The sequence below is a fragment of the Rhipicephalus sanguineus genome, chromosome 7 (assembly GCF_013339695.2).
Source record: "Rhipicephalus sanguineus isolate Rsan-2018 chromosome 7, BIME_Rsan_1.4, whole genome shotgun sequence".
Lineage (NCBI taxonomy): Eukaryota > Metazoa > Arthropoda > Arachnida > Ixodida > Ixodidae > Rhipicephalus > Rhipicephalus sanguineus.
Genome location: NC_051182.1, coordinates 70871037 through 70943125, shown reverse-complemented (window position 1 = coordinate 70943125; position 72089 = coordinate 70871037).

Below are 72089 nucleotides of genomic sequence, written 5' to 3'. Positions count from 1 at the left end.
CTAGCCGCTACGCCGCGTTCGTTTCTCCATTTGGAACGTATCGTCCCCTTATGCTGAGTTTTGGACTGAAAAATGCGCCTTATTGCTTTTCGGGTCTAATGGACCGCGTTCTTAATGGCCTGTCCGAGTTCGCACTGCCGTATCTCGACGATGTCGCCATCTTCTCGAACACCTGGGAAGAACACGTCGAACATTTACGAGTCGTGCTGAACAAGTTGAAAGAAGCGGGTCTTACAGCGAAACCTGCTAAATGTCACCTAGGATGCGGCGAGGTGTCTTACCTGGGACACGTTGTGGGGCGTGGCCGGCGTCGACCTTCAGAGATCAAGGTAGCCGCCGTCGTGAACTATCCACGACCAACCACCAAGTCTGAGATAAGGGCTTTCTTAGGACTAGCGGGATACTATCAGCATTATGTGCAAAACTACTCTACCATTGCCAGCCCTCTAACTGACGCACTTCGAAAGTCGGAGCCAGTTAAAGTGACATGGGACCCGGAGAAAGAGAATGCGTTTTGCAAGCTTAAACAAGCCTTAAGCGAAAAACCCGTTCTCATGGCGCCTGACTTTTCCAAGGGCTTTATCATTCAGTGCGACGCGAGTGATCGCGGAATGGGAGCTATATTGTGCCAGGAAGATGACACTGGTCACGAAAGACCAGTTTTGTATTTAAGCCGAAAACTGAGCTGCAGGGAAGAGGCATATAGTACCTCTGAAAAGGAATGTGCCTGCCTCGTGTGGGCCGTTCAAAAGCTGGCCTGTTACGTCTCCGGTTCCAAGTTTGTGGTCGAAACGGACCACTGTCCTCTAACCTGGTTGAATAACATGTCGTCCAAAAGCGGCCGGTTATTAAGGTGGAGCATGATACTCCAACAGCACAACTTGAACGTTCGTTACAAGAAAGGAAAGCTAAACGCGAACGCAGACGCACTGAGTCGCGCGTTCTAATCAGTGCCGTCTTCGGCTATCCTTTCGGTTTTCGCTGGCAAATTGGGGCAAAATTCTGTCCTCATTGCGGCCTCAGCTGAGCGCTTCCGTCCTGAGTGATCTCAAGGGGCCAAGATTATTTTGAATTCTGTTTCATTGCGTTTGTTACACGTGTAATATTTTGAGTTCTGTTTTTAAGAGTTTTGGTGTCTCACATGTGCCTCTTGATATAGAGGGAACAAAATTTCGACATAAAGGTAGCTAGGAATATATTATTCTATTTAGGTCTGGTGTTCTGTGGGGTGACCGAGGGCACTTGCTTGTGTCGTGTGTTGTCTGTTGTCGGACCGTTCTTGACAAGTTGCAGAACGATCAACAAGTGCTGATACGAAAGATCGTCAGAAGAGACGAGCAAAGCAAGTCGACACATCTTGGCGACAAGCCACTGGAGCCGGGATCCGGCCTGGCGACTGGGATCTGTTCACGGAACGAAGCGTGGAGCCAAATGTCCCCATGGCCCTGGAGGTGAACCTGGATGGACCTGGCGAACGAGCGCGCCCGGCATCCGAGCCACGTGGAAGCAGCTCGTCTTTCCGGCGCATTGTCTGGCGGCGGGGGTGCTGTTATGCCAGGGCTCCCAACCCAAACTTCCTTGCTTCGACAAGGAATTCAAGCTGGTAAAACGTCTGACGCAACCAGCGTCGACACCCGCTGATGCAACGAAGCGGGAGTCTTACGCAATCCCCGGCAACTCCGGCGATGAGGCTGACTCAACCAGCGTCAACACCAGCTGATGCAACGAGGCGGGAGCCTTACGCAATCCCCGGCAACTCCGGCGCTGCGCCTGACGCAACCGACGGAAATATCTCCCGCAACGTGCGGCAAGCCCTCCTCCCCGCGGATCCGGTTCGAGCCAGCGACCAACGGCGGTTCCTGATTGGAGGCTTCGCACTACTGGCTGATGCAAGCGATCGCCCAGGGCTATAAAATAACCAAGCTGCGCGGAGACAGCGAGACAGCGAACGAAGAAGTCCCGGGTCGTCGTCGCACCGCTGTGCGAGCCCATTAAGCTGTCGGCCCCAGCGCCGAATATGTAAAGCCTCTGTATATATGTATATAAATTTGCCTTAACTCACCGTCGCCTTGATCGCTCCGTCTATCAGCTCTGCGCAGAAGCAGTCGCAAACTGAGACACCCGTTTCCCAACAATATAGAAGCTGCAGATTTCGTCAGAGCATGCACAGTGGCTCTTCACGTTAGCATACAGGAGTCGAACACTCATCAAGTGCCTCCATTGGCAGTGGGCTTCGTCAAGTGTGTCCGTCGCAGGGACGCCGTGCAGCTCTCCCAAATTTGTGCCGTAATTGTACCCATTTTGTCCTGAACAAACATATTAGAGAAGCCAACGTGAGGCTATATATCTTTCGTGAACACTTTGACATTCCATGTTAATAGAGAACCGGTTGCAGCTCACCCATAGCACATGCATGTACTATACTCTAAATCGTTTCTCTAAACGCACTTTATACATTACCGTGCCTTCTTGAACGTAGGAACTGCTTACTTTTATCTCATAGAACACGCAGCGTCCTAGATGTAAGCTTTTATCCATGCAAGCAGTTTAATGTACGTTGACTAACTGATGGTTCGCTGTAATGCACTGTGATTTGCTATTGATTGATTTAGTGTGCGTCCATTCTCACCACTTTCTGGCGGCCTCAATGTAATGTTCACAGGCCTGCGCACAGGGTTGGTGGGGTTCCCCACCTAAGTAGGTGCCCCCACCTAACAGGGATGCCTGCTCACGCCTATGGTAATGTTAAATGCGTTCCGTCGGTGCCCTGCCTTGTGTAGTTCCGCTAGGCATACATTCTGATGTGACTACGGCGCAGCGTCAAGATTTTTGCGCGCTAGCATTCGAACTTCCAGTACGTTGTGTGTCTGTCCGTGTGCGGAGCGAGCATGCAGAGCCAACAGCAGTGAAATTCCGCGCACGTTTTTCCTGGTTTCACTGATGGTTCAACAGCGCGACTGAGAAGTAAATTTGTAAATTTAAAAAAAAAGGTTAATTTTGCAAAGGCTACAAGATAACTTCCATTTCAAAGGTACACAAATTTGTGAAAATGTGCACCTTCTGTAAACGTTACCGCGCTTAGAGTGTATGAACACATGTGTGAACGCAGATGGCAACGTCGGTCGCGTAGAGTCGCCTTTTGTTCGCCAGTCGGAAATGGTCACGCAACCGGTGTTAGTCGCGGATGTGACTCAGCCTTAACTCCGACGAAACGAGCAACAACGCGAATACAAATGCGAATACAGCTGCGCTTGTAATGCGTCCCCACTTGTATGCCATATGAAAGTAGCGGTTTCATCGCCTACTATTTTTTGAATGTGTAAGCATTCTAGGGTTACATTCTCTCTCTCAAAGCAACTAGGTGTAGTCCGTAGGTCACCAAGTCGGGCTAGTTGGTTTAGATTCATAATGAAGACTAAGACTGCGCGAGTCCTGTTTTCCTCGTCTTTGTCTTTGGCTTTTAGCGCAGTTTTAGTCTTCATTAGGAGTAGTCCGTAGGGACGCACCGGGTTACGTTGAGTATTATTTGGTACAATACCGTATTTAGAGGAAAAAATCGGGGTGTACAATTGCCGTTACTGGTAGCCTTCTATACAAGCTCTAGTGTACCATAAATGACGGCTATTGCCGGCTGCTGTTTGCTAAATGAGGACTATTATTCGCTTGTTTCAGCTAAATGGCGGAAACTTCCGCCAGTGTTGGATAATTTAGGCGACACTGTGGCCTTGGGCACTCTTTACCAACTGTGCTACACTGGCGGCGCATACCGTACACCTGCGGCATCTGAACCATACCGCGACGCAGATTACTGTAGGCTTGAGTGGTCTGCCTGTGTCAGTTGGGCGCACGTAACATACATACTCTTCGGCCATTGCACATGCTTACACTGAAACTGTTTCGCATTCAGTCATTCGTTCATAGCCACGGCCACTCAGTGAGCGGCAGTGTTGTTTCGAGTCAGTGCCACGGCCCCTCGATAAAATCAAGAAAGCGTGCGGCCTGTGGCGTGCCGCGAGAGTGGCGGGAGCCGCCTAGTTGAGTTTTTTGCTGCTATGGCGCCACTTCACGGGTCGCACCAAGTTTGTTTAAAGAAAACACGAGTGCCATTGTGTTGCGGGTTCGCTTGAGGAGCCTCGTACTGTTCGAAAATATTATTGGTGACCAGGAGATCAGTACGACCCTGCAAGCAATATTAAGGCGAAAGCCTTAAATGCCTCATCGACCGCGGAAATTAACCGTCGGTGTCTCGCGGCGTCGGGGCCAAGTGATGAAAAAGTCCTCACGTGATGATGTTACCATATGACGTCATTATAACGTCACAGATAAAAAAAACGTGACTTCATTAGTACGTCGCGTGATGTGACGTCACATGATGGCGTCATCACATGACATCGTAGCTTGGTCAACTCTGGGCCGGTCACAGAAGCAGTGCGGTGAAAAAGCCCGTTCGGTGCAGAAAGCTTTCGGAGGGTGGCAGGGTAGGATCAATACGTCGACTGAGAAGAAAAAAAAAAGATCGGTCGCGCCTTCCAGTCGTCTTAGGTGATTGCATAAGAGGCCCTGTGAGTTTTTTTCTTGGAAAACGAATATCTCTTAGTTCATAATTTGCACCTTTAATACTATTCCGTGCCATACACGATTTCGTCGTAACCGACGTTCACATCCTTTCTTTTCGGTAAAGGATACCAGGAAACGCAGCGGCTCTTCAACATGCTCATATTGTCAAGACGTTTATTAGCGGGCACTCGGCGACGGCGACAGTCAAAAGCGGGGCCGACACTCTGCACGAGGAGCGTGCTCTCGGAGAAGAGGCGATCCACTAGAAGGCGCTCGAGAGGACGACCCATTACCGACTACGAACGCTTCGCTACAATTACCCCGGGTACGAAAAGGGAGCCGCCTGGCGACCTAGCAGCTTGTCACTATGAGCGGGTCATGGTAGGGCTTCAGGCGCTCCACGTCGACAATGTCGCGCCCTCGACGGCGCATGTCCGAAGATGGTTCGATGGGTTCGATCAGGTAGTTGACCGGGGATGTGCGTTCCACGACACGGTAAGGGCCTTCGTATTTGGGCAGTAGTTTGGAAGAGAGGCAAGTTGCAGTGGTCGGGACCGAGAGCCACACGAGTGCTCCAGGGAGGAACGTGGACTCAGAAGTGGTGGTGTCACCGCGAATGCTCTTCTGCCGCTCTTGCTCGTGCGTTGTAAAGGTCTTCGCAAGCTCGCGACATTCTTCAGCAAGCCTGGCTGTGTCCGAAATAGGCGCACATTCAGATTGATCTGGCTTGTAGGGAAGGATGGTGTCGATTGTGTGCGACGGGTGCGACGGGTGCCTGCCGTACAATAAGAAAAATGGCGAGAAACCAGTAGTGCTCTGAGAGGCGGTATTGTAGGCGTACGTGACGAAGGGCAGAATGGCATCCCAATTTGTGTGGTCGGCGGCGACGTACATCGAGAGCATGTCGCCGAGCGTGTGGTTAAAGCGTTCGGTGAGGCTATTCGTCTGCGGGTGGTAGGCAGTAGTTTTGCGGTGAACAACGTTGCACTCTTTGAGAATGGCTTCCACGACTTCCGACAAGAAGACACGGCCTCGATCACTGAGCAGCTCCTGGGGCGGACCGTGACGCAGCATGAATCGGTGAAGCAGGAAGGAGTCCACATCGCGCGCTGTAGCCGCAGGGAGGGCGGCAGTTTCAGCGTATCGCGTGAGGTGGTCTACAGCGACGATGACCCAGCGGTTACCAGCGGATGTCAGAGGAAGTGGCCCATACAGATCGATGCCAACGCGCCCAAACGGTCGGTCAGGGCAAGGTAGAGGGTGCAGACCTGCCGGCGACAGGTGCGTTGAAGTTTTGCGGCGCTGACAGTCGATGCAGGAGCGAACGAACTTCTGCACGTAGCGGTACATCCCTCGCCAAAAGTACCGTTGGCGAATGCGGTGGTAGGTTTTCGATACGCCAGAGTGTGCACACTGCGGATCAGAGTGAAACGACTCGCATATGTCAGAACGCAGACTGCGGGGTATTACTAGTAGCCACCGGCGGCCGTCGCCGTTATAATTGCGTCGATGAAGCAGGTCGTCGCGAACGGCGAAATGGTGGGCTTGACGACGCAACGCGCGAGTAGATGGTGTGGCCGACGGATCAGTCAGTAAGTCTATCAGTGAGGCAATCCATTGGTCCTTGCGCTGTTCGGTAGCAATGGTGTGAATATCGATGGAAGAAACGGCAAAGTGAGACGCTGAGCTGTGGGCATTTTCGTCAGGCAAGGGAGAGCGCGACAGGGCGTCGGCGTCAGCATGCTGGCGTCCGTTGCGGTACAGCACGCGGATGTCGTAGTCTTGCAGGCGAAGTGCCCAACGGGCGAGACGGCCTGAGGGATCCTTCAACGACGACAACCAGCACAGGGCATGATGGTCGGTGACAACATCAAATGGGCGACCATACAAATAAGGCCGAAACTTCGCAAGGGCCCAGATGATTGCCAGGCATTCTTTCTCCGTGACGGTGTAGTTGGTCTCGGCTTTAGTAAGCGTACGGCTTGCATATGCCACGACATATTCTGGGAACCCAGGTTTGCGCTGCGCAAGGACAGCGCCGAGGCGAACACCGCTGGCGTCCGTGTGTACCTCTGTAGGGGCCGTTTGGTCGTAGTGGCGTAGTATGGGAGGAGACGTCAACAAACGACGGAGCTTTGCGAAAGCGTCGTCGCACTGCGACGACCACGAATTGAGGGGCCCGTTGCTGCCAAGGAGCGTCGTCAGCGGCGATATGATAGTCGCGAAGTTTCGGATAAAGCGCCAAAAGTAGGAGCATAAGCCTACGAAACTGCGCAGTTCCTTGACGGACGTAGGCTTGGGGAACTCTGTCACGGCCCGAAGCTTGGCTGGATCAGGGAGAATTCCGTCCTTGGACACGACGTATCCTAGTATCGTCAGCTGCCGTGCTGCAAATCGGCACTTCTTTAGATTCAGTTGTAGCCCGGCCTCGCTCAAACGCGTCAAAACATGCCGCAGGCGTTGAAGATGCGTGGCGAAGTCCGGGGCGAAAACGACGACGTCGTCGAGGTAGCACAGGCACGTGTGCCATTTCAAGTTGCGCAGAATGGTATCCATCATGCGCTCAAAGGTCGCGGGCGCATTGCACAGCCCAAACGGCATGACGTTAAACTCGTACAAGCCGTCGGGTGTAACAAACGCTGTCTTCGGTCGAGCGTCATCAGCCATGGGGACTTGCCAGTACCCTGAGCGCAAATGGAGCAATGAAAAAAATTCTGCTCCTTGCAGGCTGTCAATGGCGTCGTCTATTCGAGGTAGGGGATAAACGTCCTTACGGGTAATCTTATTGAGTCGTCGGTAGTCTACACAGAACCGCACAGAGCCGTCCTTCTTCGCAACGAGAACGACAGGAGAAGCCCACGGGCTGTTGGAGGGTCGAATAACATCGCGGCGAAGCATGTCTTCGACTTGCTCGTTAATTACACGACGCTCTGCTGGCGATACGCGATATGGACGTTGTCGCAGTGGTGGTTGGGCGCCAGTGTCGATGTGATGCGTGACAGCAGACGTGCGGCCGAGAGAAGTTTGCGCCACATCGAACGAAGAACGAAATTCTTCCAAGAAGCATAGAAGCTGGGAACGCTCGACCGATGTAAGGTTGTCAGCAATCGAGGAACCAAATACATCAGCGGGTGACGAATCAGATGTGGAAACAGCACTGAGCGAACGGGAGCTGGCGCAGTGCGTGTCACCCGGTGCGTCCATAACTTGTGCGTCTTCGAGGGCTTCCGCTCTGCCGAGACATTCCCCTCGCACCAATGTAACAATGTACGGGGATGGGTTCGTAACAAAAATATCGGTGTCGCCCTGAGTGACTTGCACGGTCGCAAATGGCACCAGCAAGCCTTTCCTGTTGAAAACGCGGTCAGATGGAGAAATGAGTGCAAAGGTGTCAGCGAGACCGGTACAATAGGCTGACACAGCCGTTGACGAGTTTGCAGGAAGTGTGGTGTCGTCTTTGACGAGTACCTTGGTCGCAGCCGGTAGACTGTCCGCCGGCGTCGAATCTGGGAATGGTGAGAGCTCTATTTCGGCTGGTGCGCACCGAATTACGGCGTCGTGATGTGCGAGAAAATCCCATCCCAGGATGACGTCGTGGGAGCATGAACAAATTACGATGAATTCGACGGCGTACAGAGCGTCCTGAATTATGACACGGGCGGTGCAGACAGCTGTCGGGTGAATACTTTGGGCGCTGGCTGTACGGAGGGAGAGCCCGGAAAGTGGCGTCGTCACTTTTCGTAGTAGTCGGCTAAATTTAGCGTCCATAACGGATACAGCAGCTCCAGTGTCTACAAGGGCCGATGTGCGCACACCATCTACGAACACGTCTACTACGTTTGATGGGCTTTGCTGAGGGCTTTGGCAGTTCAATAGCGTCGCAGCCCTTGCCTCTTGGACTGCGACGACTAGTTTTCCTGTTCTCGTGCGACCGGAGGAGGCCGCATCGGCGACAGTGATCGGCGTCGTGGGGACGGTGAACGGCGGGTAGATGAAGCTGGGTGTGACGTCGGCGACATAGGCGGCGGCGGGTCGTAATACGGGCGGCTGGACTGGTTGGTGACGGTTGATCCGACTCGAGGCGACTGCACGCGGTTGCAATAGCGGGCGACGTGACCGGCCCAACCGCACGCAAAGCAGATGGGGCGGTTGTCGGCAGTGCGCCATCGGCTTGCCGGGCTAGGTCCCATCCATGTCGCAGGACGCGAGGGACGGGGCGGCGGCTGATATGACTGCATGGTGGTCTGCAGTCGAGGCGTATGAATGACGTCGGCGTACGCAGCCGGCACACTCGCTTCGAAGGCCTGAGGCCTGGCGACGGCTCCGGCGTAAGTTAGCGGGGGCGCGACAGGGAGCGCTTGGGGCGGCCTGGCGACAACTTGCGCGTAACTGAGAGGCGCAGGCCCTGGAGGGGGCTGGTGGTATTCCGGCATGACCTCCGCGATTTCCTGCTCGATTGCCCGGCGTAGGGGAGGTAGCAGTGTGGTCGACGGCTGCTCAACATGCTGCGGGTGAGCGAAGGCCAGTAGAGAAAACCGGCGGGCAATTTCCTCGCGCACGAAGGACTTGATCTCGGCGAGTAAGACGGAGTGGTCCGACGTGGCCGACAAGCCAGCGAGATCGGCGTCGCGTGATGGAGGTCGACGCGTCATCAGCCGCTGCCGGCGCAGCTCCTTGGCAGCAACGGGCCCCCTCAATTCGGCGGTCTTGAAAGCCGACCACGTAGCGAAATCGGATGCGTGGTTGTTGTACCATAGGCCGGCCACACCAGCGAGGTAGAAAAGAGGTTGCTCAGTTTGCCTGCCTCGTCTCATTTATTGGGGACGCTCACACGCTCGTAGATCGCGAGCCAGTCCTCGACGTCGGTGCCATCCGCGCCGGTGAAGACAGGAGGGTCGCGGATGCGGGGGACACTTGGACATGGCGTCGGTGCAAGAGGAGGCGTTTGCTGGGCGGCGTCTTGAGTCATGGTAGCAGGCACGGTACGGGATCGAAGCTGCAAGGGCATCGAATGCGGACCGTAGTTGTTGAAAGGGTACAGCACTCTCCACCAAATTGTCAAGACGTTTATTAGCGGGCACTCGGCGACGGCGACAGTCAAAAGCGGGGCCGACTCTCTGCACGAGGAGCGTGCTCTCCGAGAAGAGGCGACCCACTAGAAGGCGCTCGAGAAGACGACCCATTACCGACTACGAACGCTTCGCTACAATATATTGAATTAAATTGTGTTTATTCACAACAAGGTTGCGAGGATCACCAGGCAAAAAAGCTGTATTGAGCAGCTTTAGGGGAACCTGGCCACCTCATACACTGGGTAGCTTCACAGCGGTCAAATACACGGTATACATAAGGAATGGACTAACTAAAACAGAAAAAGAGTAAAAATCCACGGTCGGAATAAACAAACAAGGTCATTGTGAAAACATATCAAAACAAGGGGAAGAAATTAGGCGAAGTGCTAAAGCCATAGAGAAAGACAAACAAACGAACCCATGGCAGCACAAGCAATCACATAAATAGGTCGCGTAGCCTTTTTAACGACAGACTTGATACACTTAGGCCATTTTCTTTGTATAATTGATTTAGAACAGTAGGTAAACAAAACTGCAGCATTTGGTGGGATTCAGCGTATCGCGCACGCCTCAATCCTCGCTTTGTGTCTCTTTTTCGTTCTATGAGCACGTGGCTGTACGTTTACTAGCGCCCGAGCGGACGAAAGTCTCAACGCAGCGTTCCCACTTGTACCAATGTGTTTCAGCGCGACGCAAGAGACCGCATCATTTTTGATCGAGCGGACCTCTCAGTGCTTCTTTTAGTTGAGCCTGGCCCTTGCTCGGAATTCTTAGCAAACATTTCAGCGCCGCCATTCTAAGTATCCTCTTCACCTTGCAGTCGTTTGGTTAAATGATAAAATTGGACCTTAATATATTTTTGTTGTACTTTTTATTGTTTAGGTATGAGTAAAACGTTTTGAATAGGCAGCTGATTTCCACCTATGCAATCAGATCGACCACGATGGCTTTTCGCGTTGACAAGCTATGTGTACCTTTGTATATTGGCTCCATAGACAACTCTCCCCTAGCCTTATCCTGCCCGTCTACAGGGGCGGTATACTGCTCTCCTACAGTAGAGTACATATGGTAATCCATATTGTTCACGTTTTTTTCCAAAGACGTAGTGGACGATCTTCGTTTAATGTTTCTTACCGCATACATTTAAGACCATGTGAAGCGCTCTTAATAGTACCCACTAAAATTTCCTGCATTCGTACAAGAGCACGAAGTGCTCTGAAATCGTCTGCACCTTTTTACAGCACAGCTTCATAGCCGAGCTGCGCCCATCCACAGCATCGTTCGTCGCGTAGTCAAGAATCCATTCTCTGCAACGCCCCTCTAGCGGTATTCCCATACTGCCCCCCCCTCCCCCCCCCAGGGGGCAATGGCGACAGTCCGCGGCAGCCGACTAGGACGACGCCCCCACCGGCGGTAAAACCTGGAGAGCTGGTGCACCAAGCGAAGAGGCGCAGCAGACCAGGCAGCACAGCTCCGGGATCGAGGTCTTCCAGGCACCTGCGGTTCCTAAACCTTTCGATGTCTTCCAGAATATCCCGCAGGTCCTAAACCATACGTGGGCTTAGACAACCACTCGGTCGCGGTCCCTGTCTTCGCTCAGAAAGAGCACTGAGTAAGTCGCCGGTGAGGAGCCGCCGCCAACCAGCAGGAAGGCCAGGTAGCCGCCTCAGGGGTGCAGGGTATGGGAGGGTGAAGCAGAAGCCCGTCGCCCGACAGCCTACGTTCGAATCCTCCTCCTCCGTCTTGTTCTTCGTCGTGGACCAGACCATTTCCATCGATGCGCCGTTCTCCTCCTAGCCGATCGTCTCGTCCTTCTCGTGTTCGTCTTCCTTGGGATCGTCCTCTTCCTCGTCATAGTCCTCTGCACAAGAACGCGGGATCTGCAGCATCATCTTCCGCCTTCATTTGTGTCTTCCCCCTCACATGCGCCCTGCGCAGCTACCTCGTCATCTTCTAACTCGTCCTCGTTCTTAGCGTAGTCCTCCTTCTGGCTCTCGGCTTCCTCCCTTTCCTCTTGCTTATTCTTCATCTTCTTCTCCTTCTCCGCGTTGTCTTGGGATTACGCGTTCTCCTTGTCTTTGTGATCCGCCTTTTGAACTCCTTCATGTAATCGCCTTCGCTCACCTCGGCTCAATTCCGATCCTGCGAATACCTTTCAGCCTTGGTGTCGCCGGCCCCCTTCTCCTTGGCCAAGACGACTACGTCGGCCTTCTGCTGCGTGGCGACGTTGGCTTGCTTGTCGGTAAAAGTCCTGGATTTTCTGTGCGAACTGTGGGACAGCCGACACAGCCACTGGAGTTTGTTCGTTTGGTCTCCGGCAGAGCTCACCAGCTCTCACGGCTGCTCTCATGGCTGCAGTCCGGACGGAGGGCATTCGCGGGCAACGCAACAGATGACGAGAGGCGGTATCCCCCACGAACGCTGTCCTACCCGGAACGGCGCCGGGGCCCCACGTTGCAGGCGCAAATGTGGGAGATCACCGCGCCTGCCATGGCCGGCAGCGTACACCCGTGAGTCCAGCGCGAGCACTGTCCACGGCACGCACTAGACTAGCACTTCGTCGTTGTCTATGGTTTCTCTGCAACGTCCCACTAGCGGTATTCTCATAATGGCCAAGCGGAACGGTATCGCTTGTCATTTCATCAGTCACATTCATATCCATACACTGCAAGTAATCGTTGAATGAATGTGAATTCGGCGTTCGAGCTCATATTCCCTACGATAATCTGCCTTGACGATATCGGTACGCGATGACGCGCATGCCGCTTAACTGCTACATACATCCGCTTGGTATCACCTACATTCTCTGCGTTATCTCTTGACATTTCGTGCGTAGATATACATACCTGGAGGTGCATTTGGATATGTGTAGTATTTACGATTTAAGAACCGTAAAAGAAGCGGCTGCGTGTTCTTTTCTATTCATGCTCCCACGGCGCCAACGAGCAGTTGACTGAACTACCGGCTCGCTCGACGTACACAGTTTTCCCATAGTGCTCTGCGCGGCTGCAGGGCGCCCTGGCATTGCTTTAAGAAGGTCTATTTACAAGCACTTGGGGCAGTGGAACATCATAGCGATACAACATTTTTGAGCCTTCAATGGTCTGTCCTTGTAATTTGGGGGTGCACAACATACGACTCGTCCACCGCATGTATATGCATGCGAACTGTTTTAAGGGACCGCCTTCTCGTTGCCGCATGTTTCGCGTTGGTGTCACGCAGTCTCATGTCTCGGTTGCGTCACGCAGGTACCACGATTGATACACATAAGCCGAGCAGGCTGCACGTTTGGAATGCCAGGGCGCGATTGCCCATGAACGCCAGCGTCGACGAAAGGCTAATTCGCCTGCCGATTAAGCGAAGTGACAGCGAAGTGGCAGCGAAGCAACAGCCACATGGGTACGGAAGAGAGTAGCGGAGGGGGAAAGCCAGCGCCGGGAGTTAGATGCACAGCGCTGTAAATAGTAGAAGGAAAAAAAGGAGAGCATCGATTACAAAAGTGATAATCGCAACACATATCAGATGATCTCGAGGAATGTCGAAGGATAAAGTGACGTAAAATGAAAGAGGCGACATCCCGAGCGGTAGCGCTAGGCAAAGCGGCAGTTTCGGCGTAGCGTGTCAGGTGGTCGACAGCCACGATAATCCACCGGTTGCCATCGGCGGTCATTGGAAGGGGACCGTAGAGGTCAACGCCGACGCGATCAAATGGCTTGGCAGGGCATGGAAGCGGCTGCAATGCGCCGGTCGCACGTAAAGGTGTCGATTTGCGTCGTTGGCAGTCAGGACAGCACTGCACGAATTTCCGCACAAAATTGTACATGCCGCGCCAGTAATAGCGATGGCGAAGGCGCTGGTATGTCTTGAACACCCCGGCATGGCCACATTGCGGATCGTCGTGAAGAGAGGCGCATACTTGTGATCGCAAGCTGCGTGGAATGACCAGTAGCCATCGGCGGCCATCGGCAGCGTAGTTGCGGCGATGAAGCAGTTGATCGCGGATGGTGAAATGGGAAGCTTGACGACGGAGGGATCGAGATACAGGAATGGTGGATGTTCCACATAGATAATCAAGAAGAGAAGCGATCCACGGGTCACGACGTTGTTCGGTGGCAATGGAGTCGAGATCGAGAGATGACAAGGGGTGGACGCATGTGGTTGCGCACGCTGGATCTGGTGGTAAAGGTGAGCGGGAGAGGGCGTCAGCGTCAGAGTGTTTGCGTCCGCAGCGGTATACGACGCGAATGTCGTACTCCTGGATGCGAAGTGCCCATCGCGCTAGGCGGCCAGAAGGGTCCTTCAACGTGGCGAGCCAGCAAAGCGCGTGGTGATCGGTTACTAGATCGAACGGGCGGCCGTATAAGTACGGCCGGAACTTTCCAAGCGCCCACACCAGAGCCAAACACTCTTTTTCAGTCACGCTGTAATTCGTTTCGGCTTTCGTCAGCGTGCGACTAGCGTAGGCGACGACGTATTCGGAATAGCCGGGCTTTCGTTGAGCGAGGACAGCGCCAAGCCCGACCCCGCTGGCGTCTGTGTGTACTTCGGTAGGAGCCGTCGGATCGAAGTGACGAAGAATAGGTGGGGAAGTGAGCAGGCGGCGCAGTGTAGCGAAGGCTACGTCACATGCAGAGGACCAGGAGGAGAGGTTCACGTCGCCGCGAAGAAGCTGGGTTAACGGTGACATGATGGATGCAAAATTGCGAACAAAGCGCCGGAAATAGGAGCATAGACCTACAAAACTTCGAAGTTCCTTCATGGTCGTGGGCTTAGGGAATTCCGCGACTGCACGAAGTTTTGCAGGGTCAGGTAATACGCCCTGTTTGGACACGATGTGGCCTAAGATGACGAGCTCCCGGGCAGCGAAGCGGCATTTCTTGAGGTTAAGCTGAAGGCCAGCGTTGGTCAGACAAGTCAAAACGTGCCTGAGGCGACGGAGGTGTGTAGGGAAATCATGGGAGAAAACCACGACATCGTCGAGGTAACACAGGCACATAGACCACTTTAGACCACGTAGTGTATTATCCATAAGTCGTTCAAACGTAGCAGGCGCGTTACAAAGTCCAAAGGGCATGACGTTAAACTCGTATAGGCCATCAGGTGTAATAAACGCAGTCTTCTGGCGATCGGCTTCAGCCATAGGAACTTGCCAATAGCCAGACCGCAAGTCCAGTGACGAGAAGAATTCTGCTCCGTGAAGGGTGTCAATGGCGTCGTCAATGCGCGGCAAAGGATAGACGTCCTTGCGGGTTATCTTATTCAAACGACGGTAGTCCACGCAAAACCGGATAGATCCATCTTTCTTACGCACCAGTACGACAGGAGACGCCCAGGGACTGTGCGATGGTCGAATAACGTCTCTACGAAGCATGTCTTCGACTTGGTTGTTAATGACGCGGCGCTCTTCAGCGGAGACGCGGTATGGTCTTTGACGCAGCGGCTGGTGTAAACCGGTGTCGACGTAATGTTGTACTTGCGACGTGCGGCCCAGTTGAGGTTGCGACACATCGAAAGAATTCCGGAACTCGTGCAGAAGAGCAAGTAGGTCAGCGTGTTCGGCAGGGGTGAGGGTATCGGCGATGGCACTGAAAAATATATCACTGGATGACTCCCCGAGTGCCGACAGGGCATTTGGTGGGTCGCAGCAGTCATCCGGGACGTCAAACAAAGACGAAGAGTCGAGATCTTCCACGCGGCCGAGACATTCGCCTGCAAGCAGCGTGACAGGTGCAGAGAGCGGATTCAAGACGAATATATTGCTGCTGCCGGCGGCGATGTCAATCGTTGCGAAAGGTAGCGGCAGAGCTCTACGACTCCTGAAGACATCGGACGGCGTGAAAAAGACTGTAGCGTCGGTGTGGGCGTTGCAGGAAACAGGGACCAGTGCGAAAGTGCCAGGCGGAATGTCGGTATCCTCACGAACGAGCAGCTTGGGCGGCTGATGAAGAGCGTCAAGTAATGGGGCGTCACACAATGGGGAAAACTCAACTTCGGCCCGTGCGCAGTCGATGACGGCATTATGGCGGGATAGGAAGTCCCACCCGAGGATGACGTCATGCGAACAGGCAGAAAGGACAATGAACTCAACGATGTACAGATTGCCTTCAATGACCACTCTTGCAGTGCAGGCTGCGAGAGGCGTCACTTGCTGCGCGCTTGCGGTGTGGAGCGACAGTCCCGAAAGCGGCGTCGTTACCTTTCGTAATACACGGCAGAGATTAGCGGCTATGACAGAAACGGCGGCGCCGGTGTCCACAAGGACAAAAGTACGAACACCTTCAACAGTTATGGCGACCACGTTATTTGGGGAGGAGTGAGGGCTTGGACAGTTCGGAGATAGCGCAGTTCTTGGCTCATGAACTGCGGCGTTTAGTTTTCCTGGTCGGAGGGTCCGGGCCGGCGACGCATGGGGGACGGCGATCGCCGCCGAGGAGATGGTGAGCGCTGCGGCTGGAAGTCAGGGCGGTGAGTAGGGGCATCGCGCGGTGATGGGCCAGGAACGTATTGGAGGAAGGGCTGGCTTCCGGCTTGCGACGAGCGGGCACGGTCGCCGAAAGTTTGGGGGCGACGGCGGCAATAGCGGGCGACGTGTCCAGGAGTGTAGCAGGCGTAGCAAATCGGTCGATTATCAGGCGTCCTCCATGGATTGGCGATTGTCGGTGCTGCCCAAGTGGAAGGATAGACAGGCGGTTGCGTGGGCTGCGAGTGCGTAGTGTAAGGTGGTTGCGGAAGCCTACGCAGAACGTCAGCATACGTGAGGGGCACGGCTACAGGCTGCACGGCTTGCGCATAGGCGACAGGAGCGGCCACAGGCTTCGATGCACGCGCGTAGTGAACAGGGCTGGATGGAGGCGGCTCGCGGCGCGCAAGGGGAACAGTGTGGGCAACCTCCTCCGAAATAACAGTGCGGAGCGGGGTGGGCAGACGGGTGGTAGGCTCGTGAGTAAAAGGCATTAAGGAAAGTTGGCGGGCAACTTCCTCGCGGACGAAGTCTCGAACCTGCTGAAGCAACGTCGAATCGTCAGGCATGGTGTCGAGACTGCACAGCGACTCGCCACCCCGTGGAGGCTGCCGAGTCAGAGCGCGCTGCTTCTTCAACTCGTCGTAGCTCTGACACAAGCTGACGACTTCTGAAACTGCGCCCGGATTCCTAGCCAAGAGCATTTGGAATGCGCCATCGTCAATGCCCTTCAGGATTTGTTTGATCCTGTCAGCTTCGGGCATGGTGTCGTTGACACGTCGACATAGGTCGACGACGTCCTCAATATAGCTTGTGAAGCTTTCTCCAGTCTGCTGTGAGCGGACGCGCAAGCGTTGCTCTGCGCGCTGCTTGCGGACAGCTGGTCGACCGAATACTTCAGAGCAGGACGTCTTGAAGACGGTCCATGTGGGGATGTTCTGTTTGTGGTTGTTGTACCACAATTCGGCGACGCCAGTCAGATAAAATATGACGTAGCCTAGCTTGTCGGGGTCATCCCACTTATTATGCGCGCTCACCAGTTCGTAGTGGTCAAGCCAGTCTTCCACGTCGGTCTCATCTGCACCGCTGAAGACCTTTGGGTCCCGGAGCCGAGGAAGCCCGGTGCAGGTGACGGACAGGGACGAAGGCGCCGGTGGGTTTGCGTGGTAGCGTCCGGCTACGCAGCTCCAGGGTGTAGCGACGGGGATGAGCAGCACCCTCCACCAAATGTGAAGAGGTTTATTGGTCGTTGAAAGACGTAATGGTCGTCAGCGGCAAGCAAGCGAGAAGAAGCGTCCAGAGGCACAGCGGCGATCCGAAACACGAGCCGAGCGAGCCGAGCGTTGGCGATGCTGCTGGATGGAGGCGCATCTTCTTCTTCACATAACTAATATTACTTATCTGACTTCGCAAGCTACAGTGAAGCGTAGCGTCAATACGCCTACGACTGATACGTATGATGCGCACGTCATCGCCCCACAGAGTGCAGTTCGTGGCGATGGAACAGACGTGTCTGCTCTAAGGTGAGTGTCGACGTTCTTTTGAAGCATGACCTACACTTTGCAGCCAGTGTACACGGCGTGCCTGGTAAGTCCCACAATATCCGTAAAGATACTTTTGAAGACGTTGAAACACCTCGTAATGCTTGGCTCAAGGTGGAATCCGGTAAAGGCGGCTACCGCCTGACTGGATCTCATGAAACTGATTCCCACATTGAGTCTGCTTTGCTGGATTTCCATTCATTCATTCATTCATTCATTCATTCATTCATTCATTCATTCATTCATTCATTCATTCATTCATTCATTCATTCATTCATTGTTTTGGCTATATTATTCCTTTAAGTGGATATTTTGGGTGCACCTGGCCATTGATTAGTGAGGCACTCATGGCAGCCATTTAAACGGCCGCATTCCAAAGATTTTGACTACGTTGAAGTCGTTTGGATAAGTGATCAAATGGAAATTTGAAGTTATTTTTTGCAGTCATTCTTGAAGTGTAGGTTGTGAGTAAAGTTATTTGGAAAGGCGTCAGAATTTTGCACAATAACTAGATCAAGCACGGCGGCTTTTAGGGATGACTTAAGCTAGGCGGCCCCTTACATATTCGCCTCCATTGGCAGTACGCTTCTATAGGGATCAGTTCTGTCACTTCGTGACTCTTCTGAAGAGTCGTCTACGTTAAGCCACAGACAGTATAGTACTCGGCAAGGATGTGGCCCTCTCAAATGTCCTTTAAATTTTATGCGTGAAACGCATCCTTGTGCTTACTGTGTGCTGTCGGCAATAAGCCTTGTCTGAAAAGTGGACCATTGATTACGTCATCTTCGAGGGCGTCCACGTGGTTGTTCGGAATGCGAGTGTTCGAATACCGAACGTTGGTCGACAATTTATCAGACGACGCCGAAGCCCCGACAACACCAAATCAGAGCAAGCCCGGCGATCTGCAGCGAGGCAACGTTGTGGCCTATATTAATGACCGATTAACGAATTATGGCGTTGTAGCACTATACTCTGTTCCACACATCAGCGAACGCTTCGGATGCCAGCGAGGCTTCTTTCAGGAGATGCGTACGCGTTAAGGAATAGTTCGATGTATTTATTACCCAGAATACTTACTTATCCTTCGTTTTTACGGTGAGTATAGTAAAGTAATTGATGTTTTTTGCCTTAAAGATAAACAAACGGCGCTTTACGTTTCTTACTGTGCTGCTGAATCGCATAGAGTCTAGTTGCTTTCGATTGTTGGTATTTCATTTGCAGCCCGTCCCGGCACATCTCGCGCAGGCTCGGCCTCGGCTCTTGCGAGCGTTTCCAACGATAAAACCGATCAGGAGACGCGCGGAGTTATTCATCTCGTTCACAGAACTTCGTGCATAGCTTCCACAGCGTTGCACCTGATGTGTGAAACGGGGTAAGGAAATATTATATTCCCTGCACGTTCACTACCGAATAGGGTCGTCCTTAAATTTACAACAAATATACCACAGCAAAGGGCCAATTAATTTAGTTAAAATAAATTATGCTAACGCAAAGTCATGTGCATTAGTGTCCGAAGCTGGCACTCAATTCTGGTGTTAATCCGCAAGGAGTGTTTTTTTGTTGTTGTGACGGACTTGTGCAGCTCGCGGTGTTCCCAAAAACCATCCTCACCCAAAAATCTGTGCTTATCGACAGCTGGTACCCACAAAAAAAATTATTTTAAAAAAACGCTGAATAAATATTCTTCCCGGTTTGAGTTCTAAAACCGGGTTTCCCACGTCTGAAAGCGAGTGCTTTGAACACTAGGCCACGCGCCCGTGCTTACCCAATGTGAACTGAAGTGAAACATCGGAATGCGTTCTGCCTAGGACGCGCAAATAAACAAAAAACGCCAAACCTGCGCGGATAAAAATTGAACTCCTATGTCGCGTTTCTACGAGTACGTGATGGTTCTTTCGTCGGGGCGTTTCAGAGGCTGACCAACACTGGAAAGAACATGATAGACGCCATGACGATTCAGCCTGAAAATAGCATTACGGCGACGTCCACTACCAACAATAAAATGGAACGCCTACGTTAGCAAGGAGCATTACGCACCGCGAAAGAAAGAAAGAAGAAAAGAAAGAAGGAAAGAAGGAAAGAAAGAAGGAAAGAAAGAAGGAAAGAAAGAAGCAAGAAAGGAAGGAAAGAAAGAAAGAAGGAAGAAGGAAGGAAGAAAGAAAGAAGGAATAAGAAAGGAAAGAAGAAGAAGAGAAGAAGAAATAAGAAAGAAGACGAAGAGAAAGAAGAAGAAAGGAAGAAAGGAAAGGAAAAAGAAAGAAAGAAGGAAAGAAAGGGAAGGAAAGAAGAAGCAAAGAAAGATGAAAGAAAGAAGGACGGAAAGAAAGAAAGAGAAGAGAAGAAAGAAAGAAAGAAGGAAAGAAAGGAAGAAGGAAGAGGAAAGAAAGAAAAAGAAGAAGAAGGAAGAAGAAAGAAAGAAAAAGGAATAAGTGAAGGAAAGAAGAAAGAAAGGAAGAAGGAAGGAAAGAAAAGGAAAGAAGGAGAGGAAAGAAAGAAAGAAGAAAGAAAAAGAAAGAGAAGAAAAGAAGGAAAGAGAAAGGAAGAAGGAAGAAGAAAAAAAGAAGGAAGGAAGAAAGAAAGAAAGGAAGAAGGAAGGAAGAAAGAGAAGAAGAGGAAAGAAGGAAAGAAAGAAGAAGGAAAGAAAGAAAGAAAGAAGAAAGAAAGAAGGAGAAGAAAGAAAGGAAGAAAGAAAGAAAGAAGCAAAGAAAGAAGGAAAGAAAGAAGCAAAGAAAAGAAAGGAAGAAAGAAAGAAGGAAGAAGGAAGGAAAGAAAAGAAAGAAAAGAACGGAAGAAAGAAAGAAAGAAAGAAAGAAAGAACGGAAGAAAGAAAGAAAGAAAGAAAGAAGGAAAGAAAAGAAAAAGAAAACGGAAGGAAGTGAAAGAAAAAAGAAAGGAAGAAGGAGAAGAAAGAAGCAAAGAAAGAAGGAAAGAAAGAAAGGAAGGAAAGAAGGAAAGAAAGAAAGGAAAAGAACAGAAAGGAAGAAAGAAAGAAAGAAAGAAAAGAAAGAGGAAAGAAAGGGAAAGGAAGGAAGAAAAGAAAGAAAGAAAGAAAGAAGGAAAGAAAGGAAGAAGGAAAGAAAGAAAGAAAGAAAGAAAGAAGGAAATAAAAAAGAAAGGAAGAAGGAAAGAAAGAAGCAAAGAAAGAAGGAAAGAAAGAAAGAAAGGAAGAAGGAAGGAAAGAAAGAAAGAAAGAAGGAAAGAAAGAAAGAAAGAAAGAAAGAAAGAAAGAAAGAAAGAAAGAAAGAAAGAAGAAAGAAAGAAGAAAGAAAGAAAGAAAGAAAGAAAGAACGGAAGAAAGAAAGAAAGCCAGCTTCTCATTCGTGGTGCTAGGCCTGAAGGAAGTGCGGAGCTGTACGGCCTGAATTGCTTCTCTTTATTTTTTCCCTTTCTCTCTTCCCCTCTGTGTTTCTCTTTTTCACCTTCTCTCTTTCTCCTACCTCCTCTTTGTCTCTGTTTCTTTCTATTTCTATCTTCCTGTCTCTATCCATTTATTTCTCTTTCTCGCTCTTTCCTTCTTTCTCTTTGTTCCCTTTTTTGATACCTATCTGTATTTCTCGCTTCCCAGTTCTTTCCATATTTTTCAATCTATTTTCTCCCTCTCTTTCTACCTCTTTCTTTTGGCTGTTTCTTTCTACCTCTTTCTCTCTCTGTCCGCTTCTTTTACTGTCTTTCCATATTTTTCTGTCTTTCATACCTTTCTCTCTCTCTCTATTTCTCTTTCAATTTGTTTCTCTCTCAGTACCCCTCCTCTCCCTGATCGGAATTATTCCATCCCACGTCGGACAAATCGGAGCACGTCAAGCACGCCTACACCTTGTTTCGCTTGCCCCCAGTTACCCTACCCCGGATTTTTTTTTAGTACCTTCGTCTATCACTTCACTTGTAGAATGTGCGATGCTTTTTTCTGCGGATCAGGCGATTTGGTATACCATTGCCGCAATATCGTTCGTGTTTACTTTTATTTCCTATTATCTCCCTAAGAGCCCTTGCAACTTTGCATTGAGCTCTTTATTATACGGCAGTGCTCATAAGACCCACGATCCCTCAATCAGCCTTCTCGACAGCAAATTCAAGTTATTGAGCATGATCGAGGCTTGATCAAATCAAGTTTTATTTCATTCCATCACCTTCGCTCCTTTGTTAGTTTTTCCTGCGTGACGCTACGTGTCGCAGCCTCGTATGCGCAGATTTGCTTCCGATCAAAATCAGTCAAGAGTTAAACGCTATGATTCGTGCTCTTTTTCTGTCGCATATATTATTTGGCCCGCCGTTCTAGCCGAAGTATCCGCTGTTATTGCGATGATTTCGTCACCCTCGCTAAGAGTATGTATATATGTATGTATGTATGTGTGTATGTATGTATGTATGTATGTATGTATGTATGTATGTATGTATGTATGTATTGTTATGACCGGCTGTCGGTGGCGAAGCACTGACCAAGAGAATCGGCGGACGAGGTGTTCTCACGCTGCTAGAACACCTGTATCCTTCCTGGAAACGAAATTCCTGGGACGGCGAGTGACCAACAATGGGCAGAATCTCGGCCTCAAAGTCTGGGACGGCGATGCCGGAGACAATGGACCACCTGGGCTTGGCTTGGTACGCTGCCGAAGCCACCTGACGGGTATGTTTGGACGGGAGTCTCCGCAACCCTTTCGCTGCGTCGGGAAAAGATCTGCATGGGCAAGCACGAGGAACCTGTTCTGCTTCTCCCCACCTGCGTGTCGACAACCGCCGGACTCTTGCCGCTTCAAGTGTGCCATGACCCCTCCGCGACAGTGAAATGGACTGTGCCATGGTGGGAGGTGTCGTGTGTGTGATTGGTGGTCATCAAGAGGGAGGAGCCAAACTGAGGGGTTAAAACGACGATGCTGAGTGAGAAATGGGGCTCTGAGCCCTCGGTAACAGGCTCATCCAATGCGTTCGTCGCTGAACTCTTTCCTCGTCACTATGTAATTGAGTGTATCAAAAGTGCCAGTAAACTTGTTATTGTTTTCCCATCTTGCTAGCATCAGTTCCTCAACCCGGAGACTCGACTACGCTACCAAACGGAGTCCGGGTACGACGCTGCCCTCTCGTAGCAACAGCATGGTTGCCGATGAGGGACGGATCTAAATACACCGGCACGACAACAGGAGTCAGCGGTAGGATTGATCCGGATACCCGGTCGCAACAACTGGTGACCAGCGCTGGGATCTGAAGCTACAAGCAACAACAACAGTCGGCCTAAGGGATTGCAGCTGTCTGGAAATATCGATCACGTGTGGGTGAGTGCTTGGCTTTTCCTTTGATGTGGACCAGGTTCTAAACGAGGGTTTTAGAACTGGTAGATAACTTTGCCGAGAGACTCAAGGTTACGTACTCTCGGATAGTTATTTTGGAATTAGCGGGCACTCAGAACGATCATGGATTTACGGAAGCTGCAGAAGTCGGACTTGTTGCTATTATGTCAGGAATTGTCGATCGATACAAAGGGTCTGACACGAAAACCCCTACTCATACAGGCGATTATCGATTTGGGGGCTGATGATGAGGAGCTCTATGAGGAATGGGAAGGCATCAAACAGAAAAAGGAAGAGCAGCTCAGACAGCGAGAAGGGGAAGAAAAGAGGCGTGAGCGTGAAAGAGAGGAAGGGTGGCGTAAGCAAGAGATTGAGCTCCGCAAACTAGAAGTCAAGGTAGAACTCCGGGTGTTGAGTAAGAGGTCGGGCAATTGTCCCCAGCGAGTGGTACCTCTTCTCAACAAGAAGGCAGAGTTCAAGATGTCAAGGTATATGCAGCCATATGTGGTATCAGGGGATATCGGCCTATATCTTGCTGAATTTGAACAAATGTGTGAAGAACTGTCTTTTGAGCGAGACACTTGGTCTCAGGGGTTATTGTCAGTTCTGCCCAGTGAGGCAGTTGAGGTTGTTACGCGACTCAGTGAGAAGGACGCGGACAACTACGATGTAATTAAGGCATCTTTATTCCGGAGATTCGGAATAGCTGGTAGGAGAGAGGAAAGCAAAAGAAGCATGCTAAGGGATCCTTCTCCTGAGAACAACGAGCGACAGGTCGCCGTTGGCGAGATCGCGCCAGAGAAAGGCCCGGCGTTTCAAAAGAGCATGAAAGCAGAGCAGGTTGAGAATGAGGCCTTGGCCGATCTAGAGTTAGGGACAATTCCGAAAGACGTTCCTGGCGTGGACGAGGTTTGTGCCAGCCGCCCTGATGGGCTCAAGGGGAAGCTGGAAACCTTCCTCGTGCCTCGAAAGGACGTTTCGGAATCGTCAAACGTAGACACGGTTAGCGTGGTGGCTAACCATAGCAAAGACGCGACGCTTCAAGGGTTAGGCGATACCGTCGGTGAGGGCCCAGGTTCAGATTTTATCAGCGCTGACGCAGATAATTTGGCCCGAAAGTCCGACGTAACGGAGAATTCAAGTGTGAGCAGGATAGAAGGTGTAGCAGAAACACCATCGAGCTGCACGGCTCCGCAGGTCGCGACCCGAAGCGATGATGAAGGCGTCGTGAGAAAGAATGTTGGCCGAAAGCGCAGAAAAAGAAAGAGGCGAAAGCGTTCGGCGGACGTTTCGGAACCGTCAAAGGTAGACCCGTTTAGCGTGGTGGCTAACCATAGCAAGGACGCGACGCTTCAAGGGTTAGGCGATACCGTCGGTGAGGGCCCAGGTTCAGATTTTATCAGCGCTGACGCAGATAATTTGGCCCGACAGTCCGACGCGGCGGAGAATTCGAGAGCTGTAAGCGAGAAAGAAGGTGTAGTACAAGCACCAACGAGCTGCACAACTCCGCATGTCGCGACCCGAAGCGATGATGAAGGCGTCGTGAGAAAGAATGTTTGCCGAAAGCGCAGAAAAAGAAAGCGGCGGAAGCATTCGGCTCAGCGTAAGCTTAAGAAAGGTCCCACCCAGGCGCGAGAAAGACGCAAGCGTAGGCCAACGGACAGTTTGCGAAAACGCAAATTGAGGCGTTCATTCAGCAGCAAGCAGCGAGAGGGGCGCAGAGGGAGAAAGCAAGGTGCGCTCCCACGACGGAAGGCGAGGTTGAGGACAGCTTCGGGAAAGCAGGTGTGTCCTAGTCGTCAAAGTCGAAAGGCCAGTGTACGGCGGGTAACAAAGCACCGCGCGGAGGCGAGCACAAAGGGAGAATGGACAGGGTTTCCCCCCCGTTTCTGGCATTCCATTCGCCTTCCTGAAGGGAGCCGGCCGAAGTGCCGAATGAAGCGTGACTGTAGTATGCAGCGGATAGCTCGTGCATGTTGTAGCCTCTGGCGAGCTAGAAAGTCGGCTGGACCGCGGCCCCATCGGGTACGATTCAAGCGAATCTAATTGAGAAAAGGGGGAACGGTCAGTTCGAGTAATTTTGCACGTGCGGGCAAACTAGGATTACTGATTTTTTTGTTGGGAATGTAGAATTCAGCCAGTTTAATTTTGTGTATTACGAGACGTGGTTGCAAAGTTTTAAGAAGAAAAACCGCGCAGTAGTAAAGGCTGAAAAGAGTATCGAAGTTCTTTTTCTTTAATCATTAGGATGAACTTCTGATGAAGGTGTTTTTAGCGCGAAAACTGTAATTGAACTAGTTTTGAAAGGTTTATGTGCGATATCGTATGCGTTCACTTTCATGTCGATTTGGGGTGAATAAGCATTTGAGGACAGATATCCATCAGTTTCCGAAATGAGTTTGGCACTGAGCGGTGCAGTTTTCGTTACGCGCTAGTTGAATTGACAGGCATTTGGTGCAAGGTTTTAGCATAAAACCAATGCAAATGTTTGAGGTGCTTTTGAAGTGTATTGCACCTGGGGTTATTTTTTTTTGTTGTTGTTGTACAATGTGCGTTGTAACGTAACGTAAGGATCAGGTTTTAGAAGAACTTAGAGGGATTAGGTGAAGGGTTAGTTGTACTTTGTCTTTTGCAACGCTATAGGATTGAGAGTAATTGAGGCGCTCAGGAGAGCACAGTGGTTTTTATCAGAGGCGTTGGCATGGGCAAGTAGCTTTAACAGAATGAACCTGTTAGAAGACAGTGTTTATCCCGTTATGTTTTGTTCTTTTTCTTGTGAAGGAATAAGTTATCAGGTGATCACTGGAGCGGATCATTAAGCTTTTCCTGACGTTGAGATGTTAGCGATCGTTCAGGGGAATGAGACGCGGTCGAACCTTTCGTTGGGGTTCTGACTGTAAAGGATGAGAAGGTCGGTTTTAAAGAGCAATCGTAGACTATTTAGGTCACGGCGTAGGCCTAGGTTTTAGGAAACCTAATGAGCTTAAGAGCTCAGGAGTAGCAGACTATCCACGGCCCAAAACAAAGAAGGACGAAGGGGCGTTTTGGGGCTCGCTGGAATGCAGTCTTTGCATCGGGAGTTTATTCATCGTTGGCCACCCCTTGACCGATGTTCTTCGCGGGATAGAACAGGCGAAGGTAGTCTAAGATGAAAAGAAGGAAGCTGCCTTCTTAAGCGTGAAGGCGGTACTGATTAACCGTCCGGTTTTGCGTGCTCAGGATTTCGACCCAGAGTTATGTGAACGATCGAGGCCTAGGTGCCGTTCAATCTTAGAGGGATGACGAAGGTAATGAACATCCCGTGCTCTACTTGAGCCGAAAATTGAGTTCTCGAGAGATGGCGTACTGCGCTTCAGAAAGGGAGTGCGCTTGCATTGTGTGGGCCATTCATTAGTTGCAGTGTAATCTCGGAGGCGTCAAATTCAGCGTAGATACGGACCGTTATCCCCTTGCCTGGCTGCAAACCGCGACATCTAAGAACAGTCACCTTCTGAGGTGGAGCTTGATTTTTAGGTAATATCTTTTCGACATTAAGGATAAGAAGGGCAAAATTTGAGTGGAAACGCTGACGCGCTTAGCCGCTCTTTCTAAGCGAGTCTGGGGTGCTCTTCCCAATGTCTTGAAATTGATATATGAGTTTTTTTTTTTCGTGCAACTATTTGATTGTTTGAGTAATGTAGCACGTTTGGCTTCTCAGCATAAGTGAGTCCTGAGAGTTTTGAGTGTCAGCTTTTCGTATAAAGCTAATAATGAAAATTTGTTTACCAACCCTCTTTTGGCCTGGTTTGCTCGGAGGCGGCCGAGTGCTTGCTCTGCATGTGGTTGAGTTTCAGAGAGGCCGCTGAATTTGGGTTGCAACTGACCAGACAATGCTTCAAGCGAAGACGAGCTTTGGACATTCAACGGTGGCGAATTTCGTCGACCCTTCGAGCAGCAGCGATGGCTGCTACCCTCCGTTTCTCCACTGGCGAGGGAGGAGGCTGTTATGACCGGCTGTCGGTGGCGAAGCACTGACCAAGAGAATCGGCGGACGAGGTGTTCTCACGCTGCTAGAACACCTGTATCCTTCCTGGAAACGAAATTCCTGGGACGGCGAGTGACCAACAATGGGCAGAATCTCGGCCTCAAAGTCTGGGACGGCGATGCCGGAGACAATGGACCACCTGGGCTTGGCTTGGTACGCTGCCGAAGCCACCTGACGGGTATGTTTGGACGGGAGTCTCCGCAACCCTTTCGCTGCGTCGGGAAAAGATCTGCATGGGCAAGCACGAGGAACCTGTTCTGCTTCTCCCCACCTGCGTGTCGACAACCGCCGGACTCTTGCCGCTTCAAGTGTGCCATGACCCCTCCGCGACAGTGAAATGGACTGTGCCATGGTGGGAGGTGTCGTGTGTGTGATTGGTGGTCATCAAGAGGGAGGAGCCAAACTGAGGGGTTAAAACGACGATGCTGAGTGAGAAATGGGGCTCTGAGCCCTCGGTAACAGGCTCATCCAATGCGTTCGTCGCTGAACTCTTTCCTCGTAACTATGTAATTGAGTGTATCAAAAGTGCCAGTAAACTTGTTATTGTTTTCCCATCTTGCTAGCATCAGTTCCTCAACCCGGAGACTCGACTACGCTACCAAACGGAGTCCGGGTACGACGCTGCCCTCTCGTAGCAACAGCATGGTTGCCGATGAGGGACGGATCTAAATACACCGGCACGACAACAGGAGTCAGCGGTAGGATTGATCCGGATACCCGGTCGCAACAGTATGTATGTATGTATGTATGTATGTATGTATGTATGTATGTATGTATGTATGTATGTATGTATGTATGTATGTATGTATGTATGTATGTATGTATGAATATTTATTTGAGTTTTACTTCCCAGAACCCCGATATCATTATGAGAGCGGAGTGCTCCGTAAATTTTGGCCAACTGGTGTTCTTAAACGTGCCCCTAAATCTAAGCACGCGGGCCTCAAGCATTTTCGCCTCCATCGAAATGCCACCGCCACAGCCGGGATTTCAACCCGCGACCTTCGGGTCTGCAGTCGAGCACCGTATCCACTAGACCACCATGCTGGGTACCTCGGCAGTAATGAAGCCAGAAATGTGCCGCCACGCAGTTCCATTGCTCTGCGTTGTCGAGAAATATTTAGCTCCGACGCTCACCGGCAGCACAGCTCGCACATCGGAAACACTTTCTCGCCATTATTGCATGTGTGTTCAGCATAAATATAAGCATGAATATATTACACACGAGTGCCTGCAAGTATGGAGCCTATGTTTCAGACTTCCAGTGGAGTCACTAATGTGTGTGAACATCGAACACGAACAAGGCATGGGCATAATTTCTGAATTGTTAGCGTTAAATTTATTTTTATAAGACGTACAATGGTAAAAACTTTCTTTGTTTCTTTTATCCCAGTACAAAATAGGTTAGCACACCATACTTTTTGCAGTCTTCCTAAATGCGTTACCTGTGCACATAGAACGTGCAGCAATTCCCTACCGTATCATTTTATTACAGTGACCTTCTCCCATGTTTAAGGGACACTAGACAGGAAAACGATTTTCTGGTATTATTAAATTTAGAGCACATTACTATTTCGGAATACCAAAAGAACAACTATTGCGGCGTGACGATGATGGGTGAGCGAGAAATCTTTCCAAAATGATCACCTAAGCGCTCCGTACTGATGGTTCACCAGCGAAGCTGAAATGTGCAGCCCCGGTATTTATCAATGGGTTAATCCCCCGGCGAACGCGTTCCCGCCATTGCCATGTTGACGCTGCTCCGCCCGCACCGCTGCCTCTTCGGCTCGCCGTTGTCGCTTGCGTTCGATCTCTCGAGTTAGCTCGGCCACGGCCGGACTGGAATGGCGCACGAGAGTTCCGTCTTAAGCGCGAAACAGACGGTACGATTTTGCCTCCGATCCGGCGTGCGGCGTCGGATGTCCGGCATGCGGCGTACGACGATTCAGCACATACGGGGCGAACGAGCGATCGGCCGTACGCTCCGCCCACATACGGTGTCTCGTCATGCACACTCGGAGGGCTTCGTATCCTCGTAATGAAGCACAAAACAAACAACTTTGCACAGCCCCGCTTCGTTCTATTTGAAAACAATCACTACGCCTTCGCGAACGACAAGCACATCGTAACAGCTCGCCGTCACTCACGATCCCGAGAGGTAGGCCTTGCATGGCGGACGCCGGCCGTCGCTTACGCCGCTCGCGATCACACCTTAGCTCGTCATAGAGCGCCTGTTTTTGCCAACACGATTAAGCTTTGTACTCGCATGTAACGGGTTAGCATACGCTATTAACTTTCTCAACGTCATCGATGAGAAGAGCAAAGGTGGAAGCGAAGCGAGCCGGCTCGCCGAGACGACGGTGTCGCTGTGTTTACCTGCGAAATGGCCTTGCATCGCTGCTCGCGATTTCGCTAGTGGTTTGGAAACGGGCACTCTCTTGCAGAAATGGCACACTTCAAACATCACTTTATTCAATCAGGAATTATTTCACGTCACAAACAAAATACACTCGATGTTTGTCATGCCACCGCGAGCGGCTATGTGACACGCGCCGCAGTGACCGGAGCGGCGACATGGAAAGGGCGCCACCAGCGGCGTGACGACACACGTCTCCCGAGCTGTCATTGGCTGCGGCCTTCCGACAGTCCGATGCTAGGGCGGCTAGAAGGGGAGGTGTCATGACCGGGCTAGAGTGTACTAGAACAGGGGAGTGCCCGGAACGAGCTTTAAAAAGTGAAGCCCAAACAGGGTCAATCCGCTTGCAGCGCTGCGATCGGCAGTCTGCAATGTGTCGTCGCTTAAGAGATGCGCGCGGCTCCGCCGAAATGGTGCAGGGGTAGAATGCCCGCTTCCCACTCAAAAGGCCCGGGTTCGAATCGCAGCTGCAGTTGGTGGGTTTTTATTATTAGTGTCACCTTTTGTTGCTGTATTGGTTTTCCTTTGTTTCTTAAAACTAGCTTAAGTTGCTACGTGTTGGTTCAAAAAGTAACGCAAAATGTGAAGTAAAATACAAGAAATTTGAGAGCGAGCGCAGTTATTTGCAGCGCCACCGCCCGGGATTTAACAAAAACGTAAAGTGTGGCCTCCGAGATTTTCGCGAAGACGAGACTCGGAACAAGATTTCACATTTTACGTTACTTTTTGTAACAATACGTAGCAACAGAAGCTAATTTTAAGAAAGAAAGTAAATAGCCAACGCAGCTTTAAAAGGTGACACTGAGAATAAAAACCCACCGTCTGCAGCTGCGATTCGAACCCGGGCCTTTTGAGTGGGAAGCGAGCATTCTACCCCTGCACCACTTTGCCGGAGCCGCGCGCAACTCTTAAACGACGACACATTGCAGACTACCGATCGCAGCGCTGCAGGTGGATTGACCCTGTTTGGGCTTCACTTTCTGTACATTGGTGCTGCGGCCGTTCCGAGCACTCCCCTGTTCTAGTACACTCTAACCGGGCGGCAAAAGTTGGCCGCCATTCGCGTGAATGCCGTGGGGCGGCGCTGTCGTCGGGGGCGCCGTCAGCGAACGTAGCCGTTCTCCGTTCTCGGCAGGGAGAACGCTTCAGTGGAAATGCGTTACCAAATTATATAAAACTTAAGCTGATAATGCAGTTCCTAGCTGATAATGCAGTCGATAATGCAGTTGCATGCATAATACTTGAACATGTTCTATTTACCAACGCTGTGACTTATATGAACCCGCATTCCACTTAATCCTCAGCAGCACGACTTTCGTAATCGTTTTTCCTGTACAACACAATTACTTGAATTGACACACGACTTATCCTGTGCTTTAGATAAAGGTTTCTCTGTTGACTGCTTGTTTCTATATTTAAAAAAAAGCCTTTGGCGTTGTACCCCACTCCTTATTAATTGAAAAACTAAAAATGTATAATGTGAACGATACAGTTAATTGTGAACGAGTATTTAAATTTGAGAAGGCAAAAGGTCATTATCAATGGTAAGACAACCCGGGAAGTTGATGTGTCCTCTGGCATATGCCCCAAGGGTCAGTCTTGGGTCCGCTATTGTTCCTCATCTACATAAACGACATTTGTTTCGGTATTTCATCACATATCAAATTATTTGCCGATGACTGTGTTTTGTAGAATTATACATAGCTCCCATGATTGCACTACTCTCCAAAACGACCTCGACAGGGTCTCAGAATGGTTAGGTGGCGTATGTTTATAATGAAAAAAAAAACAGTGCATGTGTGTTTCACTAGGAAAAATGCCCCCCATGACTCTTTTTATGTTGTAAATTCAACCAGGCTGCTATCAGTTCGCGAACACAAGCATCTTCGTGTATATTTCACACCGGACCTTTCCTGGAGCTCTCACATCCATAACGTCACAAAGCCGGGTGTGTGCTAGGTTTCCTGCGCAGAAATGCAAGAAAGTTAACCATTTGAGGACAAGACTCAACTGTACATGTCTAACGTTCGATCTATCTTACATTACGCTTGTGCTGTGTGGGGGAGTATTTATTTTTTTCCATGAGAAGTCTGACTGAAATGCGAAGCAGCAAAACGTTTTTCTTCTAGCAATAGTTCCAGTATACATGCAGGAGCGTTTATCAGTATCCTTATTCGTTTATTGCGATGCTTTGTTATTAAGGATCCGTGGAAGGCAGGTGACGTGTCAAATTTAGAAAGAATTCAGAACTTGGCTGTTTGGTTTATCTGCTCTGACTATACCAGGAATTTCAGTGTTGCAAAAGCAAAAGAAAGGCTTGGTTGGGAACTTCTACAAAAACGAAGTGAATATCTGCGGTTGAAACTATTTCATAACGTATTTCATAACCGAACGGGTCTGGACCCTTAGCGATACTTTCACAAACCGGATTACGTTTCGCAGCGATTACATCATGCCAATAAGATAAAGGAAATAAGCTGCCGGACTGACACATTTAAAATGTGATTTTTTCCCAGGACGATAAGCCAGTGGAATAGGTTGTCTCCTGAAGTAGCAGAAATTACTTCACATGAAGTATTTTCAAGTTCACTGCTGGGTCTCCAGTAGCGTACTCGCGCGGTTGTGTAAGGACAAAACTGTACTATGAACCCGATTTATATTGTGTATATCCCATGTACCACTACGTAAGTTGACAGTGAATTGCATTTATTGTAATGTTGAAGTGTTGGAATCCGTATTCTGTATCGAAATATTGTATTCACGCACCCCCCCCCCCCACTGTAATATGCCCTTGGGCGCTGTAGCTACTATGATAAATAAAGAAATAAATAAAGCAAGAAAAAATTTCGGGGGTGTCAGAACCCCCTCAACACCCCCCCCCCCTCTTGGTTACGGCCCTGGGGGCTTAATTATGCTCCAATGCACTCTGATCATTTTATTCGTGCGCCTCATTTCGTGCGAAAGCAGATAACTTGATTAACGCCTACCAAATCAGGATTAAACCATGGCATACATGGTAATACAACGTTCGGTAGTCTTTTCAGGCTCAATTAAGAAACCAAATAAATGAATGCAACATGTTACTAGGTAAAGAAACTTTATTGTGTACAACAGAATGCACTTGATCGTTTCCGCGGCTTGCCTCACATCAGACAAGGCTTTCTCCTTTTGACTTTTTTGTCATTCATTTCTTTGACATTTTGTCATTCATTCCGCTGATTGCGCAAATGCTTTGCGCAAACAGCAGAATTCTCTTAAAGCGGTTTGTCAGCCCTCGGAATGGAGCGTGCCCACTTCAAGAACAGTTCTTGGCAAGTCGGTGCACGGAAAAGGGACACTTTTTCCCAACAAGATCTGTAGCCGGAATCACACCCTGGCACGAAGCACCAACGCTGAGTTTTTTTCTTTGAGGTAGACGGCATCTTTGCCAGCACACAGCACTCATGAATCAACAGCACACGCCAACAGTTCGCAGCAAACTACACAACTACAAACCGCCGGCCAGGCGTTGACAGCCGGATTAGCCTCTCTCCGCGGAAACGCTGACGGCGCCCCAGACGGCAGCGCTACGTTGTGCCCTAGCGGCGATCACGCGAAAGAGGACCACCCTCTCCTATGGCTGGCCGCCACGCACAGCACACCTCCCCTTCTAGCCACCCTACCGATGCGGCGGCGAAAATATCTGCCCTGTTGGATACACGCCGGACATGCGATGCGGCGATCCGATGCGATGAAACGTCACGAAACGTCACCATTCCGGCTGCCGCATCGCCGAGCCGGACGCCGCATCGGATGGAAAATCGTACCGTCTCTCTCGGCCTTTACGGCCTTCGCAATGCGTCTGTTTCCGCCTCCCGCCGCACCCCCGTGTGGTCGCTGCGACCCTGCCGTTGCCAGAGAGAACGGTCGTTCATGTAAACTCCCTAGTCGTTGTGTTCACGACTGCGGTTCATGGAAATGTAAACACGAGCGTGTGGTCGCGTTTTTCCCCCTCCATGTTCTCGGCAAGCAGCAAGCAAGAACGCCTTTAACAACGGCTAGTTACTAGAGCAGAGTCGCTGCGGCCCTCGCGGTGAGCAGTGGCGCTAACCGCGGAGATACGCTGCCATTGCTTTCAACTCGATAGCGCAGGCCGTAAGACGGAAATCTCACGCGACTTGCCAGTCCGGCAGTGGATCGGCGTCGTGGTTAGCAGCATCCGACCCCCAGTGCCGCTTGCGTTCCCCTTCCCGATTTAGAGTGGCTTCGCAAGCTGCCGGGTCCTCGGTGCGCAGTTGCTGCTCGCACTTGGCCACCCTGGTCTGTATTTGTGCACGGACTGTAGCATCGGCAGAACGAACACGCGAGTTCTCTCACGGTTCTGCTGTCGGCGCTGTTCTTCGAAAGTTGTGTGCTATTCGGGAGTTTGTACAATCTGTGTCCGTAGCCTACCTATGTTGAAGGTGTAAGTTGAAAGTGCTGCGCACGAGGTCGCCGGCACGGCTGCGACAGAGTGAATGACGTCACTGACGGCACAGCCAATGGAGAAGTTTCTTGCAAAATGAGGACAGACAGATTTTCGTTTCGCTTAGCCATCTTCGCTGTAAAAGAAAATGCCGGAGGCAGCGCTGTATTCTCGCACCAATCGCCGTGACGCCCTACGTTTTGACAGCTTAGCCCACAGAGATAATCGGTAAAAATGAAGCACAGGGTTTCCAGGTCGAAAAAACAAAAAGCAACACGAAAATTGAAAAAAAAAAAAAAACTAGCCAACAAGTAGCCAACTTGAACCAAGGGCACTGAAAGCAACGAAAGGTAGCCATGCGCGTGTGAAAACAACTGCGACGTTTTTATTGAAAAGACTAAACGCGAGAGCCTTTCTGCGATAATATAAATATGTAAAACAGGAACACTTCCCTATCAGAATTGGTATGATTCAATTGCAAACTCTTGACTTCAGCAATCATTTTGTGCAGGAACAAAAAGCGTCCGCGCTGATGCAGAAATAAGACTCTCTTTACGCAGCTTTCATGACTGTCGTTAAAGTCACTCGCACTAACGGCAGTAAAAAAAAGTACACGGTATGACTGCGCTCGCTATCACAGTTACTGACATCGCTGGTCAGCGCTTGAACCTGGTGCACTGGTTCTTGTTTCTTTTTAGTGTTTTATTTGGTCGAAGCGTGGCTTCCACCTACATTTTCCTCATTGTAAAGCAAGGTTGCTGGCCGTCCCTGTCTTCAATGTGCGTACATTATTTCGCAACCGATCGTTTAGGCAACGGTGCGTTTGTCCAGTGTACGAATTTTCACAAGATAGTGGTATGTCATACACTATTCCCGGGAAATCTATGAAGCCCACGTGATCCACAAGGCAATGAGTCACCTGTTAGCATGGCTTCCATAGACCTTCTCAAGAAAGAGCATGATTATCCAGACCATTCAATGTAATCTTCGCGCATGTACTAGTAAGAGAGCTGTCATCATATATTTTTGTTCATTGTATTCTTTTGCCGAGAGTATATAATCCGCTGCGGCGAAATAACAAAAAAAAATCGTTTTTGTCAGTCAGCGCTTGGTCCTGTTCCTTCCTTCTTTGTCCCGTTGCAGCGCTGTTTACCCGTAGTTCAAAAGGATGAGTGCTCAGACAAGCATCCGGGAAGGAGGGGTGAAGTGAGCGTTAAAGGCAAAATGTGCTCCGAAGTTCAGAGGAAGAATGGTAATAAATAAATGGAATCAACATTTCTTGGCGAGGCCCAATTAGAACCTCACCAAGTTCGAAGGCGAGCTAAGTAATCAATCGGCTATCTAGGCACGGTAGTAGAAGAAGGATTTACGGAACCATATGATTGCATTCCTATGGCCGAGCGAACGAAAAAAGAGACAGAGAAAAATAGAAAGAAAGAGAGAAAGAAAAAAATACGGAAAGAGCGAGGGAGAAACAGACAAAAAGACACAGATACAAAGAAATACAGAAATACGGATAGATAAAACAAAACAGATATATAAAGATAGAACGAAATACAGAGAGATGCTGAACATGGCTTTCCTTAGCTTCACTGCCTCTGTATATGCATATGTGGTTTTATGTGGGCTTATGTGCCTATCTTTTATTTAGGCTTGGCTGGCAGGCTCACGAAGGTCGCCCAAGTCCGCTGTTTCTTCACGTTTGGCACCACCGGTGCCAAGCTGCCCTAATTCATAGAAATAGGAATTAGGGCAGCTCACTCGCGAAGTATTAGGCATTGTGTTTAACCTTGATGCACGTCTTCGACATTGCCTTTAACGACGGCGTGATACTGTATTAGTATGCTTATTCAGTCAGAGAGTAGCTCGTCTACGAGTATAAAAGCAACTAAATGCTGACTATGACTTGCTGAGAACCACTGTACCTCGTGCCAGAGTGCGTATAAATGCTTATTGGGGAAATGACGGTCTATGTGGACAGATGGCACCGCTGCCTCTGCGTGCAGCTCGCTACAGTACGTACACGCGCAATAAATTCACGTGTTTCTGTAGGTGCACTTTAAAATATTCCTGTACCTCTGACGTCTACGTATATAACGTGAATATGCAGACGAGACGGTCTTCGCACACCTGAGAACGCGCTGCTGCCACTGCAGACACGTGCAGCTCGAGTTAAATTAAACAATATTGTTTAACAGCGCATCGAATACACATACGTAAGTTTCGCCACCTGAAGATACGTGTCACGCTGGTGTTTGTGAATTTTAAGAGAGCGAAACATCCTCAATGTATGTTGGAGTACTCAAAAGAACACACACGTCTATCATTTTTCTAGCTGCGCGACACACGAGAAAGCCAAGTCGGACGCGAAGGTGTCTACGGAGGTCTTTGGGAGTTAATGACGCGGGGAGAACTATTTACTGACGTGGTGTATGCGGAAACACACACCGATGATACAACAACAGAAGTTGCAAGTTCCGCAGACTGTTCGCAAACCGCTGTGTAACGATAAAAGCCGGTGGCAACCTAATCAAGCATTCGGTGGCTTCTAGTGTGGTATTTATAGTGCCTGCTGCGGGTACTTGCGGTCATGAGTTCGATTTTAGTGTCGTGTGTAATTTGTATGTTGATGTGCTATTTGTGTGTAAATAAATTTTGACCTAAAATCCAAAACATTTCACCTAAAATCCTAAATAAGCTATGCCAAGGTTTTTTTTTTGTATCTATTCTGGGAGCCGCCTATAGGGCCGCATAACGAATTGACTTGGAGCGGCCGTAATTTGAACGGAATGCCTGCCTAATGGCGTGGATTCTAAAGAGGATTCGACTAACAGTGTAATGAAACACTACCAGCGCTCCCAAAAACCACACCTGCGTACACATCTTTCCGTGAGAGAATGGTAAGGATCTCGTTCAATGTACGTATTTTAGTCGCGAGCGCTCTCGGCGTTTTGTTTGTGTGAATACATGGATGTAAGCGCATGGGAAGGTGCCATTTTTTTGCGGTCGATTATTTTAAACCAAATCTGTTTTAATACGATAATTTTACTCCCGCGGAGGAGTGTCTTCACTCTACCGCAGGATTAGTACTGTACTCCATGAGGAGGCATTGGATAACTCTCTGTCTAGAGATTGTTATTTCACCATGGATAAAGCAGTGCCATGTGGGACAAGCGAAAACTCCCTCAAAGTCTGTTCCGCCACTCCTTTAGTTTTCGAGGTGTACTTGTACAGATATGTCAATAGTTCAAGGTATATTTGACAAAGTAAATCTCATGATAGGGCACGTTTTACTCGAGTGGCCGCTTCAAATCTGTCGTCCACATGGCCACGTGCACAATCACCAACGAGAGTGGACGACAGGCGATGCCGCCCTTTGGTTCACAGAAAACCTTCAGACATGCACATCAGGTTATCTTACAGCTAAGGCACACTAACATAACGCTTGGAAATCGCAACACGAATACGGCCGTACATGAACGGACTGAACCATAGATATTCAGCCGTTCAGCCATAGATGTACCAGCCGGTGTCACGTGACGTTGATTTTTACGTCACGGAGACATTCCGGCAGTTGGCGCTATGCTATGCCCTCGAGGACAATTGCGATGGCACCACACTTATGCACATGCGGCTTCCGAAGCGTATTGCGGCATAGCATACTTTAGGCTTGGTCTGCCCCTGTCACGACTCACTTGGGAGCATACACGTGTGCAGTGTTCTACATTAGGAGAAGCCCAGTCTCACAAAGAGACCCCCCCGTCCCCACCATACACACACCTTTTGGTTAGTGGAGTACGATAGCATACAAGCTGCCTGATACTTGTACAAATGAAAACGAAGCAATGGCGTGCTTCTCATAACGGCCTGGCATTGGTTCCCAGCTTTTCTGAGGCAAATGTGACAAGTAAACTGTTTGACGGCAAGATCACGGGTAGTCGGCCGGTATTATCGTAAAAACGTGCGTGGCCGTAACCCTGCACATGAAAAATGACGTGAAATGTCCGAGAGAGTACAAGTAGCGGGAGAATTCGCGGCCGCCTTTCGATAAATAGGGGAGGGGGGGTGCAGCCGCCTCCCCTGCCCTCCCACCTCCGCCGTGCGGACGCCTACGCTTGAGAGCATATAACACACTTTTCGGCCACCGCACGTGTATACATTTTAACTGGTTTCAATTCATTCATTCAATCAGTCATTGCTATGAATAACAGCTTTTTTAGAGTGCTTGTCTTTGTTGAACGTGCGCCGCTTGCTCGGTGAAGAATTCGTAGAAAATATTTCAACGGGACCACCCAGGCATCTTTTTATTAGTAGCATTGTGGCCATAGCAGTAGTTTAATTAATACGATCAAATGGAAACTTAATTTATTTTTCGAAGTACTTTTTGCTGTCTCTCTAATGAGTAATTTTTATTTGGACCCGCAGCAGAATTGTGCCATATAGCCAGATCAAGCACGGTGGCTATTCATGTTGACTTAGGCTGGGTGCGCCTCATGTTCCTGGTACCACACAAAGTGTTCTGAAATCGTTATCAGCTTTTTTTAACACACGTGTACACATGGTGAGCGACAGCAAACTTAATAAAAACGTTGCTAAAAACTGATAGCCTTGCGGCTCGAGCGCGAAAGCCATCTTTGTTTAGGGCAAAAGCCATAAATGCCTCATCAAACGCTAAAATTTACCGTCGGCGTCCCGCGGCGTCGGGGACAACACGAGGGTGCAGAAAGTAGAACATCATCATCCTGTGCTGATGTCACAGATCAACAAAATTTCGGGCATCACGTCACGCAATGTCACAGTAGGCCGTCATTAAATAACAGCGCAGCTCGGTCAAAGATGGGTCGATCACGGATGCAGTGCAAAACCAGGTGAGGGGCCTGTCGTCGTGGAGGCGGAGGAAAACCACGTTTTGGACCGAAAGCTTTCTTAGTCTGGCGAGGCCGGATCAATACTGCCTCAGTGATCGGCCCACCTTTGATCAAACGGCCATTCAATGTGGTAATGTCATCATGTGGTGTCATAGTTACATCAAGTGCTTTTGCAGACTATGACGCCATGATGAGGTCATACGGTTACGACATCGCATATCACGACGTATGTGCGAGCGTAGTAATCTCATGGTCCCCTTTAGCGGGAGATGGTGTGCTTTTAGGGGCGAAGCTCCTTAAGGCGGCACCCGTTCGTCCCTCGTAGTCGTCATCGTCGTAGTAGTCCGTAACAAGTCTTACGCTTTGACCTCCAAGGTGGTGCCGGTGGGAGATTTCTCCTGTGCGTTGTTGAACAATAAAAAATTCGCAGCGTGCGCGTTAACTAAAAGCCGAATTCTTCTGTCTCTCATTCCCATTAGCAGCCATTGTTTACCTCCAAGGTAGTGCCTGGTGAGATTTCTCCTGTGCGTGATTAAACAATAAAAATTTTGTTCAAAACGCCGTTGATTGATGAAATAAACCAACGAAAGACGCCAGATGTTTTGTAAAAGCAGAACGAAAGAACGCCAGATGTTTTTCTTAAAGTGTAGTAGTAGTAGTCGTATGTAGCCACCTCGCCCGACCGTCAGCGGGCGAGGTGGACCGGCAACGGCGCGAGGACCCTGCCGTACGAGAGTTAAATCACACTAAAAGACATACTTTGCGGGCGATACACTCTAGTGAGCTTTCAACTTTTCGTCTTAATGTACATGATAAAGAAATTATTTCTACGAAAAACGCAAGGCACACCTTGAGCAATATATTTGGTTTTGGGACGCTAAATGGAACCATGAGGCGATGCGAAGCCGGAGCACTTGCACGATCGCGTTCCGTTGGCTTTCGTTGGGCATACTACCGACCTCGCGTCGTGGAACGCGCGTCCTGTCTTCCCTCTAGCCTTGCCTTTAATTCGCACAGGGCGAGCGGGGAATGCGGTCGCTCTTGGCGCTCTTTCGCTCGGGAGCGGACTTCTTCCTTGCATTTCACCGATCACAAGTGATAATGAAGGGACCACGTAAACCAACAGTACAATAAAAGTTTGATGTTTAATATATACACGATGTTTCACAGTCTTTATATTATGTACTGGGCGCATTTCACGGAAGAGTTTCACGGTTTACAGATGATTCCCTCCGTAGCTTCGCCCCACTCATCATCATTCACCCCGTGGATATGCTGTGATTTTTTTTTTCATTCGAATTTATTTCGTGTGACATGACATTTTGTTTACATTTTTTCGTCTTACGTATTCGCCACGGTGGTCTAGTTGTAATGGCACTCGACTGCTGACCCGAAGGTCGCGGCATCGAATCCCGACCGTAGCGGCCGCATTTAGATGGAGTCGACAATCTTGAGGCCCGTGTACTTAGATTTTGATGTACGTTAGAGAACACCAGATGCTCGCAATTTGCGGAGCCCTCCACTACGGTATCTGACAACCACATCGTAGTTTCGGATCCTAAAACCCGAACAGTTAGGATTATTCGTCTTACTTGATGGACAGGTTGATTTGGTGGGCCGATATAGAAATGAGGTGAGTAAGTTGGGTTTTAATCGACATTGATACGTGGCATTGTCAGTTGGTCACATGACGTCAGTCGGTCACATGGCAGGACTTATGGAACATATAATGCTTTCGCATTTGAAGTAATACACGGTCGAAATTCGGGGTTATTATCGTGGGGCGAGGCACTGCGTCAATCTTCGGTGCGAGAGAGGCCGACTCGTGTCTATGTCTCGTCGTGCCCGTGCGTACGTGGCGTAATGGTTACAGCCGTGCAGTTCCACGCCACGCGTGCTGGTAAGGCAGCAAATTAGGCACGGTAATTTCGAGTAAAATTCCATATTACCGCGTGACAGAGACGCGCTGCGACATTAGGACCCATGCTCAACGACGAAGTTGTCGATGCTCGCCATATTGGCAGGTGTCGCGCCCTTGCGCGCTGCCTTCCCGTCCTTAATGAAAGCCAACCGATAATGAAGCCAAGCAGGGGAGTCGCTTTGTGCACCACCGATGGCGGAGCTGCGAACGGCGCTCCTTTGATGCAAAGGCGGGGATTCGGCTTTTGTCGACTGCTAGGCTCTGGTTAAAACAGCAGCGTATTCGTTATAGTTCGCTCGCCTCGCACGGCGTTCCTCGACTACTAGCTGTATGTTCTTCTAATGATAGTTCTTTAAATGGCTTCTATCATTACAGGAGGTTGATAAAAGTTAGCATTTAACGTATCTTCTGCATACCCACAACCACCGCGGTCAGGATCGTGCCCACGAGATTGTAGCTTCATTCCCTAGGCTGGATGGCGTTGAAATATACTTACATGAAAGCGCGAACATCCCGCCAAGCGAGTTAGAGTCTACGCTGATTTTGAAGCAAAGCGCGATCAATTTTACGGCTTATTTGCAAAAGTTAGCCTAGTGCAAACTGACTTGAGATGAACGAAAATTCACACTCCACTCCCAATTGTAGTCATGTGGACCTTTGCACACAAAACGTTTGCCGACAAAAAAGCATTGATAACTTCATGGACAAGCGGGTTATTGAGGACAACTAGCGTAGAGTGGGCGAGTTGGATGCACATTAAAACTTGTTACGCGTACTCTCGGTTCCCAATGAAACGCCAGCAGATGTGCGCGTGGTACAGTTCGCCCCCTTTCAATTAGAGATATATACGCTCACGCGGTTTGCCGCTCGTGAGCCTCATTCATGCTTTCGATCGTGCAGGTCTGCGTAATCGGGTACGGAGGCCTGTCAATGGTGCTGACAGGACGGCGCGCACTATAAAGTTCCTAATGCTTGGGTAACGCGCTCCGCGGTTCGTGTTTCATTTGACACCGATAGTACAGCTTGCTAAAGAGCAGCAAAAATCGGCGAAAGTGTCCAGGAAGAGGAGCGAGAGAGCTCTTTCGCACCATTATTTTGGCCCCTTTGGCTGGTTATTGCTATTCATTACCGCGCTGTAACAAGATTGAATATTTTAAGGTGAAAGCCTTTCATTCCTCATCGAACGTAAAAATTCACCGTCGGCGTCCCGCGTCGGCAGCGCCAACACGAGTGATGCTAAAAATAATCTCATGATGACGTTATCTTATAATGTCATCATGACATCACAGACAGCCAAAATGTGTACGTCATAACGCACGTCACATGATGACGTCATCACATGACATCGTCACTTTGGATTGCCTCCGTGATCGGTGCGCTGATCACGGAGGCAATGCAAAATCAGGTGCTCTGTAGAAAACTTGCAATGCCTCCGATCATGTAGGCAGTGCAAAACCACTTTACGTCCAGAAAGCATTCGGAGGGGGGTGGGGAACGAACAGTACATCGAATGAAGAAAAAGAAGATGGCTTTCGCCTTCAAGTCATCTTAGGCAAATCCATAAAAGACCCTGTGAGTCTCTTTAGAACAGTGATCGCACCATGCCCTATCAAGAGTCGACCGTTGAGTGTTACTTACACGATTTTATCGTAAATTCATCTTATTACGACTTTCGATGCGAAAGCTTTGTATTTATCTACGTTAGTATGATTACCCTAATTATGTTCAGCATACTTTCAGGTGACCGTGAACGAGTCGGCAAACGTCGATTTATTAACGTAGGAATAAATATGTTGAAAAACTACAACTCCGCACAACCTACCAACATTTCATATCACCATCGTGCATCTCCTGTTGACTCGTGCTCTCAACCTTTTTATTTCTTGTTTAAATACCAAGTACTTACGACTCGCTTACACAACAGCTGTTTAACTTGAAGTTCATCAACGATTGTTGCCTGTAAAGACCATTTAATTTACTTGAATGGCAGCACGCGTTGTTTGTCGTGCACTTAAAACTCCGAACAACGGAAATGAACCGAAGGAGCAGGCTTGGCAACCGCGCATGCGCAGCGCGCGCTATCATACATTGCGCTATAACGCAGACGGAAGCCGAAGCCCAAACACTGAAGTTATAATGATTACAGTGTGCGTAGATGAGCACACTGTATGTTCTATACGATGCAAGTAAAAAGTCCTAATGTTCAAGAAAATACGGTGAACGATTTAGAGATGAGTACATGGACGTGCTAGGGTAGAGCTTGAAGCGGCTGCCTATGAACACCGAATGTCAAGGTATTCACGAAATATGTAAGCTTCAGCCGCTTGTTTGTTTAGTATAGGATTGGTAAAAAGTTGAACGACACTTCGTAAATTCCTAAGCGTGTTCGGCGAAAGCCCGTGGCCATTCGACTGACTTGCCATGGTATCAGGGGAATCCACAATTTTTGTCTGTTGCGCGCTGACGTATGGACGCTGCCGCTGGACGCCGCCGCCGCGTTGCGCAACAGTTGCGCACAGCGCGTTGGAAGGAGCAACGCGCAACTTTTGCTATGCGTCTCTGTGCCCCCACGTGATTGCTGAGAGAGTGTTAGGGGGAGATGCCACAGCTGGCACCATGCCTGGGCACGAAGGGACGGGCACCGCGAGTATGAAAAATTGAAGGCTTTCACCTTAACAGTGGTAGCTAATTACTCCGCATTGGGACAGCTGAATGTTGACGATATCTGGCACCTATGGATCGCAAATGGTGCGAACTGTTCGTATCCTAGGCTGATGTATGCCTACTTGAAAGCCATCGTGCATGCTGTGGTGCAATTTGCAGTTAGTATCTACCTGTCTAGCTTACATAACGTGTATCCACCATATACGTGGTAGAGAATAAAGTATTAATTTCATTGCATCGCATCGTTTAAGATAACATTTCCTAATGCAAGGCAAGTGTATCTTCAGGAGCTCCCTTTTCTTTAAAAGACTTATCCGCTGTCACGGATACCGAAATACTGTAAATATGAAAACTATAACACGGTACCAAAGTAAGGAGGTGGTAATTTCTGGGCCTTCACGTGCGAGAACCAAGAATTTTTTATTAACCTGCTTGGCGAAAACCACGGTGTCATTATCAAACACGTGGTACATAACGGTTCCGCAATTTCGGGCCCTTCGGGAACGGGGCTCTTGAACGTGTACTACACATCGTACCCTACATCTTCGCCTCACTCTAAATGCGACCGCTGCGGCCGGGATCAAATAAGGTTTTGTACCTGTCAGCTCAAAACGACTGCCAAGAAAAACGAATCACTAACTCCTCACTGGCGAATTATCACACAGTTGGCAATCACTACTTCGAGTGCAGGGGTGTAACCAGAAATTTTTTTCGGGGGGGGGGGGGTTCAACCGTACTTTATGTATGTTCGTGCGTGCGTTTGTATGTGTGCGTGCCTATATACGCAAGCAATGTTTCGGGGGGGGGGGGGGTTGAACCCCCCCAAACCCCCCTTGGCTACGCCCCTGTTCGAGTGCCACTATTAACTTAATATATTGGCAACACTGACCGGCCTCAGGGTTGAGGCCACCAAAGATGTTTTTAAAATCTACTCTATGAAGGAGGTTGGACAGCGAAGGAATAAACAAAGCCTAAAACTGCTGCCGATTGTGACGTAGCTTCTAAAGATTTGAAGGGGATGTTCATATAGACGGTACCTATTTATTAGCCAATGATGTTTTAACGGCCTGCGAAATGGGACGCACAGCTACTTCATTACTTCATGAACGTACGAAAAGTGTACATGAGACAAGCGAAAAGAACTTACGCACACTTGTGGGGAACGTTCCGTGCGAACGCGACCTTTATGGCTCTATTTTAAGACTCCTCAGAGCGCATGGCCCTGGCCTGAGTGTTCTAGTGCAAATAGCTGCCGATTGCGTTATTGCCGTAGATACGAAAGCCCTGCTTGACACGCTAGTGTTCATGCATCCTGGCAAATCAGCTTATCCGACCGTAATCTTTAACAGATAACGCCAGGGTGATCTTTGTGCCCCTTCTTTTCCTGTAAGAATTGAAGCGTTATTTGTGGTTATCACAAAGGGTGAACGATTTATATATCTTTATGTAAATACAATGCTATGGTAGAGCACTAAAATGCGCCTATAAAATGTTCGTTCACGCTTATAAAAATGGGTTGGAGAGTAAGGTTCAACACTCCGCCGTGTTTCGAAGAAAAGACGAAATATTTGAAGTACTACAGTATAAGCTTGTTAATTCGGATTTCCCGGGATAGGAACAAAGTGTCCGAGTTCAGTGAATGCCGAATTATCGAATATATCAAGAAAACAATGAACACGTGTCTGTGACATCAATGTACTTGCATGTTTATGAATAAGAAATTCTAGTACCTATTTTGCCTACAAGCGGTGTAAAAGCAGCAATTTTCGTCATTCGCGACTTCGTTCACAATGTGACCGTGGTCCGTTGCTCAAGACCCCCGTGTCTTACGCCAAAACGTGCTCTGAGCTCATCCCTTGTTGCGCACCGCCGACACTAATACCGCCACGCGCACGTGACGATGATTTTTTCGCCGGAAAAATGGCCGGCAGCTGATCGTTCGTCCATCGCAGTGTAGCAAACGAGTTTTGTGCCAGCATGCGGACCGCGGTTGAGGCCCTTCACTTTCATCAGCTTCCACTATGTTTGCGTATTTTGACTTTGCGCGCGCACTGCTCGAAGTAAAAACGAAGCGACTCAGTGCGGCATCCGCTGAGGACGAAACGGTCGCCGCTAATGACGCGACCATAGTGTCCACGCAGTTATGAAGTCACACAAGCGGCTTAAATCCAGATTCGCAACAAAACTGCTACGCACCGCATCTGCAGCTGGTTAACCTGGCTCGCAAAGGCAGAATTATAGAAGGCAACCCCGCTCCTCCGAAAGACCGCAGCCGTTTCACTTGTTCGCAAACGCCGTTTTTGCTCCTTCATCTCACACTTTTGCGGCGCTTCGCGCTTGGCGTGCCCGGGTGATCGTCAAACTTAAAGGGGCCCTGCAGCACTTTTCCAAGTAGCCATCGAATGGCTTCAATAAAAGAGTGTATTGCCTCACGAATCGACCACCGCAAAAATGTTTAGAACCCGTCAAGTACGGGCCGAGTTGCAGATATATGTCGCACGCTGTAATTGTTTTCTCTCGTCCCGACGAGCGCGTTGGAAGCTAAGCAGGGAAGGATGGCACGGGGGAAAAGAGTTACGTCACGCGTGCGTCATAACCTTGGGCACATTTTATATTAATTTATATGCGAAGCAGCTTTGGCGCTGGACTTTGTCCGTAGTTCCATTGGCGACCGTCCGCTTTCCACCATCTAGCATAGCCATCGCTCGCGCAAAGGAGAAGTCTTCTTCCTCTTGTTCTTCGACCGCAGAGGACTTTAGGGCAGACAAAACCACGTGTGCTGGCACGCGCTAGCGTGCTCGGGCCTGTGTAAGCGGCTGGGAAAGACGATGTGGCCTCTCCCCCTTACACTCTTTCAGCAATCACGTGATGGCCTCGGCGAACGAGATTCTGCAGACGCGCGATGAACCCGGGTGGCGCGCTCCAACAAGAGTTTGGGATGAGTAACAGCTTTTTTAACCTCCTTGACAGCAACTACAATGAATTCATGGTGTGCTCCACTTGCAAGGACGCGTAAACATTGGGCAAGGTGCCCGGAATGAACGGAACTTTAAGTCGACGCTGCTTCGCATCCCCACATGGTTCCCTTTAGTGGGAGATGGTGTAAGATGGTGTAAGCGTCATAGCGAGCGAGCGCGCGGGCACATGGCGGCCTCCCGCGGCGGCCACCCTATGCAGCTCACGATGCTCAAATCAGCCAATGGTCGTAAATATGGGTATATGGCGCGTTAAATTGAGTACATGGCATCATTTGTAGAAAGATGAGCGAACGATTTCTAGCTGATTTTGAGAAATAATGGTTAATTCCAGGCCGAGTGTTTCGCTAAATTGTTTGGCTCGCGCGTTCTCAGGAGCCTCGACTACCGGTCTACAGCGTTTTCTGACCATGCTGAATAAGTGTTGCAGGGCCCCTTTAACGCGTTGCGGCCCAATATGACCGAATTAATGAGAGTTACCTCATAGACAATTATGATATGACAAACATGCCTCGTATCCAATAATCTCTTATAAACACATATGAATCATAGGTCTTCTCGCATGATCATACGAGAATACTGGATACGTGTCATACGTGTCATATGAGATTTCTCGATAGGGCTCATTGGCGTGCGCAGGGCTCCCCGTCAGGGGGGTGCGAAGGTTCATCGCAGCGCCCCCCCCCCCCCTCCGACTAAATCAATGTACGAGGGAGATTTCGGCCCCCTCTCTTAGGTGACTAGACCCCCTGGTCCCCCTCCCGTGCGCACGCCTATGATAGGGCTTGATGCCATTAAAGGGACAATAAAGACAAATAACAATTTATGCCAGAGTGAAAGCTCAATGTATGACAACGTCGAAAACAGCAATATTACCAACAGCAGTGCCCACTTACCGAGAAATTAACGTAATGTATAACACGACCTGCGCCACGAGTGGGGCATTTTGGAAATGATCCCGATGACGTGAGAGCGTCCGACAACAATTTATCACGAATAATCAAACTAGCCGCAATAAAAAAGAACCTTTCTTACATCAAGATACGTAGTAAAATGCTGTTTGTTCGATTCTGCTTGACTCATGGAAAAAAGAACCTCTATGGCGTTGCCATGGGGAATGGCGCGCGTGGCTCAAAGGTTCCGTTTTCGCCGAAATGCGCTTCGTCCGGCGCCTGGCTTCGCTTACGCAGTCGCGTCTCGGTGATGGTTTTCGGTATCGCGTACTGCCGCGTGTGTTTTGCACGCTCGAGAAAGTCGCTCTGTCAGGAAGTTCGACAAAATGCCTCATGCATGTGATGTTGCCGGATGCCCGAATGGGGCACGCCGCCAGTGCACGCCGCCGCGCAGTTAAGGCGGGCAACGTTGGGCACGGCAACAGTGACGTCAGAAAGACCGCTTTCAGGCGGGTGATTTGAACTGCGCTGACGCATTTGGACCACTAAAACGTGATCTTATTTCAAAATAAGCACTTCCTTGGCACAAGAGTAGCATTACGATGTTTCTGGACCGCTATTTCAACAATCAACGTGGACTTAATATTTGCCTGTAGTGTCCTTTTAAACAATACATATGCTCGCCTGGACGAGAGAACACGTTCCATTTATCCGACTTCCGAATTAACGGGGCTGAATTAAAGAGATTTTCCTTTACAAGTAAGTTTACTGCACGAAAGCCAGCGTACTATTGCGAGTAGAGATGGGTCGCTCAGGAGCACGGTGTAAGAATACTCAGGCGTTGACATTGCGCGTGCCTAAGCGGCCAGAAAATGTTCGGTCGTCGGTCCGTTGAGCGGTGCGCCATCTAATGGCTTGTGGCGGAGAGCGCGCGCGTGTAGCCGAATCACGGTTGTGCTGCGTCATCGCCGCCGCGCTCGCCGTGCCCTCACCTGTTGCTCTCTCGATTTCGCCCCTCGACGCCTCTTGGCGGATGCACATTATCCAGCAAAATGGCACAGAAAAATGCACGTTATCAGCAGCATGCGCGTTGCTATGGAGACGACTGCCCCGCTTTTCGTAGCGCCCTCCAAGACGGCGCCGATGAAACTGCAGGTCATCTCATAAGAACCCGAACATTATCTGGACGCGCGTGGATTTATGTTTCCCATGCGTTGGGGCAAGAGTGTTATCACTTGAATATATTCTTACACCATGCTCAGGAGCGAGCCGGATGTTTTGAGCAGCTCTTTCTAAAAGTGATCCGGCGCTCAGTAAAAGTGAGCGACGGTTTTTTGGGAGAGGGGACAGCCGGTTCTCACTCGCTCAGAGAGCCGTGTTGAACGAACGCCGCCTGGTGTGGTGGCGGTAGTGGTTCGAAAGAAAGGAAAATGACGCCTAAATTCTACAGCCCAATAGGGAGCACAGCGCAGCGCGTTGAGGGGTAGGAGATAAAAGAAAGAAGAGTGGGAAGAAATAGAAAAGGAAGTGGTAGGAGGCCGACAGGCGCGGCAGAAGGAGAAGAGATAGGAAAGATGACGAAGCGGTTAGAGAAGTTCGCGGATGGGGCCCCGATCGGCGAGAGGCACCTCAGCGCTCAGACATGGCGGACGAGACAAAGCCCCGATCGGCAAGTGGCCGTCAGCGAGAGAACATCACGGACGAAGCGACCGTCTGTCGTGAAATCTTCCCAGCGTCTCTTGCTTGGTGTTGGTTGAACCGTTCGCTCCGTTCTGTTCACGTTCCAGGAGAAAGCGGGCACGCTGGATCTTCCACTGAGTGCGAATTTCGCGCCATCTATTGGCAGGGCAAGAAATCGGAATTGAATCGTGATATAAGCAATGTGATACACGTGTGGATCCGTGTTTGCGGATAAATCCGAAACAAATTTTTGTTTTCAACGTTCAATGGGCATTTTCAAAGCTGAGAATCATCACTCGAAAGGAGCGCACCTCCACCAGCGGCAGCAACCTCGTAAAATATGCTTGCGTCTGTTACAACAAGCTTCGAGGTTGTAATACGAACAAACGTAGACGTTTTGTATGCAACTATTTGTGCTTGCATGTATAAGTGTTTGCGCGTTCAAACCTTCCAGACATCCCTAATACAATTAGTGTGTTCGCATGTTTTCGTCTTCGGATAGCATTTCATCTAAGATTTCGAAGTACTGAGAATAATAATAATAGGAGTTCCTCTATTTTTTATCAAGACGACGAAGGAGGTTGGAGTAACATCTCAGAAGCAGCTTGACTAGATCCTGCACCCCCGCTCCCCCCATAAGCATACTTTGGCACGTTTAAAGCAGTGCAGGTCAACAGCCCTATTAACAGGGTAAATGAGCAGGAAGTGAGGAAAAATGAAAGGATGGAGAAACAGGATTATCAGCAACAATGCAACGCACTTCCATTGGGAATAAAATAATAATAATATTTCAACAAGTTATAGAGCAAAATTAAACACCGAATTTTGGAGGATTGGAGATTGACGTGAAGCACACTCCAATAAACGCCGAATATGCTCCCAAAAAGTAGACTCCAAAAAACACCCTCTGACTTTCAAGAAAAATAAACTCCGAAAACACGGAGTCCTAGATACACGTTAAAATCTGCGTTCTCTATCTCCTCCCAATTCTTTTCAACCCTCTCTCTGCGGGGATCTACCCCCTCTTCGGCGGAATGCGCGCTTTCCGCCGTCCTGCTGGCGCCGGCGTCTTCGAAATCAGTTAAGAAGTTTCATGCCTGGCGATCGCGAAGCGTCCGCTGGTCGTCTTCGTTCGTCCTTTTGATGGTGCTCGCTCGCTGTGTGCTTGTGCGCCGCGATGTTTCCCGACTCGCGCTGTTCGTTCATCGCGCTTTGTTGCTGGAATACTCTCAGAACAGGTCCCGGAAGATAGTGCCGGCCCCCAAGTGGACGACAAGGGAGCACTGCCCTTTGCGTCGCGGTTTCCATTGTGTCAATTTTATTTCACGCCCATACCGATTAGTTCTTTTCTGCTGTGCGGAAAGAGTTAATGTTTTCAAAAATGACTGATTTGAAAGGGACACCATGCTACGCTTACGTCGTTGTACGAGCAAGCATCGGACATGAAGCACAATGGTCGTAACTATAGCTTCTGGCTTCCAACTGTCACACAACCGCTGGCTTTAAAAGATTGAGAATTGGGGGCCCAAGACGCTGGGCCACCAAGCTGCGGCCAACACAGGCTGCGTTGGGTCAAGCGCACGGAGCTCCGCGCGTTACAAAATTTAAAATCATGCGAGATGCGGGCCAAACTGCGTCGTGGCCCTGCTGCGTCTGTGTCTTCTCACTGGTCCCAAGACGTCTTGGGACCCCACGCTAGTTTTCGATCTTTGCGTCTCGGGTCAACGCGAGCTCAAGAACCCAAGAGTAGCTTAGGTACTGCCCATGCGCCCTGGCGGCTCGCAAGCTTCTTGGGCCCCCAAGCTCCTTGGGGCCCCAATTCTCACTCTCTATTGTGTGCTTTGCATTTGTGCCTTTCTAATCGGTTTGGTGAACCGACTCATTTCAGTCAGCAGAGCCGTTCCCAGCCGCTCACTTAACCCTTTCAGCCCTGGATTCTTTATTTTGGTCGGGGACATTTTTTGTGTTTGTTTTCCTAATAGTTATGACCTCAGAAGACCACAAACGAAAAATTGAGCCAGTGGTGCAAGTATTAATGGATTTACAGACATGACATCAAATTAGGTCATCAGGGCTCAGCGGTTGTGAAATGAGAAAAATGGCATCTTTTTTTCCGCTATTCACTAGAGTACACAAAATGTGAACCACGTCTCATTTTTCAATGTGATACTCATTGAAACAGCTTTGGTACGTCGACCCGAAAATTGCGCTTAGCCGCCTCAGCTGACCCGCCACGGCGTCACCCATGACTTCGGTCAAGCTTCTTCTTCACTACGGCTCCCAGCTCCGCAAGCATGTCACGATTTTGGTGTCAAACGCAGTGGGGATCATTGAAGAAGTATTCCCCCAAAAATAGCGAGTTTTGGTTTCATTTCCGAGGTGCTAGAGGAAATGTTGTGTCATGGTGTCAATTGACACCGCCAGGGCCGAAAGGGTTAAGAGAGGGATTTCGACGAACACCCATCGCGAGTGGAGCCAAAGCATGATTTGCGCTGCAAAGTACGTGACCTTCAAAAGTCACCGAGCTTGCTCCGGGAAGATCCGCAGATTCTATCTGCGTAACTAATTAAGAATAAAGTTATCTGTAAACTTGAGAATCAATGGTGCATCGTTTTTCGCTTACTTCGTGCCCTTTAAACAGAATGTAGCATAAATATAAGTCTCAAATTACGATGCCGTTCAAGTTATCTTGGGCCCATTCATGAATACCGTGAAAAAGTGTAGTGCGTCTTCGTCATTCGAAGCGGCTGCGGTATGACAAAATCACAGCCGCATCAAAAAAATCACAGCATATCCACGGGGTGAATGATGATGAGTGGGGCGAAGCTACGGAGGGAATCATCTGTAAACCGTGAAACTCTTCCGTGAAATGCGCCCAGTACATAATATAAAGAGTGTGAAACATCGTGTATATATTAAACATCAAACTTTTATTGTACTGTTGGTTTACGTGGTCCCTTCATTATCACTTGTGATCGGTGAAATGCAAGGAAGGAGTCCGCTCAGTCCGCTCCCGAGCGAAAGAGCGCCAAGAGCGACCGCATTCCCCGCTCGCCCTGTGCGAATTAAAGGCAAGGCTAGAGGGAAGACAGGACGCGCGTTCCACGACGCGAGGTCGGTAGCATGCCCAACGAAAGCCAACGGAACGCGATCGTGCAAGTGCTCCGGCTACGCATCGCCTCATGGTTCCATTTAGCGTCCCAAAACCAAACATATTGCTCAAGGTGTGCCTTGCGTTTTTCGTAGAAATAATTTCTTTATCATGTACATTAAGACGAAAAGTTGAAAGCTCACTAGAGTGTATCGCCCGCAAAGTATGTCTTTTAGTGTGATTTAACTCTCGTACGGCAGGGTCCTCGCGCCGTTGCCGGTCCACCTCGCCCGTTGACGATCGGGCGAGGTGGCTACATGCAATCTACGACTACTACACTTTAAGAAAAACATCTGGCGTTCTTTCGTTCTGCTTTTACAAAACATCTGGAGTCTTTCGTTGGTTTATTTCATCAATCAACGGCGTTTTGAACAAAAATTTTATTGTTTAATCACGCACAGGAGAAATCTCACCAGGCACTACCTTGGAGGTAAACAATGGCTGCTAATGGCAATGAGAGACAGAAGAAGTCGGCTTTTAGCTAACACTTACACTTCTACTTCTACTAACGTTTCCTACTGGAACATGCCAATGGCTGCTAATGGGGAATGAGAGACAGAAGAATTCGGCTTTTAGTTAACGCGCACGCTGCGAATTTTTTATTGTTCAACAACGCACAGGAGAAATCTCCCACCGGCACCACCTTGGAGGTCAAAGCGTAAGACTTGTTACTCACTACTACGACCACGACGAGGGACGAACGGGTGCCGCCTTAAGGAGCTTCGCCCCTAAAAGTGTCCTGAGGCGAGGAGCGCACGTAATTGTGCACACCACTAGGCATCAGCAGCCATATTAGTAAGCAGATAGCCAGCGCTAGTCACCATTAGCCAGAGTTATCCAAACATTAGCCAAAAAATTACACCATCTCCCACTAAAGAGAACGATGTGGGGATGCGAAGCAGCGCATGGGTCGACTTAAATTTCCGTTCATCACGGGCACCTAGCCCGGTGTTAAAGCGTCCTTGCAAGTGGAGCACACCATGAATTCACTATAGTTGTTGTTGCTGTTACTCGTACCGAACTCTTGTTGGAGTACGCCGCGCGGGTTCATCGCACGTCTGTATAATCTCGTTCCCCGACGCCATCACGTGATTGCTGAGAGAGTGTAAAGGGGAAAGGCCACAGCGTCTTACCCAGCGCCTTACACAGGCCCGAACGCGCTAGCGCGTGCCAGCACACAAGCTTTTGTCTGCGTTACGCCAAGATAGGACAGCATACGGCAGCCCGGGCCCCTATAGTGCTCTACACGTATCATCATCAATGCGCTCAAAGAAGGAAGAAGACTTTCTTGGCGCGAGCGCGCGCTCAGATGCTAGGTGGTAGAAAGCGGACGGTCGCCAATGGAACTACGGACACAGCCCAGTGCAAAAGCTGCTTCGCATCTAAAATCGCTAGCGCTAGTTCGGTACAAATAAATACCGACCAAACTTTATACACACAGAAGACTTCATACTGCAGCAGAAGCTGTCATAAGCACTCCATATCTTGCGTTAGATTTATTTTAGATTATGGTGTAATCTGCCACCGTTGATGTTGGTAAAGGTTACTTCGCTACTTCAATTCTAAGAAATATGCGTTGGATACTGACCAAAAAAATGGGTCCAGGGACAAGTCGGTGAGCCTGGATTCTAATGAACACTCGTTCAATGCATTCGACCAGCACGAGGCGACGAAGAGGTGCCGAGTAGCGAGGTACTTGTCGCCGGTGAAGACGATGGTTCTGCGTTGCGACATTCCATGGAACATCGTTGTAGCGCGGCATTCCTCCTTTTTGTAGCATTCCTCACGTTCATGCTGTAGTTCGCCACTCTGCGTAGCACCGTCGAAATACATCAGTATGGCGTCCTTTCGCTCCACTATTGAGTTCGTGACCGTCTCGGTGCAATTCCGTGGGTGCCACACATTCAGATGGTGGCAGTGTCGTACAGGTTCCTCTAAAACAGGAACGAAAGCTCGTTCCTCGTTCCTTCCTAATATTGGAACGAGTTCCCTGAACAAGTTCCTTTCATGCGAAAGAAACGCGTTCGAGTTACTTTTCGAACATTGGAATGCGTCATCACTTTAAGGTTACATTTGACTTTTTAATAAAAACATCGTCGCCGATGATCCTGAGGAGAAAAAAGTCAGCAATTTAAACCTCACAACAGACTACATATATTATACGAATTTGACATCACCGGCAGCAGGGTATATGCAGATAAAATAAATTGAAAGAAACCTTACTAGACGAATTTTTCAGGGAGCACTGGCCATGTTACAGACATGCCAACTGTAACTTCTGTGCTGGTCAAGTGCAACGTGTCTGGCTCTTTCTACGTTGGTCTTCAAATGCGCAGTCAGGATACTGCGCTTCAGATTTATGAATCGAAATTTTCCTACACGCACCAAAATAATTATATTTTTGCAGAGGGAACCGCATCGAAAGGAACAATACAATGGCATTTAATGAGTGGTGAATCATTTATTGTAATCTGAGTAGAAAAGAATGTCCTGGATACATATTCGAAAATTTATAAAGCCCCTTGTTTGCACTCAGGATGCTGATGTCCGGCATACGAACCTGCTTTCTCATCAGCACTTCGTTGGCAATAATAAAGAGCAGCTCCATCGAATCGCTTCATGCTAGTGCCATGTTGTACGCATGTAAGAACAAAGTCAACCGAGGTCATCGGTGCGAGGGCAGGCTCAGCGGGTGCAACAAGAATGTAGCGGAGGATGCACTCGTATCTTACTGTTTGATAGAGACGTTGCCGGTGGGGCGGCTGTCCAAATGAACTATAACATAATGATAGACTGACAGCCGCGGCGCGGAGGCGTAGCCAGCAATTTCGTTCGCGGTGCTCCCATGTCAGCATCTACCTGTAATATATATATATATATATATATATATATATATATATATATATATATATATATATATATATATATATAGAGAGAGAGAGAGAGAGAGAGAGAGAGAGTTCATAGTTGGTTCTCCTTCTTTTAAATGCGAAGCATTTCTTAGCGAACTTCTGCGACTTTGACCGTATCTATCTATCTATCTATCTATCTATCTAGCCGCCTACGACTTTGTGCTCTCCTGGTCGCTTGGTTAATCGAATGTGCACCAAAATTGGTATGGCGTAACATGACTGTATGACGAACATAAATGACACGTCATAACATGAAAATCATGACACGAATGTCATGTACAGCATGATTTACATGCTACGCTCATGGTGCGCTGGCGGCCATTTCGTTAGCTTGATATACACCAAAATTGGTATCTTGTGACGTGACTGTGTGACGAACATAAATAACACGAGTTAACATGAAAATCATGACACGCATGTCATGTACAGCATGACTTACGTGCCACGCTCATGGTGCGCTGACGGCCGTTTCGCTAGCTTTATATACACCAAAATTGGTATCTTGCGACGTGACCGTGTGACGAACATAAATAACACGAGTTATAATGAAAATCATGACACGCATGTCATGTACAGCATGACTTACGTGCCACGCTCATGGGGCGCTGGCGGCCGTTTCGCTAGATTGATATGCACCGAAATTGGTATCTTGCGACGTCACCGTGTGAAGAACATAAATAACACGAGTTATCATGAAAATCATGACACGCATGTCATGTACAGCATGACTTACGTGCCACGCTCATGGTGCGCTGGCGGCCGTTTCGCTAGCTTGATATAAACCAATATTGGTCTCTTACGACGTGACCGTGTGACGAACATAAATAACACGAGTTATCATGAAAATCATGAAACGCATGTCATGCACAGCATGACTTACGTGCCACGCTCATGGGGCGCTGGCGGCCGTTTCGCTAGATTGATACACACCAAAATTGGTATCTTGCGACGTGACCGTGTGACGAACATAAATAACACGAGTTATCATGAAAATCATGACACGCATGTCATGTACAGCATGACTTACGTGCCACGCTCATGGTACGCTGGCGGCCGTTTCGCTAGCTTGACATACACCAATATTGGTCTCTTACGACGTGACCGTGTGACGAACATAAATAACACGAGTTATCATGAAAATCATGACACGCATGTCATGCACAGCATGACTTACGTGCCACGCTCATGGGGCGCTGGCGGCCGTTTCGCTAGATTGATACACACCAAAATTGGTATCTTGCGACGTGACCGTGTGACGAACATAAATAACACGACTTATCACGAAAATCATGACACGCATGTCATGTACAGCATGACTTACGTGCCACGCTCATGGTGCGCTGGCGGCCGTTTCGCTAGATTGATACACACCAAAATTGGTATCTTGTGACGTGACCGTGTGACGAACATAACACGAGTTATCATGAAAATCATGACACGCATGTCATGTACAGCATGACTTACGTGCCACGCTCACGGGGCGCTGGCGGCCGTTTCGCTAGCTTGATATACACCAATATTGGTCTCTTACGACGTGACCGTGTGACGAACATAAATAACACGCGTTATCATGAAAATCATGACACTCATGTCATGCACAGCATGACTTACGTGCCATGCTCATGGCGCGCTGGTGGCTGTTTCGCTAGCTTGATCTACCCCGGAATTGGTCTTGCGCGACGTGAATGTGTGACGAACATAAATAATAGGAGTTAACATGAAAACCATGACACGCATTTTCCTCAATGACATACAAGACGATATGCAGCTCTTTGCTGGCTGCTTCGCATTACATCGATTCCCACAATGCGTGGGATCTGCCGGCTTTTTTCTATTATGCTTCTCATCGTTCGCAGCACCTCTCCAGTTAAATGTGCCCGCTTACCAGTGCGGGGACAAATTGTTAAGAGCGTTGTACCTAGAGCAGCCCAATTCAGTGAACGAAAGCCTATGCCACTCTGGAGACGAAGTGCAATGTTTCGGACTCATTCGCAAAAGGGCACAATGTTTAAGCAGCATTCTAGTCCTGCGGAAATTTTACATTTCGCCGTTTATTCTAGTGACGCATTGTTGCTGCATAACACAATTCCTGAAAATAAACAAAATTTTCTGTCCAGCAGTTTACCTCGGACATTATTGCCACCGAGATCTATAATGCGCTTCAAAAATCTTTCTTATACGAAAGCTTCATGTACGAGAGCACGTGTATTTACGTTACTGTCCCTAGACCATTTCAGTTCCGTCACGTCAGGAACTCATTTAGAAAACGTAAATTTACTGCCTCATAGCTGTCTCATGCACAAAGCGACGAAGTTTATGTTTTGTTGGTGCGCACTGTAGCGCAAGATTACATAATTTAATTTTGTCAATATGCCAGATAGTGTTGCCCGCATTTCCACCAGACGGTGCACTAAAATATAGTGTTACGCTTTCGTCTTAGAAAGTGCTTCTAAGAGGATTATTAGCAAGAAAACTAATTAAACATGCACCCACAAATTGAGGAACCTAATAATGCGCGATGCATAGGCGGAGAGTTTTCATTTTACCGGAGGGGGCGGGGGCCCGACTTGCTCTTCCACATTTCTCTCTCCCTCTCCCTATACATATATACATATATATATATATATATATATATATATATATATATATATATATATATATATATATATATATATATATATATATTGTAGCGAAGCCTTTAATAAGTAATGGGTTGCGCTCTCTATAGCCTTCTAGTGGGTCGTCCCCTTTGGCTCTTCGCGCTCGCGCTCTGAGTCCGTGTTTTTGCCTTGACTGTCGCCATTGCATATCGTCGCCGACTACCGTCCAATAAACGCCTCAACAAATTGGTGGAGAGTGCTGTGCTCCTATTCGATGCCCCTGGAGCTGAGATCCCGTACCCTACCAACTACCATGCCTCAAGACGCTGCTCAGCAAACGTCTCCTTCCACAACGACCGCATGCCCCGGTGTCCCCCGCATCCGCGACCCTCGTATCTTCACCGGCGCGGATGGGACCGATGTTGAGGACTGGCTTGCGATGTACGAGCGTGTGAGCGTACCAAACAAATGGGACGAGGCAGGCAAACTCGGCAACCTGGTTTTCTACCTCGCGGGTGTGGCGGGCCTGTGGTACAACAACCACACCACCGAGTTCCCCACGTGGTCTGCTTTCAAGACCGCCATCGTCGATGTGTTTGGCCGCCCTGCCGTTCGTAAACTGCAAGCCGAACAACGTTTACGTGAACGAGCTCAGCAGACCGGTGAGTCTTTTACGAGCTACATAGAAGACGTCCTGGATTTGTGCAAGAAGGCTGACGCGGCCATGCCTGAGTCTGACAAGATCCGCCACGTTCTGAAAGGCATCGACGACGACGCCTTCACTATGCTGCTCGCCAAGAACCCTCGTACTGTGACCGAGGTGATCACGCTCTGCCAAAGCTACGAGGAGCAGCGCCGGCAGCGACTGCTGACCCGTCGACCTCCATCACGCGACGCCGATCTCGCAGGCTTGTCGGCCATTCCTGATCAGTCCGCCTTGCTCGCCGAGATCAAGTCATTCGTGCGCGAGGAAATTGCCCGCCAGTTCTCCCTACTGGCCTTCCCTCACCCGCAGCATGTTGAACAGCCGTCGACCACACTGCTGGCTCCCTTACGCCGCGCTATTCAGCAGGAAATCGCGGAGGTCATGTCGGAATACCACCCGCCCCCTCCGGCACCTGCGCCGCTCAGTTACGCGCAGGTTGTAGCCAGGTCACCCCAAGCGATTCCTGTGGCTGCCCCACATACTTACGCCGAAGCCGTCACCAGACCTCAAGCCTTCGAAGCGAGTGAGCCGGCTGCGTTTGCCGACGCCATACCTAGGCCACCGATGCAGCCCATCATGCAGTCGTATCAGCAGACGTCTCGTCCACCGCGTCCTGCTCCATGGATGGGATCTAACCCGGCGAACCGATGGCGCACTTCTGACAACCGCCCGATCTGCTTCGCGTGTGGTTGCGCCGGTCCTGCCTGCTACACCGATTCATGCTGCGTCAAGGTCCACCCCAGGAGCTTCTCAGCGATCGAGGCCTTGTCTTCTTGTCGGAAGTCGTCGAAGCCATTTTAAAAGAGTGCCGTGCTGTTCACCGCAAAACTACTGCTTACCACCCGCAGACGAATGGGCTCACCGAACGCTTTAACCGCACGCTCGGCGACATGCTCTCAATGTACGTCGCCGCCGATCACACAAATTGGGATGCCATTCTGCCCTTTGTCCCCTACTCCTATAATACCGCCCCTCAGAGCACTACTGGTTTTTCACCCTTTTTCCTATTGTACGGAAGGCACCCGTCACACACCATCGACACGATACTCCCATACAAGCCGGATTCAACTGAGTGTGCGCCCATATCTGACACAGCCAGGCTTGCGGAAGAGTGTCGCGAGCTTGCCAAGATGTTTACAACGCAGGAACAAGAGCGGCAGAAGAGCATTCGCGGTGGAACGACCACTTCTGAGTCCACGTTCCTCCCTGGAGCTCTCGTATGGCTCTCGGTCCCTACCACTGCAACTGGCCTCTCTACAAAACTACTGCCGAAATACGAAGGCCCCTACCGGGTCGTCGAGCGCACATCCCCGGTCAACTACGTGATCGAACCCATCGAAACATCTTCGCACATGCGCCGTCGAGGGCGCGACATCGTCAACGTGGAGCACCTCAAGGCCTACTATGACCAACTCATAGTGACGAGCTGTTAGGTCGCCGGACGGCTCCCTTTTCGTACCCGGGGAAATTGTAGCGAAGCCTTTAATAAGTAATGGGTTGCGCTCTGTATAGCCTTCTAGTGGGTCGTCCCCTTTGGCTCTTCGCGCTCGCGCTCTGAGTCCGTGTTTTTGCCTTGACTGTCGCCATTGCATATCGTCGCCGACTACCGTCCAATAAACGCCTCAACAATATATATATATATATATATATATATATATATATATATATATATATATATATAGAGAGAGAGAGAGAGAGAGAGAGAGAGAGAGAGAAAGAGAGGAGTCCAACTTCCAAATTAAAGAATTTAATGTAACTTTAGTCTCTTAGGTGCCCACGATATCATAATGAAGATCTGTAAGTGGAAGACCCTAGATTTGTTTATCAATTTACACAAAGACATCGATCCACCTCGTAACTCTTGGCTCGAAGCGAAAAAGGTCGCGTGGGCGACCTTTTTCGTTGACTCGTTGACTGCGTCGCGTAAAATCGATTCACGCAGTGCGTAGGGTTAGGCTTTACTTTGTTAAAACATGCGCCACACAGGAGACAGTAGGCTAAGGCTATCGCTGGAAGCTTTAATTATATGCCTGTGAGTTCAGTTCAAGGTGGCCGAAAGTAATTCCGAGATGGTAGCAAATGCCATTTGCTACCAATTGCTACCACTACACCTTTTGTGCGAAGCTGTGGTTATGAATCTGGACGAGTAATGAAGTTGCTCATTGGTGGCCGAAATTTTAGTAAAACCCTTTACTGATAAATCAAAACTGCGTACTATCTTTTCTCGGCACTTTTATAAGCTGGCATGTCGAAGGGTACCAATATGTAGGCAACCAAGAAATTACCCGTTTTTTTTATTGGCGAGTAAGTTTGCGCGAAAGTGTTCACTGACTGACTGTGTCGGGATTGCTTTGTATTCTCGTATCATTTTTGTGTTCTCAAAACCATTCACTACGGGGTTCAAGACAATTAGAGCGCAGCTTTTAGGCGTCCGTTCCTGCGTTGAGTGGCATCGCCGTTGGCGTCGGCGGCGTAACCGATAGCGCGTGCGAGGACGAAAGAGAGCGAACGCGGAGTCTGTCGATATCACGAGATACTGGCCTCTAACCTCGCTTTCTTCCTCTGTCGCGCGCGCTGGCCCGTCGGTCGGAGCGCGTGCGCATGCAGGGCTGGCACGTGCACTGCGGCTGGCTTCGCTTGTCGTAACGGGGCTGTGGGCGTTTCACTTGGTTCGCGACAGCTGCAATGCATAGAGTATATAGTGTGTGTAGCACTCGAGCGCTGGCAGTTTCTGTAGCAATATGTAACGAATGTTACATTGCTACAACTGCGGATAGTCAAAACTTCAAACACAGCTGGCGTTGCCTGAACACGAGGCTGCGCTCAGCGAATTAGGCAGCATAGGTCGGCAAAAAAACTGGTGCTCACTCAGACTCACTCAAGAAATATATTTCGCTCTGAGGGCTCACTCAGACTCAGACTCACCAAAATTTTGTTCAAGGGTTCTCACCCGGACTCACACTCACTAAACGTTTTCTCAGCCGGACTCACTCGGACTCACACTCACCAACATATTACTCAGCCGGACTTACTCAGACTAACACCTTGACATGAGTCTGAGTGAGTCTGAGCGAGTCGACTCATGAATCCGTTAGCGTAAAATTAGCTTTTTCGAACATGGTGCCAATGCTGTTTAACGCCAGTATCTCACATAATTGGTGCTCTTTTGCCTTTTGATCTTTTACCTTCAAATATGAGTTATCGGTAGTTTCAATCCAGTAAGGGCATTTTTGATGAAATACACGACTCACATAGGATATTTTATCAAGAGCGAGATATTTTTATGAAGAATTTTCCGTGAAAGGGCTTACGGGGAAAGGTCATGGCGCCCCCCCCCTCCTAATTCACGCCTTTGGTCAATAAATATTGAGTTGGCGCATGAACGCCCGTGCGTTGACATGCGTGGATAGACTTGAGCATAAACGTAAACCGATATAAGACCGATAGTAATGCTGAAGATGAGTAGATAGAAAAAATGTCGGCAGTAGAAGGTGGAGCACTCTCAGACTCACTCAAGAAATATATTTTGTGCTTAGGGCTCACTCGGACTCAGACTCACAAATATTTTCTTCAACCGGACTCACACGGACTCAGACTCAGTAAAATTTTCCTCAGCCGGACTCACTCGGACTCAAACTCACCCAAATGTTACTCAGCCGAACTCACTCAGACTTAGACTCACGGCCCGATTTGAGTCTGAGTGAGTCGACTCATGAGTGAGTTTGCCGACCTATGTTAGGCAGTATCGTAATCGCCGGTGAATTTTTTAATTTGTCATAGCTTAAGTCGTCGCTTCACTTGTTCATCAGCACAACATATTCTGCACGTAAAAATCCGTTTGAGGGGCACTTTTCCATTGAATGTTTGACTTGTCACTGGCCCATGTACCGAACTTTAAATGGCTGAAATGAAAAAGAAGCAGGCATAATAAGCCTCCTGTAAAATAGCTGCTAGACAGGACGACCCGGGGACTTGAGCCAAGCTCTTAAAAACTACCCTGGGCCGGCGCCAGGGGGGGCTCTGCCCCCCCATGAGGCAGTCCGGGGGGGCCCAAGCCCCCCAGCCCCCCCGTACTCTCCGCCTATGGCGCGATGCACGTAATTTTCGGATGAAGTTCTAGTGAGGGACATTGCGTGTTTTCTTGACCGAAGTTCCTGACTAGACCAAGGAGCTGAGTAAAATTTCCTGTGGACTCTAGGATGCATCCTGACGCTACATAACGACGTGAAGTTTTGCAAATTATAGCCCCTGACATTTTTCTTCATTTCCAGAGTTGCATACATATTCATTCACACGCTTGATGTGGTATTCGCTTTTCACGCGAGACATTTGAATACAAGAATTACGCTACTGAGTTACGAGACCACGAACCTGACAGAGACAGCTGTGGCTATATGGAATATACATTAAATGTAGACGTTTCTTGACCTCCTTATGCTTACGTGGGTAAAAGACTAGAAAAAATGGCAGGCTAGCAAAATTTTCAAAACGCCAGCGCCGCGGTGGTACAGTATAATTACGCTTCTCGACTGCTGAGGGGAACGACGCTGATTGGATCTCGGCCGTAGCGGTCACATTTCGAGGGAGGCGAAATGTTAAGCCGTGTAAGTGGACGGACCTTCCTGAGTTACCTGAACGATAAGGAACTCCGTGCGGTCGCACTTCAAGGAGCCATCCACTACGAAGTGCCTCGTAATCATATCGTTGCTTTGCAACGCACAACTGCAAAAATTATTATTAATAGTAGAATTGCAAAGCGCCGAGCTAGGTGAGCTCTAAATTACAGATCAATAGAAGTGAAACTATTCTAGCGAGATCATACATATATAGCACAAGGCAGCCGTCATCCTTTCGCCAACAGACCGCTCTTCGTGGTACAGTCATCGGTACAAGGAAGCAATTTCGGCAAAGTAGCAAGGCTCGTACATTAAGTCTCCTTAGTAGCCTTGTAGATGTGTCTTCACCTATCGAGCAGGAAATAAATTTAAGGCGTGTTCCAATCAATGATTTCTGAAATGTCAGCTCACCAACAAAACTAGCGACATTATAAAAACTTTGAGGGCAGAGTGGTCAGTTAAGGAGTGAATGAAGGGTGCGCTCCCCTCTCCCCATCCTTAACAAATAATAGTAATATCTGGGGTTTAAAGTCCCAAAACCACCATATGATTATGAGAGACGCCGTAGTGGAGGGCTCCGGAAATTTCGACCACCTGGGGTTCTTTAACGTGCACCTAAATCTAAGTACACGGGCCTCAAACATTTTCGCCTCCATCGAAAATGCAGCCGCCGCGGCCGGGATTCGATCCCGCGACCTTCGGGTCAGCAGTCGAGCGCCATAACCACTAGACTACCGCGGCGGGGCATCCTTATCAACACGGGAATGCACCCCCCGCTGGTCAGCATACTTTAGCATTCCCAATTGCTTGCTGCACATTGTTCTAGAAAAAAATGGTGGATACCTCCGTCAGTGGAATCGGTATAAACACGAAACTATAGTGTCCTTACATTAGTTCAAGGAAATGCAACGCGCGTCGTGCCCCCACTACAGCTAGGCCGCGATAATTCTCGGGGCAAGCGTGTTCGGGGAACAGTTTTTTTTCAGGCGAGGCACGTGCGCGTCGCAGAGGCATTTTTGATATGGATGGATGCTAAGAGCGATACCGACGCTTGACTCGGGTCGCCACCTAGCGGTGTGTTAAGGCGTTGAAAAAATTGCACTTCTCCTATTGGAAATGCACCAATTGGGACAGACGCGTAGCAACGACGCCTTGCCGGAGCTAAACAGGGAGGCCATGGTCATAAAGCGTTACTTCACCTTACCGTCCCCAGAGGGCGACACCTCCCCGATGACCAAGTGCACTGTGAGATGAAAGTGAGAGACATAAAAGGCGTGTTTGTAGATCCTCCAGAGTGTGTGACCTGGCGCAGTGACTAGCGTGCCCGGCATCTGCTGTCGCGGACCGTGAGGTCGTGGGTTTGACTCCCGTTGATTGAGCTTTTTTCTTGCCCATCTGGTCGTGTGCATTTTTTCGACGTCATTTCCGTGACGGAAACAGGTCACTGAAATCTTGGTGGACCCCGGCATAAAATACTTTCGCGTTAATGTTGTGCACTGCTGGAGCAAACCATGCGTCAACACGTTTTTAAATTTCGCAAAAAAACCGCGAAATTATTTCCTCTGCCTCCTTTATTGAACAGTTACACAGACATCTGCCGATAGCTCCCCACGCCCTGGCTTCACGTCCTGGCAATTGGGGAACCTACGTGTCACAAGTGCTCACCGAACGTCGTCGGGCATTTACATCCTTGTTGGTTTTTGGATGTTCATTTCGCAAGCGCAGTAAATGAGTCACAGTCGGGTAAAAAAAAAACGAGATGTTCATATACTGGCCAGCATACAGACAATAATATAAACAATGAAAAAAAAGCAACTAGCAAACATATACTCAAGATAGATCAGTGGTTGCGGCACAATGCAGATAGCGAGAAATTACCCATATGTCCAAAAATTAGGACAGCGCACGAATCGCAATTCACTAACAGTTCGAAAGCATACGCTGAACAGCGGCTAACTGCAACAAAAGTTCAAAAGTAAAGAAAAGCTGCCGTACGGATGACCAGGCAACGTTCAAGAGTCATTAGAGCCATGAAGTCGAGCAGTCCCACAGAGTGCTGGCGGGTCTTCTATTGGGTGGGATTGCAGTGCAGGTTTTCCCGGGAGTCTAATTCTGGAGGCAGCTGTCAAGCAGGTCGACCTATACAGTAGAATTTATTGCAGACCCTGGTTTGACATTGCTTCCTCAACTAATCGTTCAGATAAGGTTAGGCGGCCAGGTGATACTAGGGGACGCTAACTTATTCCAGGTTCAACTTCTATGGCATGCTGGACTAGGCTAGACTGTTTAGCAGGACGATGTCCTGCGCTTAAGTAACATTTCGTCTTCCCAGGTTATCTGCCTTTGGAAGTGAGGACTTCGATATCTGTCCAATCACGCGCACTTCACAGTCCCCAAACTCCATCCTAAAATATATTTGCCGTGCCCTTTTTACTCAAAGCTGAGAGTGATGACTGAGTTCCCCGCTTCTCGGGAGTCTACGGAGATGTCGCTGGCATCCTGCACCTGCAATCTCCTCATGGGAACGGTGCGATGCCTTCTCTCTCAGCCTGCGTGGCACACGTTATTTTTTTCGCTTTAGGTAAAAAGACGGTCACCTGTGTTCAAAACGACTCGACGCTGCCCGTAGAGGTGCAAGAGAACGAAACGTCGGCGGCAAACCTCCAAAGATGGCCAGCCCCTATTACGGCCCATTATATAATCATTTCGTGTTCAAGACGCCCCGCCGTCTCTACAGTTTAATCCTGATTCTAAAAGGTTTACTTCGACATAGCGCAAGAATTATTAACAAAATGACATGGACATTTCGCTATCTATGCATTCTCAGTACACAATGGCAACACCTGACATATAGGCAGCGATTCATGAGAAGAAAAGGCCCTAATTTCTCTCGCCCAAGAGGGGACCGCAACACATGAGGAGTTGTTGACCAGTCCACTAGTCTTATACAGTCGCGTCCAATATGGGTTGCAACATGTTGCCAGTGGTCAATGTGGCGCCAATACTGCACGGCGGCACCATCATAGAAATAAAAAGAATCCAAACAAAATACACTTTCGGTTCCCTGTATTTCCTACACGAATTTAACCTTTGCCGTTTTCACTGTGTAGGCTGGGGGCCCCTTCGACTAAGGCAGCCACGTTGCAACTCATATTGAGCGCGACTGTACGTTCTTGTGCGTTGCATGGGTGGCTTTAGCAACATCGCGTTTGTGTTCTCTAAGCCTCGTTGGCCTTTTCCTGCCTGTTTCACTGATGTAAGTTGCGTCGCAATCTCCGCATCGTACTTCGTAGAAGGCCCACATCTGATCGTTAGCTGGTGCGCGGTCTTAGGTCTTCGCGAACACATGTCCCAAGGTGCAATGTTGGCTTAAGAAACGTTTGTATGTACCGTCCGTCTATTCAAAAATAGTAACTCCTTCGCGGTAGCACAGCTCAGCGTAGCAGAGTGAAACCCCTTAATCAGCGTGTCGCTGCGTCGCAAAATTGCAATCCGTGGTACTATGCGTCTCTCTGTCTGCAGGATATTTCTGACGGTCAAGCGTTGCCAGAACCGCCAGGGGTAGCCACGACGAGCACGCTCACCATCGAAACGCCATGGAAACATCGTGATGTGTGGTTTATGTGGCTCCGGGTGCGTGGGTGCGGCGAGGACAGTCAGCCCAAGTCGGCAATGTTCACAGCGAAGTGCCTTTGTGAGTGTGAAAATGAATTTTAGAAAAAACAAGGATGGGTTCTGGCGCAGGTGGCTGTTTTGGGGGGAAGGGGGGGGGCTGAATCCCCATAAGCCCTCCTCCACCTCCCCCCTAGCTACGCCCCTGCCACGGCGATAACTCGTACGCTCATGTCTGCCCAAACACAAGCATCCAAGGCACTGAACATATCATACTGCGGCGTCCGCGTCCACTGCGTTGCTTTTGCTACTCCCCGCGATCCACGCATACGGGTGTCAAAAGACATATTTGTTTATAGCTGCCGGTGGTATGCACGAGACACTAAAGGGCGATCGAGCCCGCCCCTAAAGACCACACGACGAGAAAAATACTCCCAGGAACACGGTCGAAGCATCACAGTCGCTGAGCACGGGAACATAAAACCAACAAAACGTCGGAAGCGTACGTCGCACGCGGCAAGGCGCTCCCTCATAACGGGTAAAACCAAAGTGTAACTTGGATGCAACAAAAGTGAAAACCAGGATGAAACATATTTACTTGAAAAGCGAACGGTCGATTTTTGCGCCTCACGCAGTCGCCCTGTGCTGCGCGCATGAGCCTGTTCAGTGCCGTCGAACGTTTACAGAAAGAGTGCCGTTCCCTCAGCCATTACTTAGAACGCTGTTCCGTACAACACGTTCCATACATTACATACATACATACATACATACATACATACATACATACATACATACATACATACATACATACATACATACATACATACATACATATTAATAGCGAGGGTGAAGAAATCATTGTAATAACAGTACACTTCGGATTGAACGGTTGCCCAAAGACATATACGACAGAGAAAAATGACCATGAATCGCGGAGCTTAACTATGAAGTTCTTTATATTGAAATCAAATGAAATCAGAGGAGGTTGGGACACGTATGCGTAACCCAAGAAGAATTAACAAATTACCGAAGGTGGAACAACGAAATAAAACTTTATTCGATGAATCCTCGATCACCCACAAGAATTTAAATTCGGTCTCAAGAGGGCAGATTGAGGGATCAGGAGTATTACTAGTGCTGCCGTTTGACTAACAGAAGAATACAAAGTGACAATGTCAGTAGGACTTTAGGCAGATGGTAAAAAGTAAAAGTTACCGATGGACGAAATTACGGTCGCGGCATACCAAATCACCGGACCTGCAAAGAAAGGCATCACATATTCTATAAGTAAGGTTGAGTGATAAGTGAGAGAGAGAGAACACAACTTTATTGTCGTCAGACTTTATGCAGGTAGGTGATCCGCCAGGCTGAACCTGGTGGCCACCTCCTCTGCTATCTGTATGGCCTGTAGCTGAACTCCCAGGCTGGTGGAGGTCAAGACCTCCCCCCACCCTTCGGGCGAGGGAGTGGCCAGGAGATCGGAAGAGGGGGGTATTCCCTGCAGTCCCAGAGAATGTGATGAAGTGTCGCTATTGACCCACAATGCGAGCAATACGGGTCAATCGTGTCGGGGTATATACGTGCATAAATATATGGACCCGGGAATGAATGCGTTTGTAGTCGGCGCCAAACAACCTCCTGGCCCTTAGTTAACTTGTGGTGCGGGGTTGGTTTTAACTGCCTCGATAGGCGGTAATATTGCATAATGTCGTGATATGATGTCAAGGGTTCACCAGGGTCCCCCGGATCAGAGGCGGGTCCCACCACTCGGCTGACGAATTCTCGAGCATATTGGTGGGCCGCCTCGTTTCCCGGGTTCCCCGCGTGAGCCGGGACCCATATCAGCGCAATGGAGCATAGTGTTTCTTCTTCAGGATCAGTAAGCAGAGTGGGGCGGAGTAAACGCAGTGTTGTGGGGGCCACAATGCCACGTGCAAAGTTGGAAATAGTGGCCTTTGAGTCGCTTATTATAATGGTGAATCCGGCTGCTGCTGCTAAGGCTATGGCCGCTTCCTCGGCTTCTGTCGTGTTAAGCGCGCGGACGGAACCAGCCGTTTTTTCTCGGGGTGAATCTGCATTGACGACAGGAAGAGTGATTACACTTATTGCGTATGCATTGGTCAAGTCTCGGTATTGGGCGGCGTCAACGTACGCCACTTCAGGGTTGGACGCGTACTTTTTGTGCAAGGATTTGGCCCTCGCTTTCCTTCTGCCGTCGTGGTGGTTGGCCAACATGTTCTTTGGCAGCGGTTTTATGAGGAATTTTTTTCTGATATTGGGGGGATTATGGCAGGATCGTTACCCGTTGGAGAAACCTCGTGCCCGATTTTCTCAAGGATCCATCGGCCCGTCCTGCTTCCTTGTAATCGGTGAATTTGCGCAGTACGATGCGCTTCGAGAAGTTCTTCTAAAGTGTTATGTAGCCCAAGATTGAGGAGGCGCTCGGTCGAGGTGTTTCGGGGGAGCCCCAGTGCCACCTTATAAGCTTTACGTATAAGGCGGTTTAGTTGGGCTCGCCCAGACTGAAGGAGGTGCAAGTAAGGGAGGGCGTACGTGAAGCGCGACAAAACGAAGGCCTGAATTATCTGGAGTAATTCCTTCTCCTTCATGCCTCGATTGCGCGCGCTCACTCGAGATATGAGATGGGCTGTCTGGTTCACCGTTACGGTGAGGCGGTCCAATGTGATGTTGTTGTGGTGGTTTGTTTGTACAATGAGTCCGAGCACTCTCATGTGGCCCGTCTGTGGTATTGGCGTGTCGTTCACATAAACGTTGATACTAGTGAGTGGAGTCTTAATTTTGCGTCGGTCTGGAGGTCGGAGTATTAGTAGCTCCGATTTGCTCTGCGAGCACTCTAAACCCGCATCCGTCAGGTGCTGGACGACTGTGTCCGTAGCCCTTTGAAGGGTCTCCTCGATTTGACCATCGGATCCCACAGTCGTCCAGAGCGTGATATCGTCTGCGTATAGGGTGTATCGCAGGCCGGGTATTGTGTCGAGCTTGGAGGGTAGTGACCTCATAGAGAGGTTGAATAGAAAAGGGGATAAAACGGCTCCTTGTGGAGTGCCGCGATCACCAAGAGTTATTAGCTTGGAACGGAGGCCGCCCACCGAGAGTTCAACTGTTCGGTCGGTTAAGAAAGCACGGATGTAGTTAAATATGCGTTCTCCGGGTTGTAGTTCAGATAGACTGCCTAGAATGGTAGTGAGCTTGACGTTGTCAAATGCTTTGTGAAGGTCCAGACCGAGCAAAGCCTTGGTACTAGTGCCACTCCCAGGACGTAGAAGATCATGGTGCAACTGGATGAGTGAATCCTGGGTAGATGGGCCCTGAAGCCCAGCATTGTTGGGGGAAGTAAGCTGAGCTCTTCCGCGAAATTTTGCAGGCGGCAGAGCACAACGTGCTCCATTAGTTTGCCCAGGCAGGAGGTAAGCGAGATGGGGCAAAGATTTTCCAGGTTGAGTTTCTTGCCCGGTTTTGGTATAAAGGCGACCCTTGCGTGTTTCCATTCTCCTGGTAATTGGCCGGACCTCCAGCACTCATTCATATATTCGTTAATGGCCACCACCGACTTTGGATCGAGGTTGCGCAGCGTCTTGTTTGTATTCCATATTTCACAGCGCAAGACGACAACACAGTAAGGAACACAAGACACACGGAGCGCTGTGTTGTCCTTACTGTGTTGTCGTCTTGCGCTGTGAAATATGGAAGCTCGAAACCAACTCGCCCAACATATTACCTTGTGGTCTTGTTTGTGACCCCGTCAGGGCCGGGCGCCGATGTTGTGCGCAGTTTGTGTAACGCTACGCAAACTTCAGCTTCCGAAATGTCGGCGTCCAACTGTTCGTTCGGGGTTCCTGTGTACTGGGGCAACTGCGCTGTGCTGCTTTGTTTGTGGGAGGCGTTGAAGTAGCGTGTGATGGGCTCGTCCAGCAGCTCCTCGTCGGTGCCCGGGTATTGGTGGATAATGCGCGCAAACTGTTTGCGTGCCGCCGACTTAGAGCTGCCGGGGTCAAGCATGTGCCGCAGCAGATGCCATGTCTTTTTGCAGCCCATCTGGCCATTGAGGCTGTTGCAAATTTGGCCCCACTGCTGGCGTTCAAGCGCAGCAGTGTGGGCTTCAAGTTCGCGTTCGAGTCTCGCAATGCGGCGGCGGAGCCTGTTATTGTGACGCTGGCGCCGCCACCTACGCATGCGGCTTTCATGCGCCTCCCACATATGTAGAAGGCGGGAGTCTATTGACGGCTGTTCTTGAGTTACGCCTGTTTGATACGTTGTAGTGTCCACATCTCGACGTAACGAATGTATCCATTCGTTCAGGTCTGATATGGATTCGGGCGCCGTTTCTTTGCGCAGTTGGCGGAATTTATCCCAGTCAGTAATGTGAGCCGCGGCTCGCTTTTTTGCATTGCTAGCGGTCACCTCAATGGTTATCGCTAGAATGCAATGGTCACTTCCTACCGTGTGACCCGTGTTTTGCCATCGGGCACCCTGTGTGTTTCTGCATAGGGAGAGGTCCGGCGTGGTGTCCCTACACACGCTGTTTCCGACTCGCGTTGGTTGCTGTGGGTCGTTGAGTATACTGAAACCTAGGTCGTGTATGATGTTCCATAATCGGAGACCCTTGTGATCCGATTTGGGATATCCCCATTCGGGATGTTTCGCGTTGAAATCGCCTAGTACCAGCAGCTTTGCATCGTTGGCCAGAAGCGATGCCTTCCGGAAGATGTAAGCAAGATCCGCACCTCTGTCTCTCGGTGGACTGTATATATTTAGAATAAGGAGTGGCTTGTTTCCTCTTCGTTTTGGTACGATTTCCACCAGTGTGTGATGGATGCTCGTGCCTTCAATTTCATGTTGAATAGCTGTGAGTTTTTGATGTACTAAAATGGCAGTGTGGCACTGTGCGCTTACGGAGAGGTCTGTTTTCTGATTATAGGATACGCATCCGGGCAGGTTAGCGGGACTGTTAGTTTCTTGCAACACTATGATGTCCGGGGTACGTTCTCCACCTTGTGCGTGGTTCTGAATATGCTGGGTATGTTGCTGCAGGTGGCCCCTCTTTTTGCGGTAGCCCCTGCAGTTCCATTGCCAAACGGTGAGCGTTTGGCGTGCAGCCATGACTAAGTAGTTATTGGTGCGGTGGCCGGCGGTTGCCGGCTGTTTGATGGTGTGTGGTGTATAGCCAACTGTACGCTGAAGTCGGCCAGTGCGGCTTCGGTCGAGCTCTTGAGCACGGCGAACGAATTGTTTGTTTCTAGGATGATTTGGTGGATCGCATTAAAGCGTGTTTCTAGTTCGGCTGTTAAATCGGATCGTAGGGTTGAGATGGCTGCCGTAACTGCCGTCGTTACTGTTGCGGTTATCCACTTCTGCGTGGAGTGAAGCGGTGGGCGTAGCTGCCTTGCGTTTATTGGCATTTTGAGGTTGAGGTGCTGGCGCTGACGCCGTGTTGTTGGTTGTGAGTTGGTTAGGGTGTGTTTCTAGCGTTTGGGATGGTGTGGGTGTTGTTGTTTGTTTGTTGAAGTTGAGTGCTTTGTCAATTTTGGCTTCTAGAGACTTTATGTAGCTAGTCAACTTAGCTATCTGGGACTGCTGGGCCGAAATTTGTGCCTTAAGTGCAGAATTCTCCTTTGCCAACTCCCTCACCTGTGCATCGGATGATAGTAGCGACGCCGGGGGACCCCGCTGCCAG